Genomic DNA, 70,080 nt, shown 5'->3' with positions numbered 1-70,080 from the left:
GGAGGGATGCAGGGAGGAACAAGGCCCAAGAGGGCTGAAGGGCACAACAATGCAGCCACAGGCCACTTACATCTGTCAGCCAGACGTCCGGGTCCTCCAAGGCCACCTCCAGCAGGCTGCTGGGCACCTGCTGGTCGAGGATGCTGGCATCTCCCATGGCCTCGATGGCCACAAGGATGACATCTGTCCTCTCGTGGGACCACAGGTATTTTCCAAAGACCTATGGCAGCAAGGAAGGAAGACACGTCACGCTGAGTGCCCTGACAGTGCTGCTTGGCTGAGCAGCTCGAGGGGCCCTGGCCGGTCGTGCCCACCACTGCTGACAGCAGTGCCCACAGCAAAGCTGGCAGCAGTGCCTGCAGTCCCTGCATGGCAGAAGATGAGCAGAGAGGGCCCTCCTGCTGGGGGAGGAGGGCTCATGGCCACAGGCTGCTGGCCCCACCAAGAACCAGGGACTTGCTGGTGGCCAGGAGCACTGGAGCTCCTGCCGGGGCTGAAGCTGCTGCTGGGCCACTGGAGTGCAGCCCTTGTGCTCTCCCTGCTCAAGGACGGGGAACCCTCTCCCCAGGAAGCTGAAGGCACGCCGGCCCCACTGCTGCGGGGTCCTTTGGCTCACACCAGTGCCCTGCTGGTGCCACGGACAGGAGTCCCAGCAAGGGCGCAGCTCCTTACCTTGGCACAGTCCCTGGCGCTCAGAGAACACAGCGCGGAGGTGGTCACGGCTTCCCGGTGGACTTGGTCTGCTCTGCCCTTTAGCCTGGATTCCACTAAACACAGGGGCAAACACACAAGAGTCAGGAAGGCAGAGCAGTTTTGCCAGCAAGCTCACCAAACTGCCCTGGCATCTGCTGGAAAGGGGGCAGGACAGGAGCAGTCCAGGATTTCGGGAGGGCATCAGGAACAGCTTCTTGCTATAGGCACTGGAGGGACCAGCCAGGGTGGGGGATCTGCTCTTCCCCACCAGGGAAGATGTGGCTTTGGGACAGGGAAGTCAAGAGGAGCTTTGGCTGTGGGGCCCACAAACCAGTGGGCTGCAAGATCCTGAAAGGAAGGGAGGAAGGAGAGCAGCAAACAGATGCTGGCCTTGAGCAGAGCACTCAGGCTCTGCAGCAAAGTGGCAGCTGGGAAGCTCTGGGAAGCAGCTGGGAGGGGCAAAGGAGGTCAGGAAGCAGATCTCTCAGGCGGTGTCTGTGTGCAGAGCGATGAAGCCCAGCACTGCTCTGCCATTTTAACTTACAGATGAAGTCAGCCAGGGCAAAAAGAGCATGGAAAGCTGCACAGCTTGTCTGTTCCTCGAGAACCGGAAAAGGATGAGACGCCCCAGCAGCTTTCCTAGGAGTGGGAGCTGGATCTCCCCAGAGCAGACAGGTCCAGCAGTGCCTCTTCTGACGTTGGCATGGCCTGGATGAGGGAGGCATGAGTAGAAGGGCTGAGGGCACAAAGGTGGTGCCACAGCCCCCCAGCCGAGAGTCTGCCCAGGGCTGGATTGCTGGAGAGTGCAGGCTTTGCAGAGCCCTGCGTCCCCATCTCTCCGAGCAGCCATGTGGGCAGCAGCCCTGGCATGGAGAGCAGCAGGGATGGGGGCATGGCCTGGCTGGAGGGGGCCTGGTCCTTGCCTGCAGAGTGGAATAGTCGGACAGCACACGGGTCAGCACATCGATCCTTGCCATGGCCCTCTCCCTCACAGCCTCTCTCTCGCATCTGGTGAAGTCCAGCAGCAGCTGGGACAAGAGAAGCAGCAGGTGAGCCCTGGCAGCAGACTGCAACACCAGCAGCAGCACAGTTCCACTGCTGGGTCGCACTCACCCCATCCCTCAAGGTTTCCTCTCCCCTCCAGCAAAGCCTGCAGTGGGGTGTCTGCCCCTGGATTCCCGCCCAGGTCGGGCACAAAGGCCCAGAGCCAACCTCATGGCCAGGCAGGAGGGCAGGTGCACCCTCTGCAGCCCCTGTGCTCCACAAGAGCCTGGGGCCTGCCCCTGTTTCCCCACAGGAGGTGGGCACCCTCCCTGCAGGGCACTCTGCCTGTTCAGCACTGCTCTGGGCACCACTCAGCCAGTAGTGGGCAAACCCTCCCCTGCAGGGTGAGGAACAGCCCTGGGACCCCCCCCTTTTTGCTTGTGCCAGACCTCCAAGATGCCCTGCAGCTCCTTGCTGACTCGAGAGGCAGGAAAGCTGAGCACCACTGTCCTCAGCATGCTGTCCATGGAGTTGAGGGTCTGCAAGGAACACAGAGAGCAGTGGCAGTCATTCTGCTGTTCCTCCCAGCCCCAGGAGAGCCATCTGAACCCCCTGTGCCACAGGAGGAGGAGGATGCCCACACTTCCCTGGAGAGACATGGGCATAGACAGTCTGCGAGGGCAGAGCAGCCTGTGGCACGGGATGCGACCAGGCCCACGGGAAGGGGACAGAGGCACGAGGGTGGGAAAGACCCTGTCCTGCCTGGGATCCCTGCTCCTGTGGCACCGTGGGGTAGCCAGGGAGCAGTCCAGAGGGGCTGGAGGGCCCTGGAGCTCACCCATCACTTACCTTGATATAGAGGGCAAGGTCCCCTTTTGGCATTTCCTTCTCTGCAGGCAGCCAGAAGACACTTGAGAAACACGCGCGGAGGAGGCTTTTGGCTTTGCCCTCCAGTGCTGTGTCCACCAAGCTGCAGGGAGAGGGCAGGACACTGGTTGCACACGGGTGCTGGGAGCAGCCCCTTGACAACTGGTGCAGGTGGCATCGGACCTCTGGGCCAGGGGGCCCACGACGGATGGGCAGGTACCTCAATTTCTCCAGAGCCAGCATGGAAAGATGCCGAAGGTCTGTGCACAGCTGGTCCCTTGGTTCTTCTTCCAGCAGCGCCTGCAGAGCACAACCGGGATGGTACCTGCTGGCAGCTGCCAGCAGTCAGGGCCTCCAGTCCCTGACCCGCCCAAGCGCTGTCTGCACAGGCTGCCTGTGCCAGGGGGCTTTGCTCCCTTCAACACATTGCCCAGAGTGCCCTCACCTTGATGTTCTCTGCCAGCTGGTACATGTCACAGAACAGATCCAGGCCCTGGGTCAGGCCGTGCTTCAAGGCGCTTCGGCACAGCACGGAGATGCTCTGAAGAAATGTGGCCTTGTCTCTCTCCTCCTGCCAGCCAGGGGACAGAGACACAAACACAGATTGTGAGTGGGCAGACACAGCCAACGGGACCGCAGCACTGCGGGTGCAGTGCCCTGCAGGAGACAGCCCTGCCCTGCCAGCACCCCTCCAGCAACCTGGCAGCACAGCCCCTGCCAGCAGACAGCAGCACAGCCGCCCTCCAGCTGGCCGCAGTTACCTTGTTGGGGCTGGTGACAAAGGCCAGGATGGAATCAACAGCTTCCTGCTCCTCCTTGTAGATGGGCAACCAGCTGGCATCTAAGGGGGGAAAGAGCAGGGAGAGCTGCAGAGGGTCCAGTGAGAGGAGGGGCAAAGGATATCTGCCCTCCCCCCAGCTCTCTGCCCACTGCCTTGGCACGGCCTTCCCTTGCAGCTCCTGGCTGGAGGGTGCCCGGCAGAGGAGCTGCCATGCCTGGGAAAGCCCCAGTGGCCCGGGCTGAGGAAGGCAATGGCAGACAGGCAGGAAAGGCCCAGGCTCCCACAGCACGGTTGCCTCCTGCCAGCCCAGCTGGCCCTCGCTGCCCACAGCCCAGAGCCCCTCTGCCCTGTCCTTCTTTGGGAGAGGCTGTGCTGGGGCCACGCTCCAGCCCTGAGCAGTCCCAGTTTTCAGGCAACATCATGGCTGACCCCCGGGACCCTCATTGTCAGCTGGCCAGGAAAGTGGGATCCCGGTGTGCTACAGGGTGTGCTGGTGGGCCCCAGCCCTGCCCAGTCCCACAGGGCCCCTCACTCACCAAGCTTGAGGGGCTGCATGGTGGTCACCTCGTAGGAGGACGGAAGCTGCAGACCTGGAGAGCGGCTCTCCTGGGAAGAGCTGTCTTCCATCCAGGCCTGCTGGGGCAGGCGGGAGGTCTCTTCTCCATCCTGTGAATCAAAGAACACAGGGGAGCCTGCCTACGGAGGGCGTCCGAATGGTGGAGTCGAACACCCTCGGGAGAAATGCCGCGGCCAAATCGCCTCAGGCAAAGTGCCTCAGGCAAAAGGCCTCAGCAAAAGGCCTCAGCCAAAAGGCCAAGGCAAAGTGCCTCAGCCAAAAGGCCAAGGCAAAGTGCTGCAACCAAAAGGCCAAGGCAAAAGGCCTCAGCCAAAAGGCCAAGGCAAAGTGCCTCAGGCAAAGCACCTCAGCCAAAAGGCCTCGGCCCAAATGCCTCAGGCAAAAATGCTTCGGCAAAACGCCTCAGCAAAACGCCAAGTTCCCACGGGTCACCGGGGTCGTGGACAAGATGTGGACTGCAGTCGGGGGCTTCTCGCCAGCGCCGCACTCCTCTCCTGTCCGGTCGCCGTCCTGACGGACACTGACCCACCGTGGGCCACGGCCGCGCTGAGCACACCTGCTGCAGTGGGTGTCACAAAGGGCCCCTCTGTGACACACTGCCGGCCGCTAGCCACAGGTCCCAGTGCTTGTTGACATGGCACCTGCCCCCAGCAACGGGTCCCAGGGAGCCACCACGCAGGCTGGAACAGGCAGGGTGTCCCTGGGCACACAGGCCAGCCTCAGCCCTGGGCACCCAGCTGCCCTCAGAGTTCTCCAGGCCCCACTTTGCTCTGTGTCTCCTCCGGGACATCTCAAGAAGCCCATGTTCAGACAGCCCTGCGTGCCCCCAGGACATCCCTTTCCTGTCCCACACACAGACCTGGCCTCAGAGCCCTTCAGTCACATTAAATGCATACCGTTTGCTCAAGCTTAAAAGAAGCCATGGTTTTTGTCACCTTTCTCCCACTGAGCAGCAAGCTTTTCCCCACTCAACAGCTCTTCCAGCACCGGGCCGCTCAGGAGCCCTCCCAAGGCCTTCGCCACACCCCAGGCCCCTGCGCGGCACCCCGAGCTGCCCCAGGGGTGGCTGAGTGACCCTGCCAGGCTGGTGGAGTCCTGGGGGGGCTTAGGGCTGAAGGGGGAGGATGGCACCCAGGAGGATTCCTTGGATGCACCAAGGAAGACCTAGACTAAACTACCCCAGGGATCCAGCTGGAAGGGCCAGGCTCCTCAGCACGCTGGGAGCTGTCATTGCTGGCACAGCCCAGCTGAGTGGCCACATGGTCTGTCTGAGAGGCCAGGAGCTGTAGTCTTGCTGCTCTTGCCTCAGTTCTGTGTCTCTTCTACCAAATCAGACCAAAGAACCCCCAGAAGCCCAAAGGGCCCTGGAACAGCCCCTCTCTGACAGCCCCACAGGTGCCCGGAGCTGCCTGCCAGCCCAGCTGGCCCTCGCTGCCCACAGCCCAGAGCCCCTCTGCCCTGTCCTTCTTTGGGAGAGGCTGTGCTGGGGCTGCTCCAGCCCGAGCAGTCACAGCCTTCATGGCTGACCCCCGGGACCCCATGGGTCAGGAAAAATACACAGCTCGGGGGGGCAACCCCTACAATAAATAACGCAAGTGGCCATTGTTTTCTGCTTTGCTCGATCCCAGAAGTCGCTGCAGCGGGCCCGTGTCTAAAGCTGCTCTTTCCAAGTCATAGTCCTGGGGTTCGCCTACAAAAATGATGAATTTAAAAAAAAAAAGATGTGGCAATGCTGTTCATGAAGCCTTCAGCAGTCACCAGTCACCAAGATTCTGTTCTGAAGAGATTTCAATCTTCCTAAATTCACTACTGTGGCTTCAGGCATGACTTGCCAGAGCAGTCCCAGAGCTGGCCACTGCCCAGAGATGCCCTGGGGCAGCTCAAGGGCCCAAGTGGGACAAGTGGCCCAGGGTGTGTGGGAGCCCTTTGGAGCAGGAGCTGGTGGGCAGGAAGGGCCCAGCTGGGGAGGGGCAGGGAATCCCCCCCTGCAGCCCTGCTGCCCAGGCTGAGGAGGGTCCTCTCCAGCCCAGCAGCACATCGTGTGCCCTTGGGGGCTGCGCTGCCAGGGCTGTTCCCGGGAACTGACTGGCCAAGGTGAGGAGTGTCAGAGACTGAAAGGGTTCATGACTGTCCTGGGTTAAAAAGGGTTTTCCCTGGAGTTGGAAAGTGGTTAACCTCAGGAGGTGGTATTCTTGGTGTTGACCCAATCAGCACCCCTGCAAAATTAAACATATCACAGTGGGCCGGAAAAGAAGAGATTACGTAGCTGAAAGAAGAGCAGCAGCCATGGTCTGAGACCACGAGGAGAGAGAGGGGTCAGGGAGCCCCACTGGGGGCCAAGACCCCCCAGCCCCCGGCTGGGGCTGTAGAAACTCGGAACAGTGTTAAACTGGGCCCAGTACTGTGGCCAAGAGCCGAGGGAGTTTTTCTCCACTGTGAGTGGGCAGCAGGAGCGGCGGCAGAGACAGCACCAAACAGAGAGCTGTGGTGAGAGCCAAGAAGACAGTCAGCAGGAGTGAGGTGGCACAGAGCCAACTGAGAGACACAGAGATGCCCGACGGAGAGACAGAGCACCAGGCTCAGCAGAGACTGTTTGGGGTGAGCCTGGTTTATTTCTCCAAACCCTTTGAGACCCCTCTTGGAAGGAGGGGGTGGACTTCCACTTGAAGGGAGTCCTGAAATGCAGCAGCAACTAGAGAGAGGAAGCTGAAGCTCAGAGATGTCCTGGAGCTGGACCAGGACAGCCAGGAGGAATGTGGAGGGGGGAAGAGGCCTTCCTGCCCCCCTTCGCCATGCTGACAGTTTGAGATGGAGCAAAGGAGCTCTGCTAGAATGCTTGGGGCAAAAACTGAACTGAAAGCCCTAAACGTTCTGACTCAGGAGGAACTTGAATCCCCTGAGGAAGGGACTGTCAGGGGTGCCCAGTACCCCGTGATATGACTGTGGAGAGGTGAGCCTTGTCCCTGCTTTCACAGTCCACGGGAGAGAGACCTTGGGCTGGAGCCGAAGGGCCAAGGGGTGAGAGAAGCCCCCTGTGTTGTAATGGAGAGAGAGAGATTTTCCAGCTATGACAAATCCAGCTACGCTGCTTGAAGAGGAGAGACACTGCTGCCCTGAAAGTGGAAAGGATCTTTTCATCTTCCCTTCTGAACTTTTATTGGAGGGAAAGGAGGGATTTGATCTAATGTAAATATATTGCTTTTCCATAGGAGAGAGAGTTAGAATTGTGTATATAATGTATTGTAGTATTTATTTGTGTAAGTAATAAACTGTAATATAATTCCCTTCCCCCCATACGAGCTGTGTTTTGTCTGAAAACCCTCTCACACTGAAACAAATTGGGGGGGGGGCTTGGACTTGGAAATTGGATTTTTGAGGGTCTCAAACTGCCACAATGATTTATGCATTCTAGGATTGCCAGGGCACTTCTGCAGGCTGGGAAGAGGCAGCTGGACCCATCCCCCCTGCCAGTGCTGCTGAAGGTGTCAAGCCCTGAAAAGCGAGAAGAGACGTGTTTACCAGGCCCCTCACGGGAACTCTGCGCAGGCCCAGCAGACCTTGGAGGCTCGAGGCACGGCCCAGGACACTGTCCATGGATATAATAACTCATAACTTCTTGGAGTGGGGGCTTCCCTCCCCCACCCCCAAGGGATCAAGGTCACCACTTCAACTGACAGACACTGGAGCTGCAACTCCCAAGTTCCATCTCTGGACCCCGTGGGCGGTGACTATAGACATCTTTCCACTCTCAGCTTTGCTTTCCCTTACTCTCCCTTACCCTTATCCTGTCTTTCCCTTATGCATTTTCCCTAAAGGTTCTCTTTATGCCATATTACCGTAGATGAGATATAGATGATAACACCCAAAATGGCACATACCTGTTTACCTTGGAAACAAAATTGTTCTAAAATAAACCCTACCTATATATTTTTCAAACACTGATTATTTAGTTTCATTTCACTCTAATCCACCCCAAGGGATTATTATAAAGAACCTGGTTACCCCCCCCTTTCTGGGGTGAGTGGTAACAGACCCCTTGTAGCAGGATGTTCTACCTGGAAAGAATCTGATGGGAGAATGCAAGCATGCAAGCTCTCTGTGGGGAGTTACTGCTGGTGCCAAGGGGTTGGTTTAGTGTTGAATTGTGCCAAACCCAGCCTGGTTCCCCAACCTTCCAACACACATCCTGCTTTTGGAAGCAGAGTTTGACAGATCAGCTGCTCACTGGCCTGGGAAGATGTGACTGGAGATCCATCACTGGATAAGCATAAAAGCCCAGGGTCAACTTTCCTAGAGCAGATTCTTCCACAGACTTTGTTGAAGTGTGTGCAGCTTCTGCTGTGAAGCAGGGACAGCTCTTGATGGTCACTGCTGAGGGGGTAAAAGAAAGAGAGAGCTCTGCCTTGATTTATTTCTATCAGACACGGCCGGGCCCTCCCCGCTTCCTGCCGGGATCGGACACCGCCGGCGGCCCCGGCCCTGCTGGGCTCCATCAGCCTGAGGAATTGCTGCGAAGGAGGGGGGGGGCTTCCTCTTGGCCTTCGTCTCCCTGGCGCTGGGGCTCGGCTTCTACCTGTGCCAGAAGGTGAGGGGGGTCCCAGGGGGTCGTGTGTCCCCCCCAGAGCGTCTGTGCCCCCCCGGGGACCCCCCACCCCGGTGTCACCCCCTTTTCTCTCCCCACAGAGCTCCTGACGGCGGCGGCCGCAGCCCCTCCCCAGGGCCTCGGGCCCAGCCTGGACCTCCCCCATCCCTGCGAGGATTTTGGGGGGGTTGTGTGTCCCCCCTCCCCTGCTGTCACTCTGCCTCCGCCGGCTGCCCAGTGATCCCAGGAAAGCTTCCCAGTTCTCCCCAGTCCTGGTTATTGGGGGCAGTGGGGGAGGGGCTTGGGGGAACCCTGAGGGGTGGAGCCGAGTTTGGGGGGGGGCAGAACCGCCCCGGGATGGATCGGGAATGGGGAACCCCTTGTGTTTCCCCCCTCAATAGGCACCCAGCACACCCCAAAACGTGCTGGATACCCTGAAAGCTTCCCCAGAGCTCCCCAAGGACCCCCAAACAGACTCAAAGCCCACCCAGGACACCACCCAGCCTTTTTTCTGGGGAGTCTCTGGGCACTGGTGGTGCTTGGAGGCCCCCTGGTTGCAGGTGAGGAGCTCTCAGGTGAACAGAGGGTGAGAAGGGGGAGGTCGGTGGGAAAAGCGGGGGTCAGGGGGTAAAGGGATGGTGGGATCCCAAACTGAGCATGAGAGGGCTGGGGACTGGAGAGATGATATGGAATTGGTGAGAGAGGGGGAAAAAAGTAGGGGTTAGGACCCCTAAACTGATCGTGGGGGAATGAGGATGAGGGGACCATGAAAAGGTGGAAGGAATAGGGAGAAGGGTGGAAAAGGGGGGGTGGTCTGGTGGGTCTTACAGTCCCATGGGGGTCTTTGGGCACAGAGGGGCTGGCAAAGGGGGCTAGTCCCCCTGACCTCCCAACTTACTGTGGGGTGCTGGGGGCTGCTGGATCCAATCTCAGCCTTGCTTTATGCCAACAGTTTACAGGAATTACAGAGCTGTGACTGAACAACTTTTGTTTCCCAAGTTTTAATGATGGAAAATCAGATTTATTGATATAAATGAATTGTTTAGGGTTCCAAATGATCAGACAAAAGATCTGCATCACAATTATTTACTGCACAATATACATACTGAAACTACCAGGAGTACAGGATAAGATAGGACAGTGCTCTACACTAAAGCAATTGTTGAAGCCATTCTACTCAAGCTGGCACAAAAGCAATAATTCTTAACTAGAGATGGATGGAACTCCCCCAGACCAACGCTCAGGGGGAGATCTCTGCTCTCAACCTCCAGGAGTGACCGGGGGGTCCCCAGCCAAGGCAGGAATCTCCACACCCCCCAAGAAAGGTTCCGTTGGAAGAAGCTGCCCCTGGGAAAGGGGACTGGTCCTTTCTGGTCAAAAGGGATGGACTGACAGTCACTGGACTCCAGGGGTTGCCTCAGCATCAGGGGCTTCATTGGGGTGGAAGCAGCGGACGAAGCTCTTCCTGCAGTCGGGGCACTGGTAGGGCTTCCCTTACTGGTGGGTCTGTTGGTGTGAGGTCAAGGCAGAGCTCTGGGTGAAGCTCTTCCCACACTCCCCACACTTGTAGGGCCTCTCCCCAGTGTGGATGCGCTGGTGGATGATGAGGGCGGAGTTCATGTTGAAGCCTTTCCCGCAGTCAGTGCAGCGAAAGGGCCTCTCATCCGTGTGGTCCGTTGGTGCTGGATGACATGTGAGTGCGTTTAAACCTCTTCCCACACTCCCCACCTGTAGGGCCTCTCCCCGGTGTGGATGCGCCGGTGGGTGACAAGGGCGGAGTTCCGGTTGAAGCCCTTCCCACAGTCGGTGCAGTGGAAGGCCCACCCCTGTGTGTGTCGGCTTGTGCTTCAGGAGATCTGAGCTGGTCTGAAACCTCTTCCCACATTCCAAGCACTTGTAGGGCCGTTCCCCGGTGTGGATGAGCTGGTGGGAGCGGAGGCTGGAGCTGATCCTGAACTTTGCCCACACTCCACACACTTGTAGGGCCGCTCCCCGGTGTGGATGCGACGGTGCACGTGGAGGCCGGACCTGTCACTGAACTCTTCCCACACTCCAAGCACTTGTAGGGCCGTTCCCCAGTGTGCATGCGTTGGTGGGTGAAGAGAGGAACTTCGGCTGAAGCTCTTCCCACATTCCCCACACATGTGGGGCCGTTCCCCAGTGTGGATACGTGGTGTCGGTAGGTGGGAGTTGCTCTGAAGCTCTTCCCACATTCCACAGTGTAGGGACGTTCCCCAGTGTGGATATGCTGGTGGCTGAGGAGTTCAGTGCTCGTCCTGAAGCTCTTCCCACATTCCAAGCACCTGAAGGGCTTCTCCCTGCTGGGAGGCTGCTCAGGGATCACCAGCTCAGAGCTCCCCTCAAGCTCCGGCGCCTTCCCAGCACAGGCTGGCTCTTTCCTCCTCAGAGCACCCTGGGATGGCTTTGGAGCCCCTCCTGCGGGGGGATCTCCGGCCCTTTTCCTCCCCGCTGCCTTCCTGCGCTGTGGAGCCCTTCAAAATGGCCTCTCCCACCAGGGTCTCACGGGGGGATTTGTCCTCCAGGCTCTCCGTCCTCAGCTTGGGGCCTGGGGCAGGAAGCAAGAAGGACAGGGAGGGGATTTGCCTCTGGCCCACAGGGAAGGCCAAGGACATCCCCCCAACTCCGGCCCCGGCAGGACGGCGGCGGCAGCGGGGTTGTCCTGCAGCCGGGGCCATGCTCGGCTGACAGAGCCAGCACAACACCGCCCAAAGGGCCACTGACTTCCTCCTCACCTGCCTGGGGGGCCCAAGGCATCTTCCTCTTCCTCGCAGCCTCCTCCTCCATCCGCCCAAGCTTTGAGAAGGACAAATCCTGATGGGGGGAAAACAAGGGCTGAGTGTGTTGGCTTGGGGGTTCCTCCTGCCCAAGTCCATCTCTAGAACTCACCAAGCTTCCTGTGACCATAAAAACCTCCAAAACACCAAGACTCAGCCCAGAAAAACCCAAACCACCAGGATTCAGGCAAAAAAACCCCTCAGAAATAGCAAGATGAAGCCCCCCCCCCAGACTGCAAAAAGTTGAGATTCAGGAAAAAAATACTCAAGAATATGAAAATTTTGCCTAAAAAAGCGCTCCGAAGACTTCCCCCATTGTGGTCTGCCCCCTCTGTGGTTCAGAGGGTCCCCTGTCTGGGATGCTGGGGGTCCCACTTTGGGATGCTGAGAGTGTTGGGGGTCCAAAGGTCCCTTCTCCTCTGACTTTCACCTTCAGGGTGCCACGTTCCCAGACACTGCCCCTCTCCAGGTTCCCCACTTTGTTCTCCCGGGGATCCCAGGGGTCCCCACTGTCCAGGTTTCCCCTTCTCTGCCCCCCCCCCCCCCCATTTCTGGACTTTGCCTTTCCAAGGATACCAGGGGTCCCCACTGTCTTACTGTGCTGCTCTGAACCAGCAGAGCAGTTGGAGAACAGATGGTGGTAAAGTGTAGTCAGTGCCAACTGCTTTAGGGTTCTTTGGTCCAAAGAAATGTGTGCGCCCTGAGAATAGGGCTGACATGTGGGAGGTTGCTCCAGGGGTCTGCAAGAGGCCTCTGCTCGGCCCCACCACTGGCTGGTACCAACACCAGCAGCTCTGCTGACACAGGCTGTGCCCTCACCGTGGCCCTGCAATGGCCCTGCCTGTCCCTCACCCGGGGCCCTGCCCGTGGCCCTGTCCCTTGGCTCTCTCTGCCAGCTCAGTGTGGGGCACACGGGATGGGGGTCCCTCCCAAGCCCCCCGGGTAGTCGGCGTTGGCTGGGGGGATGTGAGGGCTGGGCCTGCTCAGCACAGCCCCAGCCTCGTGCCCAGCACCTCTTTCCTGACCCACACAAGAGCTTCCCGGCCCCCCCAGGGCTCCCCTGCTGCTGCCTCTGCTCCTGGCCCTGCCTTTGCTGCTCCCTTGGCTGGGGCAGCGGCTGCAGGGGGGGGATGGCAGCAGCTTCAGCTCCACGGCACTTCCTGGGGGGAGCTCAGCCCGGGGGGGACGGGCAGGGACCTGATGGGGATGGACAGGGGCCCAGCAGGGACAGACAGGGCCTGCAGGGGAAGGCACAGGCACAACCTGGCCCCCCACACAGCCACCGCTGTCTCTGCTCCTCCTTGCAGGCTCCGTGGCCAGGCACAGTTTGTGTTCCTGGGTGCCCACCATCTCAGCACTTGGAGACGCTCAAATCAGCGCCCGCAGCTCTGCAGCAAAGCCCCAGCTCACCTGGCACACAGGGGATGGACACAGCACCTTCTCGGGGATGGGCACTCACAGCTTTGTGTCTTCCCCACCACGGGGCTCTCCTTCCTCAGCAGCACCTCTGCCTTGCACTTATTCTCAGCCTCACCTCAGGGACAGCTCTGGGCTCACCTCCGCGCCACTTCTCAGCCTCACCTCAGGGCCTGGGCTCAAGGACAGGAACCTGCAGGGAGGGGACATCATGTGCAAGATGAGGGCTGCCTGCTTGCACTGGCCTCTGGGCTTCTTTCTCCTTCCACAACCAGCCCACAACTTAGCCTGCTTTGCTAACACCACACATTTACAGACTGACCTTGGAGGTAGATATGGACAGACATCTCGATCACCCTGGGGATAGAGCCTCAAGCATGTGCTGCCATAGGAATGGCAATCACAGAATCACAGAATCAGCCACGTTGGAAAAGACCTCCGAGATCATCAAGTCCAACCCTGGATCCAACCCCGCGTGCTTCCCAGACCATGGCACTGAGGCCACATCCACTCTCACCTCAACACCTCCAGGGACGCTGACTCCACCCCCTCCCTGCCCAGCCCATTCCAAGGCCTGATTACTCTCTCCCCAAAAAATTCCTTCCCAATATCCAACCTAAACCTCCCCTGGCACAGCTCAAGACCCAGCCCTCTTGTCCTACTGCTGCTTCCTGGCAGAACAGCCCCACCCCCACCTGGCTCCAACCTCCTGGCAGGGACTTGCAGACAGTCAGGAGGTCTCCCCTGAGCCTTCTCTCCAGCCTCAACACCCCCAGCTCCCTCAGCCTCTCCTCACCACTTGTGCTCCAAAGCCCTCCTGCCTTCCAGCACAAACACCCCCAGCTTGGTGTCACCTGCACATTTGCTGATGAAATGCCTGGTTCTGCAGCAGCTGCAGATGCTCAAGGGGCAGCAGGACCAAGTCAGGGACATGGGGGGGCCTGGGGAGCTTTGGGGTGCGGGAGGGTTCTGGGGGAGCTGGGGAGGGGCTTTGGGGATTGGGGGTACAAACCAGGACAGACCAGGACAGACCAGTACCCCCTCACTGCTCCCCAGATCTCTCCTGGAGCTGGGCCATGTTGTCCTGGGACACCTAAGCCCCCCTCAGTGCCCTCCCAGCACAGCCCAGCGCCCCCAGTACAGCCCACTGTGTTCCTGCTTCCAGGTGATCTCTTTTTGAGGGGGTTGGAAGGGATTTGAGGGGGGGCTTGGGGAGATTTGAAGGGATCCAGGGGGATGGTTCATGGGGATTTAGGGGGTTTTGGGGATCTGTGATTGCATATGGGGGAGCTAAAATGGGTTTTGGGGGCATTGGGGCATCAAAGGGATCTGTGGGGGGAGGGGATTAAAGGGAAAACAGAAGTTAGGGGACATTTGGGGGGGTTTAATGGGGCCTGGGGGGAGAGGAGGGGCTGCACAACAAGCAGGTGATCCCTGATGTCCCCAAGACCCTCTTGGTGTCCCCATTTCCCCCCTTGCCATCCCCAATTCCACTGTCCACAAACCCCATTCCTGATGTCTCCAACCCTCCATCTCATCCCCCTGGACACTCTGACCACAAAAACGACCCCCCCCAACACTCACAGAAAGGCCAAGGGCATCTGGGGACATGTTGGGGACAGCTGGGGGGCTTTGCAGACACTGGGGGATTACTGGGGGATACTGGGACACACTGGGGGGAACCAGGGGGCACTGGGAGGGACTGGAGGTGAACAGGGGCACATTGGGGAACACTGGCAGAGAACTGGGGAGTTACTGGGGGATTACCAGGACACACGGGGGGACACTGGGAGGTTACTGAGCCATACTGGGGGTTACTGGGTGCTCACTGCAGGATCACTTGGGAGCAGTGGGAGGTCACTGGGACACACCAGGTGGTCACTGAGAGGGTTACTGGGCCGTACTGAGGGTAATTGGGAGGTCACTGGGGTATACTGGGGGCACTGAGATCCCCTTACCCTGATGTGGTACATCTTCCCCCCCCCGGGATTTTGGGGGGTATCCCAGGACCCCTCGTCTGGGGGTTGGGGGACCCCCGAAACCCACTGCTGGGCTTTAGGGGACCCCCTAAAATCCCTCAAAACCCCTGAAATCCCCCCCTCGACCCATCGAAACCTCCTCAAGGACCCCTCATCCCTCCCCAGCACCCTCTAAACCCTCTCAGTGACCCGCAAAACCCACCTGAGACTCCCCAAGCCCATTCAGGGACCCCCAATCCGCCTCACGGACCCTCAAAACCGTCTGGGACCCCTTAAACCCCCTAGAGACCCCAAAACTGCCTCGAAGGTCGCCGCAAAGCCCCCCAGGAACCCCAAACCTCCTCACAGACCCCCAAAGCCCACCTGGGACCCCAAATCTTCTCAGAAATCAAAACCCTCTCAGAGACCCCCAAACCTCTTCAGGGACCTTCAACCTGAGTCCCTTCAGGGACCCTCAAAACGTCCCGGGAACCCCGAACCCCCCGTTAAACCCTCCCGAGCCTCCAGCCCTTCCCCACCCCGATCCCGCGCCCCGAGGGGATCCCCAGACCCGCTCTCCGCACCCCCGCCAGCTCACACAGCCAAGCGCAGGGGCCGCCACTTCTCATCACGAACGCGGCCAAAATGGCGCTCGCTCTGCCGCCCTCCGCCTTTACAGACCCGCCCCGCAGCAATCAGCGCGGTCACGGCCTGCCCGCCCTCCGCCACGCCCCCACTGCGCGGGGCATTGTGGGAGTTGAAGTCCTTGCGGCGGGGGAGGATCGGACTTTTTGGTTTTGTTTTTCGTCGTCTTTATTTTCTCTTTTTCTTCTTTTTTCTTCTTTTTTCTTTTCTTTTTCTTCTTTCTTTCTTTTTTTTTTTCCCTTTTTTTTTTTTTTTTTTTCTTTTTCTTCCTTTCTGTTTTTTTTTTTTTTTCTTTTTTCTCCTTTATCTTTTCTCCTTTTTTTAAAATTTTTGTTTTTCTTTTTCCATTTTCCTTTTATTTTGTTGTTTCACTTCTTTTATTCAAGACAATTTAAACACATATCAAAACAATCACCACATACCATTTACAACAGCATAATCTGGCACTGTTAGGTTTTGAGGATTCCCAAGATCACAAACATGGACACCAAGGGGGAAGCAAGCAACTTTATCCCTGCCCTCAGCACAGCCTTCAATCCACCACAGCCCGGATTTCTGCAAGCCGCTGGGCAGAGCAGGAGATGGAGCTGGTGCTCGGCGCGGAGGGCAGCAACCAAACCGGTCTTTGTACAGGGGAAGGAATTTAGTGCTTGGGGTACATTCACAGGCTCCCCTGGGGATCAGCGATGCTCGGACAGTGAGAACAGCAAGAACATTCTCATAAAATGCCAGAGGGAAGGGAGCGGGGGGGAGCAGGGGCAGGAAAAGGAAGCAGACGGTGGAAGATGGGGCTGGGGCGGTCGGGCTGGGGGAGCAGGCTGACAATGCCTTGTTTGGTCCAGCAGTGGACCAGCTCCATGGCAGATGTCGGGGGAGCCTCTGCCACAGGGACGTGCCCAAACAGACCCTACAAAAGCTCTCAGAGTGGTTGGGGGCTCTGGGCGGGGCTGCGCTCTCGCCTCAAGCCAGGATATCCCGGGCAGTGGAACAGCATCCTGTCAGCTCCAGCAAAGATTATGGGGTTTGCAGGGAAATATTGACGCTCAGCTTCTTCTCTTTTGAGAACTTTGAGCTTGCAGTCGGGTAGAAGGGCTGGTGGGGGAGTGGGAAGAGACCCACTGAGGGACACATCATCCCTCAGTTAGATGGGGCTAAACCCCTAATCTGCTTAGGAAAGCTGCTGATGCTCAGTTTCTTCTTTCCCTTCTGCTTTAGTGGGATATTACATTTCCCTGCAGTATTGGTGATAGAATGGTTTGTCAGCTAGAATGTTTTGGTTCTTACAGAAAGCATAAATGCATTTTAAGGAAGGTATTTTTACATAGGTGAGGCCTCCAAAAGAAATCAAAAAATCCCAAAGGTAATATAAGTGCAGACTAAAGTGAACTTTGGAGTTAGGGACAGCAATTTATTGCATTGCTGAAAAAAAAACCCAATGAACAAACAAAAAAAGAAATCTGAATTAATTCTCTTTCAGATTTGTTTTGATCATAAGAATCCTTCTAGTGAAAAGGGCTAATTTACTCTTTCTAGAGGAATATTTTAAGTGTGATTATCACAGTATCACAGCTGCTGAAAAGGTCTAAAATAGGACATGGACCTTGAACGTGTTCCTGCGTTTAGGATGTAGTGCCTAACATTCAAGAAACAATAGAACTGCAACTCATTTTAATGTATCATCTCAAAATGTCAACTCTTGCTCTGTAAAGACATGCCACAAGGATTGTAGAAAGCTTGCAGTATCCCAGGAAGTACATGTGGTATTTTATCAGTGTAAATATGCATAAGATTTTCAAGATTTCTGCTGGTGGTACTCCATAACTAAAGTAAGTTTTCCCTTTGCTACTGCACTAGTTTATGATTTGATTTTAACTGACATTCCACCAGTCAATTATTAGCTTCATCAAATGAAAGGGAAATAATACATTAATTTAAGAGAGCACCTGAATTCCCTCAGTCACCTTATCCTTGGCTGTCTGAGACAGGAATGCACTTCAGCTTCCCTACAGAAACTTCCACTAAAAAAGAGCTTGGGGTGACAGTGAGAGATCCAGACTGAAGGGTGTGCCTGAATTATCTTTAGGGAGGAGACCTTTTTGGTGAGTGACAGGCAATGTGCCTGTGACTCCCTTTTTCTGTCTGGGTTTTTTTCCCTTTCTTTTGTCAGGGGCTTTGGAAAAGGTGTTTTGTCAAGAGAATAATATTCATTTATAGCCATGTGAACAGTTTCTATCCTGTACCAGTGAAGGCAGTCATCTAAATACCCAGACCCATGCCCTTGAAAATAAAACAAGGAGAAAATATGGAGTATTTGTTTGAGACCAGATAAACTGTTCAGTAACATGGAAAGGCAATTGCTGTTATTTCACAGAGACATTTCTTTGTCTGCTGGAACTGAGGGTAGCAGCAAAAGATAAAAGCCTTGCTCTGTGTCTTTGTGAACACACTGTGGGTAAGTTCAAAGGAGCATTCAGAGCTTTTTTCCCTCAGATCAAAACAAGGAGTAATTAATGCTAAATCCAGCAGATGGCTTTCAAGTAAACTTGGTCCAGTTTGTCCAGCTGTGTAAAACAGGTGAGGAAAATCTGGAACTTGAGAAGGGTTAGTTTTTTACCTCATTAGCAGGATATCCAGGGGTGCACCAAGTGCCTTCCAGTGAGGAGCACAAGAGACCAGTAGACAGTGACAATATTGTTCTAATGTTAATGTCACTGGAGCACAGAGTGAGATCACTTCTGAGTTATGTTTCTTTAATTAGTGATTGGGAATAAAGAGGAAATCACGTACTTGATGACACTTTAGGATTTATTTCACACTCTTAACAAAAAGGTATTTTGCAGCTGGACTTGGAATAAGGTTCCATGGTATATTGCACATTTCTATCTCAAGTAACCAGTCTCTTCCCAAAGAAATTCTCAGCAGACATCCTTTCATCATCTGGCTCTTTCCCTGATGCCTTGAGCTTGTTGCTCCTTTGGGTAAATACCCATTTGACACAATGCCCTGGGCAGCTTCTGCCAAGTGCCACTGAATCTCACTTCTTCCCTTGCCTTGAGGTAGTTGTGCTTTAAGAATCTGGCTGTTCAGATGCCCTGAAATGTCTCTAGTATTTCAGTGTGAAGAAGCTTCAAGATGTGCTGTTTGGCACACGTGAAAAATTCCCTGCCCAGAGAGCCATGGAAATGTAGGTGCTGCTCAGTAATGCCCCTGGACTGGGACAGGCACTACTGAGGATGTTTTCCTTCCCCTCTCTGATTCCATTCCCACTGTTTTATACAGACTCCTTGGGGTCAGATTTTGCACTGTGCAGTTTGATAAGTTAGTGCAGATGTGTGTTTGCAGGCATGTTCTTCTTCTGTGTTCCCTGATAACATTCAGTAAACTGATACCTGGCTTCAGGGGATAAGATAGCAACCTTTTTATTAACAACATGGAGAGCAGTTTACGAAGCTTTGCAAGCTCACCCCAGCTCCGCAGACAATCGTGTAGAAACGGCAACTGATTCTGAGCCACTATCACAGCAGGAGTTGAAATTTTGTGTGCAGACCCTGCCCCATGCCCTGCCCCGACCGCAATCTCCCGTGTTGCCTTCCACGCCACCAGAGCTGCCTTCATTGCCAGCATCACTGCGGCCACCTAACTCACAGCCCGCAGCGTGGCCAGAAACAAAGGCCTCCTCCTCCACGCCCCATTCCTGTGGACTTCGTTTCTGTGGTGCCGCTGCCACAGCACCAGTTTCTCGGTCAGATGACTCCGAGGAGGACCCAGAACTCACAGATAAGAAAAAAGATTTAACCTTTCACTCTCCTGACTTGCCTGACAAATGGGCACCAGTGCGGGGGGAGGCGAGACTCGCAGGGGACACAGCAGTCTTAAAAGATTTCCCAGTCCTGGTCTTGCCTGACCAGGACCCTTACTGGGAGGGTCTGTCATATGCTCTTATTAAAGATGTAAGGTGAACAGTAACAGACCACGGTTTGGGGGCTTTGCACTCAGTCTGTCCCCTCGCAGCCTTCTGCCACCCACCCCTCCCAGATTCCCCTCAAGGCTTCCCGCTCCATTGTCCCATCAGGGCCTCCACAGCACCTCACCCCTTCCTGGCCTCCCAGCACCCCTCCCCTGCGGGTCTCCCCCAGCCCCACCAACCTACCCGGCAGCGGCGCAGCCCTGAAGGAGCTCCAGAGGAGCCGCTCCAGAGGCACTTGGGAGCCCGGAGCAATCCAGCCAGCAACACACAGGTAGGACATAGATGGTGGTTCCCAGCTGCGGAAGGGCTTGTGGCCATCTCCAAGGACAAAATCCTCAGGGATCCCCACAACTCCAGCCTCTGCCCCTCCACTCTGCTGCAAGCCTTGAGGCTCCAGCAGAACCACCAAGGGGCTTCTACCCACTTTTGCTGGCACACTGCACAGCGGGGCGAGTGTTGCTGAGCACAAGGAGCCCTTTTCCTCTCTTTCCCAAGGCCCTGTGCACACTGGGCACCAAAAAAAAGCTCCTGGGCCTCTGTGTGTGATAACATGTTGGTTGTATTCCCATGCTGAGCTCAGTGGAGGTGCTTGCAGGGAAGAAGCATCTTCCCCACAGGCTCAGGTGGCTCCAGGAAATGGAGCTTCCTGCATCAGTTCTCCACAGAGCGTCAGCAGCACAGGCAGACACTGCCCTGTGGAAAAGGCCGGGTCTTCCATGCCCTGCACAGCCAGTCTTGGAGCTGCTGGAATCTGCAGTAGGGAGCCATCTGTACAGCTCTTGGCATGTAGCAGTGTTGAATTGCCAGGCCTGCCATGGTGAGTCTGATGTCATCTGTCACATCTATGGGCGGAAGAGGCAGCAACGGAGACTACCAGAATGGGAAGAATGGAGTTCTCCGTACAGTTCTGATGATGTGGAGCGTTTCAACAGCCAGGTTTGAGACAGCAGGGTGTCATCAGTCATGCCTTGAAGGGCTGAAGAGAAAGGAAGAGAGCCAAGGTGAGAGGCCAGAGGTGTGGGGACGTGAGGAGCCCCTCCTGCCAGGGCCATCCCAGCCAGCTCTTGCCATGGCCAGGAGGGAGCAGGGCCCAAGGGGATGAGCTGGAAGGTGCCCTCGCTCACCTTGGCAGATGAGCTGCAGCTCTGGCTGCTCCTGCTTCATGGACCTGGCGGCGATCCCTGGGAACACAGAGCCTGTCAGGCCCCAGAGGCACAGGTCCCCCGCAGCGGCGCTGCCAGCCCGGCCACACGGCCTCCTGGCCTGGCAGGGCTGAGCCCGGGGCCTTCCCGCATGGGGACGCCCCAGGGCTGGGCTGGCACAGGGGGCGGCAGCAGGGGCCAGGCCACTCGGGGCTCCACATGCCCTGGGCCTCATCCTGCTGCCGCTGCAGCAGCCGGGGCTGGGGCCGAGCTGCAGCGGGGCGGGGAGGGACCCCGGCCTTGTGGCTCACCCAGAAACTTGATGGCCAGCTTTCGCAGGGGCTCCTCTGGGCTCTCCAGGTACGGCAGGGCCTGGCGCACGTACTGGCCCACTCGGCTCCTGTCCTTTTCCAGCTGCAAAGAGCCTAGGGCACGGAGGGAAGGCTGGGCTCAGGCTCTGCCCCTTGGCTGGGCACTCCCTGCCCCAGTACGGGGCTCCCCTGCCCGCAGAGCCCTGAGGCCCGGCCAGCAGCCGCTGGGGCCGGGTTTGGGGGGAGCAGAGGGATGGGTGCCCTGGCAAGCCAGGGGCTGGGGCTTTGGGACCGTCCTTACCAGGCACTCGGGAAACCTCCATGGCTGCTCCATGGTCACCAAGTGCTCAAGGTCCCTCCACTTCAGGAACCTGGCTGCACCAAACAGTGCTCTCCGAGAGGCCTGCACAGCAACAGAGGGCGGGCCATGGCACCGCAGCCCAGGGCACAGCACCCGCATCCCTGCGCCAAGGCCAGGAGGAGGCTGCAGGCGACCATGGGCCAGAGCAGGAGGCACAGCAGCCTCCTGCCATGGGGACAGCAGAGCCCACGAGTCCTCACCTCTGCCACACGCTGGTTCTCTCGTGCCAGTTGAAGTAGAATGGCACCAGACTCAGGTACACGGGTGGCTTTAGGCTCTTGCTCCTCTCTGTCGCCTCCATCACCTCCCGGAAGAGGAGCATGGAGAGCTGCTGCAACTGGCTGTGCTCCTGGTGCAAAGGAAGAGGAAAAGACCTCAGCACTGGCTTCTCCAGGCCCACCGGGGCACAGGCCTGAAAAGACACTGGGCCCAAAGTTTCCTGGCAGCACTCAGTGCCCACAATGAGGGGCACAGAGCCTTACGTTGTCAAAGAGTGGCCGCAGTGCCTCAAGCAACTTCAGGGCAATTGGGCTGGATATCTCGATGATTTTCAAGCCCAGCACATTGATGAACGCAGAGAGAGTCATCTGAACCGCGTCCGTGTCTGCATCCTGCAGTAGCTCCAGGAGGCTTTCATTCAGGCTCCGGATGCTCTTAGCCTGTGTGGAACACAATGCTGTGGTGCAGCCCCACGCTGCTGCCACGGGGCGAGGCCAAAGGCACTTCCCAAAGGAGTCGGGCAGCTGAACGGGGAGGAGGAGAGCTGGGAGCAGCTGGCACAGCTGCCAAAGGCCAGCCAAGGCCAAGCTACTGCCTTGCACAGCCCCACGCTGCCGGCCCGGCTTCAGCCCCTGCCCCCTGCTCACCATTGAGGGAGCCTTGCTGAGCACCACCAGGCCTCGGAGCGCCAGGCGACGCCTCTCCGGGCACTGGCTGTGCAGGCGCCTTGAAATAATCTGCAGGACACTGGGCCCACATTGTCTGGGGTTCAGGCAGTGCAGGACCTGAAAGGCAGGGAGCAGTGACGGGGGGCCCGGCCGGCAGGAGCCCGGACCCGCCCGGGGCTGGGCCCAGGCAGCAGCACAGGGTGCAGGCACCGTCCCGGGCGGCTGCAGCTGTGAGAGGGCAGAGAGGGGGAGGCAGCTGGGCCAGGCAGCGCTCGCCATCAGGCTCACCTCCACCAGGAAGGCCAGGGCAGGCAGTTCCCACAGGGGCTCTTCCCTGCTGAGAGCGGGAGCAGGCTGACGGCGATGCTGCGGCAGATGGAGCGGGAGACACGGCACAGCTCCCTGCAAGGGGGAATAAAGGTGCCAGAGACCCTGAGCCAGGTGGGCAAAGCTCTCCTGGGACTGACTCACACAGGCCTGGTCTTTGGCCACCAGCCCAGGAGAGGACGTGGGCACTTTGGGAGGTGGCTCCTCCTGTACAGTCGCCCCTCTCCGCCTTTTCCACTCTGCTCAGCCATCCCTGGCTGCCAAGGCCCTCTGGCCCAGCAGCACGGGCACTGTGTGGGTGGCCTGTGCACAGGGTAGAAATGATGGGAGCAGTGGGGAGAAAGGGCTCTCACCTGGCCAGCAGACCCACTGCATAGTGGTGGCTGTCAGCCTTGAGGAGCATGTCCCAGACACACTTGCGAGCGATCGCCATCAGCACGTCCTCATCCAGCAGCTGGAGCAGCAGGGCTTTAACGGTGCACTGCAAACCTGTGTGCAGAGCACAGCCCAGGTCAGGCACAGAGCCCTGGCCCCAGCCCCGAGGGCATGGCAGGGAGAGGGGACTGGGATGGAGCACCTGTTGGGGTTGGGGGGAAGGCTGCGCTGCTCCCGGCATCGCCTCCAGAAGGTCTCGACCTCCTCTGACATCTCCTCTGTGCTGATGAAAACTTGGAAGAGCAGAGTCAGAAGGAGGCGGGGGAAATTGTCCTTCACTGCCCCTGGGCACCAGGACAGCTGGAGGATCTCCCAGAGTGCCACAGTTGCCTGCCAAAGACAAAGCACCCAGAGACAGCTCTCAGGGCCCAGATGTCCATGTGGCAGGGCCCCAGAGTGGCAGGAACAGGTCAGGGGAGACACAGGGGGATCCCCCAGCCTGGTGTCCCTGAACCTGCCCCTAAGGCAGGCCTGCAGCCCAGTGCCTGGGGCAGGGAGAAGCAGTGGTGAGGGAGGATGGAAAGGAGTCCCAGAGGCAACGTGGGGGCGAGCAGAGGCCAGCTCAAGAAACTCACAGCCAGGGCAAAGACATCCCTCTCATCCCCATCAGAGGTGCGTCTCCTGTGCGCTGGCCAGTATTCCAGCACACGGAAGAGGATCTGCAGCACCGGCTCCTTAGTCCCTCTGGAGGAGACGAGCGTCTTCCACATGGTGCGAGCAGCTCTGTGGAGTCACAACTCTGGCTCAGGGGGGTCTGGGACACAGCTCTGTGGCCTGGGCAGCTGCGGGGCCCAGGTGACAGAGCCACAGTGCTTTGTGGGGCAGGGAGGCAGGCTGGCCTCAGGATTGGGGGCTGCCATGCCAAAGCTGGCAAAGAGAGGAGCTGGAGTGTCCTGGAAGCCTCCATCTCTCTGGCACACCATTTGGGACAGGCTGTCCAGGGGGATTGGGGTCTAAAGGCAGGTGAACCCTCAAGGCAGGTGGGCCCCATACCTGTCACAGGCTGGGGCAGAGCGCAGCAGGGTCACTGCAACATCCACAGGGTGTGCCTCAGTCAGCAGGACAAGAGTCTTGTCCAGCCTGTGCTCAGCAGACAGATTGGATGTGAGCCACTGATGGATGCACCTGACTATGGCCGGCACCTGGAAGGACAGTTGGAGAGCTGCCAGAGCCAGCAACTTGCCCAGCTGCCCTCAAGAAATGCTCCCCTTGCCACCACACTCTGCTGGTCTCAAAGGCTGAGGGGGTCCAGAGCAGCTGAGGGGCCACAGCATCCCTGGGGGACTGGAGCCCTGGCCACAGGCTGCTTACTTGCTTTGCTTTGTAGACACCGTTCTGCACAAGCAAATCCAGCAGGGCAGCGCTGGTCTGGGCATTGAAGAGGTCCAAGTTTGCCGTGTCCCCAGTGGCCATGAAAGTGGCCTCTTCATGCCAAATGCACCTGATGAATCTGCAAACCAGCTACAGGAGAAAGGCAAGGAAGAGAGAGGGATGTCCCCTGGAGGGCTGGGACAGCGGTGCTGGGCTGAGCAGTGAGAGCAGGCCCAGCCCAGGCGGGGATGGCTGCAGGTACCTGTGCTGCCCTGCGGAAGCGGCCACGGGCACGGAGCTGCTCTTCTGTCCGCTCCTGGCCTGCATCTGGCAAAGAGCGAGCGCGCTCAGAGCTGAGGGGGTGCGGGAGGCGGAGAACACAGCCCAGGTCTGGGCTCCAGGAGCAGACAGGGCCAGCCCCGGGATGCCCAGTGGATGGAGCACGGCTGCCAGGAGATCAGCCCCTCTGCCCCCTCCCTTTCCCTGGGCTGTCCAGAGGGGATGGGACAGGATGAGGCCAAGGAGGCTGCAGCCACCAGCCCTGTGGCCCAGTTCCAGCACTCACCCTCCTGTGGGGGCTGCACCTGCTGCACCTCTTCAGGCTGCTGTGTTGGAGCAGCCCCAGGGCTTTCCTCCTCCTCCTCCTTCACCCAGGCCAGCTTGGGCACCGTGGGGGGTCTCTGCATGTCTCTGTCTGGTGTTATGGCTACCTGCAGCAGAGATGCCATGGAAAAGCTTTGGCTCCTCAAGTCCTGCAGTCGTGCCTTGAAGGCAGCTGCAAGAGAGAAGCCTGGGAAATGCTCCCACTCATCCAGTCCCACTGTCTGGCCTCGAGGGCACCTTTCACAGGGACTGGAGATACCTTGAGTAGCCCCAGGTCCCCAGGTGCCACACTCTGGCCTGGAGGATGCACAGGGGAGATGTAGAGAGCTGCCAGAGTGAGCAACTTGCCCAGCTTCCCCTGAGAAATGCTTCCCTTCCCAGCACACTGTGCCAGCCTCAAAGGCTGAGGGGGCCCAGCGCACCCAGCTTGGGGGGCCACAGGCTGCTTACTTCAGCAGAGACAGCTCTCTCCTCAAGAAACTCCAGGCTGGGGGTATCGGCCAGGCGCTGAACAGGCGCGGCGTCAGTGCTCGCCACGCCCTCCGTGTGTCGTCGGCCTCCTCCGTGAGACCAGGCAGCACAGAGTCACAGTGTGACACATCATCGCTCGATGAGGTGTCCCAGTGGGTTGTGGGATCACTGGTTGCGGTGTCACACTTTGCTGGGACAGCAGTCGACGCGGTGCTGACATCAGGCTGTGCCTTCAGCTGGGTCGGGATGGTGTCAGGCTGGGCCTGGACATCAGCTGGTGTGATCCTGGACTGTCTACGCCGACTGCCCATGAATTTCATAAATGTCTGCAGGAGAAAGAAGGGCAGGGAAGAGAGGGATGTCCCCTGGAGGACTGGGACAGTGGTGCTGGGCTGAGCAGTGAGAGCAGGCCCAGCCCAGGCGGGGATGGCTGCAGGTACCTGTGCTGCCCTGCGGAAGCAGCCACGGGCACGGAGCTGCTCTTCTGTCCGCTCCTGGCCTGCATCTGGCAAAGAGCGAGCGCGCTCAGAGCTGAGGGGGTGCGGGAGAGGCCGGAGAACACAGCCCAGGCCTGGGCTCCAGGAGCAGGCAGGGCCAGCCCGGGATGCCCAGTGGATGGAGCACGGCTGCCAGGAGATCAGCCCCTCTGCCCCCTCCCTTTCCCTGGGCATGTCCAGAGGGGATGGGACAGGATGAGGCCAAGGGGGCTGCAGCCACCAGCCCTGTGGCCCAGCTCCAGCACTCACCCTCCTGTGGGGGCTGCACCTGCTGCACCTCTTCAGGCTGCTGTGCTGGAGCAGCACCAGGGCTTTCCTCCTCCTTCTTCCTCCGCAGCAGCCTGAGCAGGCTGAAGCGTCTCCCTGCCATGCCACAGTCTGGTGTCGAGGGCACCTGCAAAGAGAGACGCCTCGGAGAAACTCCGGGCCACTAAGTCCTGCAGAATGGCCTTGAGGCCACCTGCCACAGGGATTGGAGACACCTCGGAGAAGATCCGGGTCTCCAAGTCCTGCAAAAGGGTCTCGAGGGCACCTGCCACAGGGATTAGAGACACCTCGGAGAAACTCCGGGTCTCCAAGTCCTGAAGAAATGCCTCGAGGTCACCTGAAAGCGAGAAAATCCTCTAAAGTGCTCCGGGTCGGCAAGGCACGAGTTGGCTGCGCGGGGGCTCCGCACAGCACCGCTCTGTCCCGTCCTGTCCCGTCGCCTGCTCCGAGGAGCACTGTTGACACTGTGGCCGTGTCACCAGCAGCACCTCTGTCACCACGGGTCATAAAGGGCCCTTGGACACCCTGCCCCCTTCCATCCCACCGGCCATGCCCAGCGTGTCACAAAGGGCCCTGGCACACAGTGCCATGTGGCCTGGGGCCTCCCCCAGCCCCGCCAACCTGTCCCACCTTGGAAGGAATCCACTCTCTAAAGTATCTAATCTGGCTGGACCTGAACTGTAGGAACGGCTCAAGAAATGAGCAAACACTCCCCTCCTGTGCCTGCTCACGGCAGCACAAGGAGCCCCCTCGGCCGCCGACGCAGCCGCAGTGGGAAGGGCACGGGGCCTTCCACACAAACTGGCACGGCCTCCTTGGGAGAAGTGCTGGCTGCTGGCCATCCTAAACACGGGGGGTGACACCGAGAAGGAAGGTGTGGGCAAGGGCACCAATGCTGCTGGGAGCCCTTTGGCCAGGGCTGCACCCAAATCAGCAGCTGTGGCAAGTCCTGGCCCAAGGAGACCTACCACCACCCCAAGTACTGGCAAGGCTGCTGCCCGTCTCCTGCCCCAAAGAGCTGTGGTCCCCATGTATTAGTTGGTTTGAATACATGCCCGGAATAAAGAGAAATGCAACAGACATTCAAACACTACAAAAAATCTTTTATTGCAGTGAGAACAGAAAAAACTACTGGCAAAGAGAATCAAAAGCTAAAAAAGAATACAAAAAAACCTGCTTTATCGGTTGGTATTCATACTACCAGACAGCTTTTAATAGAGTATTAACTAGAAAAAAGGGAATTAAAAGGATACCAGAAAAGAATATAAAACATTTGCTTTCTCGGTTGCTTCCTCTCAATAAACTGTGCTGACCCAGACAGACAGGCCAGGGCTGCCAGGATCTGCAGCAGCTGGTCGGTGCCCGTGCTTAGTGGGCATCCCTGTGAAGCAACACAGTCTCCATGGCAGGATGAGTATTGCTCACCCCAGCAGTCCTGACACCCCATTTTATCAGCTCCACATCACACCACGTAGGGCCAGTACCCAGTATAAGGTGATGCCTGAGTGGCAGCCAAACCCCGCCTGTTCATCACCTGAGAGCAACAGTCTGTGCATGCCCTGCTGTAGGGCAAGGGGCCAGCGACCCCTGCCCGCAGAATCTGCCTCTCACCAGCATCTTTCTCACCCTGTGTATGACCTCTACCACTGTGTTTCAAGGGTAGATGTATCTATCTTGCAATATGTAGCAAAACCAAGGAAGAACTGAGTTTGATAATAGGGGATATCAAGCTGACTTGCTAAAAAGTACAATGGACCTTACAATTCGCTTGTGCCATGAAGTTACATTGTACCATCTCTGGTTTCACATCCTAATATGATTTCTTTCTCACACCTCTATGCTCCACTGATCATCTAATTCAAAAGTATCCCCCTTACAGACATGAAACAGTTTAAAGCCCTGTAGATGTAGAGATGTAAAGTCATATCTACCAATGTAGTGCTAGCTGTTTCCTAAGCATTTCACAAATTCCTTCCCATCAGTGACAGGATGGGTGGGAAGGAGGTGACTGCTTTATTCAGACCATTCTTGTACGTGTGACTGCTGCTCTTTCACCCCTCTCCCCCTATTTCTGGGTTGGTTTCTAGAGCTCTTTTTGAAAGAAACACTTTTTCCAATCTCGCACGTGAATATTTTCAAAGAAATACAAGACACGAAAATCTAGTAAAACCAGTATTTAACAAAATGGTGAAATCACACTCCTTTATGTCCTCTGAGCACTCTGCTACTGACAGTTTGTGTAGTTCTCCATATACTGAAAATGTAACAAAGGATCAAGCAATTTTCTGTGTATTCTTTGTTTCCTTTTCAATTTTTTTTTCTGTCATCAAATTGCCTGCAGGATTTGGTCCTGTCTTTGTGGAGGATGAATGCCACAGGGGCTACAGGAAAGGAATTAGTCCTGAGGTGTGTTTCCTGCTTAGGCATTGTAGCAGAGACATTGTTCTCTCACTTCAGGAGGCTGCACTGAAATTCAAACTCTTTTACTCTCAGAGGTGAATATTTCAGGCAGGATCAGAAATGAGCACAGGATCCTGGGCAGTGCTGAGCCTTCCCTTGGGGGTGGGCACTCTCCTGTCCCAGCCCTTGGCTTCTCTGAAGGAGGGCTCCTGTCCTGCTCTGTCCAGCACAGCTGCACCTCTGGGCTGGCACAGGGGACACTTCCCAGAGCTGCCCTTTCAAGCAGCGCTGCCCTGCTCTCAGCACAGATCTTGGTGGGGTTTTTAAAGAGGAATCTGTGTGTGAAGTCATCTTCAAGGCAGCCCAAGGGAAAGTGCAGGGCAGATGGGAAACACACTGAGAGGCACTGCAGCTCTCCTGGCTCTGCAATAAGCAAGGTAGAGCTGAGCCCTTCTGCCTGTCCTGTCTCAACACTCTTCAGATTTGTCATCAGAAAAATTTGCCCTAAGAAAACACCCCTCAGGTTTTATGATTGTAAATAAAAAACTCAGTAAAAATTATTTTAAGGGCACACTGTGCCTCTTTTCGGCAGCCCAAATTGCTCCAAGACAACAGTACAGGAATTGAACTTTTCCATCAAAGCTGGATTCCATGTGACATCCCCTGTGATCATGAGAGCTGTCCCAAACCAGCTCGATGTCTGCACTGCAGCAGAGCAAAACTGAGTCCTTGGCAGCACATGGCCAGAGTTCCTGCTCCTCACAGCACCCTCAGCCAACATAAACCAGGAAAAGGAAATAAATTTAATTTTGGCAGTTTTTCTATTCAAAACTGAAGTGTCTTTGCTTAGAGAGATCTGTCTTAATTGTTCCATGACTTTCCTTTTCTGAATAGGGACCCATACCATGAAACAACAAATGTGGAACAGCAGCTCCATGCCCCAGTTCCTCCTCCTGGCATTTGCAGACAGGTGGGAGCTGCAGCTCCTGCACTTCTGGCTCTTCCTGGCCATCTCCCTGGCTGCCCTCCTGGCCAACGGCCTCATCCTCAGCGCCGTAGCCTGTGACCACCACCTGCACACCCCCATGGGCTTCTTCCTGCTCAACCTCTCCCTCACAGACCTGGGCTGCATCTGCACCACTGTCCCCAAAGCCATGCACAATTCCCTCTGGGGCACCACAACCATCTCCTACGTGGGATGTGCTGCACAGCTCTTTTTCTTTCTGTTCTTCATCACAGCAGAGTTTTCCCTCCTCACCATCATGTGCTACGACCGCTACGTTGCCATCTGCAAACCCCTGCACTACGGGACCCTCCTGGGCAGCAGAGCTTGTGCCCACATGGCAGCAGCTGCCTGGGCCACTGGCTTCCTCAATGCTCTGCTGCACACAGCCAATACATTTTCCCTGCCCCTGTGCCAGGGCAATGCCCTGGGCCAGTTCTTCTGTGAAATCCCACACACCCTCAAGCTCTCCTGCTCGCACTCAGGCTACTCAGGGAAATTGGATTCATTGTGGTTACTGTCTGTTTAGTGTTTGGCTGTTTCATTTTCATTGTTTTGTCCTATGTGCAGATCTTCAGGGCTGTGCTGAGGATCCCCTCTCAGCAGGGACGGCACATAGCCTTTTCCACCTGCCTCCCTCACCTGGCCGTGGTCTCCCTGTTTGTCAGCACTGGTGCATTTTCTGGCCTGAAGCCCCCCTCCATCTCCTCCCCATCCCTGGATCTGGTGGTGTCAGTTCTGTACTCAGTGGTACCTCCAGCACTGAACCCCCTCATCTACAGCCTGAGGAACCAGGAGCTCAAGGATGCCCTGAGGAAAATGATGACTTGATGTTCTTCGGAAGCAAAAATGTTTCTGTTTTCTGCTCCATAGCATTCAGAATGGATGGCCCAGCCTTCCTTCTTAGGTTTCTTACGGCAATAATTTGTGGGAGTTGTTCTCTTTTTTCTTGCAATATTGTTTTCTACAAAAAAAATGTTATTTTTTAAACCCTTTCTAATTCATTGTCTCCTATTGAATTTGATTCTGATACTGCCTAGATGAGGAATTGTAATTTATGCATTTCAAAAAACCTAATTCTCTTGCAGAAAATTTTTGGTTGAAATCCTTCATCTGGGACCTTTGAAGTAGCAGGGACTGTCCCTGTGGGCAGACGTGGCAGCCAGCATGAGAATCAAGAAGTGAAAGGCCTGAGAAAAGTCTAAGATGACCTTGTGTTGTTTTCTCTAGGCTGTGATTTACTGCCCAGAAACGAGCTCAGCTATTCTGTTTGCATTCTTACCATATATGGGTGTGTAAAGGAGTTCCTTGAAACTCCAAGGTCTGTGTGTGTGCTGTGTTAACAGGCCGGCCTGAGTGAGTGATGGATGTGTGACTTGCAGCTGTGCTCTGTCTTGATTTGCTTAACCACTCCCAGGTAAATGTGAATCATATAAAAACCCTGAGTGAAGGATAATAAAGTGATTTCTGTCCACCAAGTCAGGAGTCCATAATCTTCATTCCATCTGTAAATGGCACCAGAACATTCCATCTATACAGTTGCAGAGAGAAAAGGAGTCCCAGCACAGCAGCACTGCCAGGGAGAACGACTTTTCTGAGCTGCTCTCTTTCGATTTCCACGCTCTCCTTCTGCACCCATGTGTAAGACCTGAGTGGTTTGATGTTGGGGTGTAGATATGTAACAAGAACTAATAGGTTTTGTAACAAAACGTGCCATAGAAAATTACAGTGTGCAATTTAGAGAAATCGGCCAAGCAAGGTGAGAGAACAATGAAGAAGGGAGCTGAAGCAACAGGTATATATATATAACCAAGAATACTGTCTCAAAGAAGTTCATAAGGCAGTCACCTGGAATTTTGGGGACTCTAAACAGAGAAGACCACCAAAGATGCTTGATGAAGCCCCTCAGAGACCTTACAAGGATATGTATATATCTTAATAAATGTTGGGAGCTGCAGGTCTGGTGTGTTGTGTGAACGCCCTGAATATGTAACAGGAATGCAGGGAACAAAAAATGGATAACCATGTAATGCTGACATAGCAGCAGGAGTGAAGATACCTCTGTGTTCACTTTGGTGAACTGATTCCCAGGGCACCTGGTTTGCTGAAATCATGCAGTGTGTTGTAATAGAAATGCCTGCCTACTAAAACTGACAAATTGAGTCTTAGACGTTTCTTTAAGAGCTGGTTTTAGGCAACAACGGTGCTTCATGGCCCCTCATAGCCCCTCACGACCCCTCATGGCCCCTCACAGCCCCTCACAGGCCTTCATGGCCTCTCACAGCCCCTCACAGCCCCTTACAGACCCTCACAGCCCCTCACAGCCCCTCATGGCCCCTCATGGTCCCTCAGAGCCCCTCACAGGCCCTCATGGTCTTTCACAGGCCCTCATGGCCCCTCACAATCCCTCATGTCCCCTCACAGGCCCTCATGGCCCCTCACAATCCCTCATGTCCCCTCACAGGCCCTCATGGCCCCTCATGGCCCCTCACAGCCCCTCATGTCCCCTCACAGGCCCTCACAGCCCCTCACAGCCTCTCATAGCTCTCATGGTCCCTTACAGCCCCTCACAGCCCCTCACAGCCCCTCATTACTCTCTCAGCGCTTCACAGGCCCTCATGGCCCTTTACAGCCCCTCACAGTACCAGATGTGGGGATTCTCCCAAAGGAGAAGGGATCAGGCCTGCTTGTCCTCCTTTTAGTTGGGTTGTTTTATACTGATGAGTAAAGAAAGGTTGAAAGGAAACAGTTTGCACCATTTCCCTCTGCTTTAATTTGGGGGGGCTGAAGCTCTCTGCTGACGATGGCCTGAGTGTGACCATCAGTGCAGCCCCCAGCCCCCTTTGTTTCCCCACTGTCATTCCTGGTTCCAAAGTCCCCGGCTCTGGAGGAGGCAGAGCTGCAGCACCGTGGGCTCCATCCCCGGCCCAGCCGGGGCTCTCGGGCAGGAGCAGCAGCAGCGCAGCCCCTTCCCACCTGCTCTTGCCTTGGCTTTGCCTGGGAAGCCAGAAGCCTCTGGAAACCAGCACAGCCACTGAAACGGGAGTCAGGTCTAAAAGAGTTAACTTAGCCTGCTAAGAAACCCCAATACCTGTGTTGCTAGAAGAACATTTTAGGAGCACTGGTTGATATCATGTTCTGTTCTGCTCACTGGACCAAAGGACTTATTATAGAAAGGAGCAGTACACACATGGTAATAAATTAGGTAAACAAGACGTTTGAATAAGATAGAGAAGGCCCAAAGCCAGGGTTTTGCAAGCTTGAAGAATTCAGGTCACCTAACAAGAAAATTGAAGAGGTCAAATCAAGGAAGATATCCATGGTGACCACCAGAAGGATGAAGGCTTGAGGAGAAGACCCCCAGAGTAGAAGACTGTGCATGCCTGGAAAGACTCCACCCAGAGACCAGCCTACTTATTAATATGAATGTTAAATAATTTAACCATGTATCTAAAGTGTATAAAATGGCTTCCTTTGCACATTCAGGTCGAGCAAGCTTGTCCAGCGTGAGCTGGCTTGCTCCCAACGTTTGAATAAACAAATACTTTGCAGCTTAAAGATACAAAATTCTCTGAGCAGTTAATCATATCAAGGTTTTTCAGCAGCACAGAGGGTTGGGAGAGTTCCAGACTGCTCAGGCTGGGAAGGGGATAGGGCAAGTCCTCCTGCAGTCATTCCCAGGCATGGGAAGGACAAGGCAGGGATTGCAGAACCCTGTGGGAGGAAAAGAAGAGGACTGTTGTGTGCCCAGCTTTTATCAAGGCCCTTGACACTGGTTGCTGTGGATCCTTATGGACCAGATTGGTGAGAGTGGACTACTGAAGAAGTGGAAGATGTGGTGGGTGGGAAGTTGGCTGAATGACGATTTTGTCCAATCAAATCCATGGTACAAAGTCCTCTGCAGCAACTTCCAGCCCTTGAACACCACTGGAGAACATCTTTATTATCTCTCTGTACATTGGGACAAAATGCATTTTCAAGTCCTTTGTGAATGATGCCAAATTTCAGGGAGCCCTTGAGCAACCTGTCCTGGTTTAAAGACACATATTGGGGTGGGAACTCCAATAAAATGGATTCACTCCTCTTTTATTCCCACCAATACAGGGAGACAAAATACAAGGAGGTATAAGTGAAAAAAATACAGTTTACTGACAAGAAATATAGCAGCAAACCAGCAATACCAACAGAACAGTTCAAAGCATACAAGCAGAGAGAGAAAGTTGCCTCCTCCTCTCTCTCCCTGCCCCAACTTCCCTTTTGCTAACAGATGAAAACAGGGATCAACATGTTTCCCTTCTCCCCTTTTCCCTCCTGAATGAACAAAGAACAAAAAACAAAACCATGGAGAAGAGGGGGCAAAGCAAAATGTGGGAAACTCTCTGGTCTGAGATCAGTTGTGCTGCCCAAGAACACGCTGACTCCAGAGGTGTCCAAGCGGGGCAGAGCCGGCGACTCCGGTCCGTGCGGCGGCGGGGGGAGGCAGCGGCTCTGCTTGATTCCATGGAGTTCTGGGGAGGCACAGTGGGGCCATGAGACTCTTCAGTGTCCAGTGGTCTCTTGGTCCATGAGATTCCCCAGTGTCCCTGCATCCTTGGTTCCATGAGGCCCTGCAGTGTCACGTGCCACTTGATTCCGTGACATTACAAAGAATCAGAATGGCCCCTTGATTTAAGGCCAACTGCACATGGGGTTACCTTAGGGGGAGTGTGGGCACCCAAACAAGGGAGTTGTCACCCAAATGGACTCAGTCCTGGGGTCCCCACATCAGGACTGGTCTGTCTGTCTGTGAGGTTCCCCATTCTGGAGGAATGAGGAAGAACTGGAGAGGGTCTAGAGGAGATTTGACAGGATGGAGCTTTTGTCCATATTGGAAATAGAATGAAATCTCCACAAAGAGTAGCATGGAAGATTCAGACTGAAGGTGAGGAAAAAGAAATGTCACTCAGTGGGGACCCTTGTGGTGCAAGAGGTCACCCAGAGGGAGTCAGGATAAGCCCATGGCTTTGTGTTCCAGGGAACAGCCAGAGCTGGTGCAGAGACATCAGGGAGGGTCTAGAAATGCTGCTGGAGGGAGGGTGAGAAAGCAGGAGGGTTGTGTGCAGCCTGCAAGGCCAGAGCAGCAGCAGGGCCAGGGCAGGACAGCCTGCAGGAGAGATGGCCAAGGGCTCTGGCAGGCTGCAAGGCCCAAAGGCACCAGGCCTTTGTCCCCTTGCCTCTGGCAGCTGCCTCTGCCACTCAGGCCACCACAAGCAACTTGCCTGGCAGGTTCTGCACTTGGGTTCTGCCTCGCCCCTCCCTCAGCAGCCTGGCAGGGTTGCCCAGTTTGGGCCTTTGTTGTTCCTCCCCCTCCCATCCCAGTGCCCCCCAAAAGAGCCCTGAGCCAGCCGGGAGGGACAGGATCTGCTGGGCCAGGGCCTGGGGCTCAGGCCTTGGCCTTTGTGCTCCACAAAACCAAGGCAGGCTTTGCTCAGCATGCAGGGGCCTGCCCAGAGCCTTTGTCTGCCTGCACTCCTGGCCTCCAAGGAGCTGCTCCAAGGAGTCCCTGGGGAGGCTTTGGCAGTGCCTGCCCTCAGTGGGGCCCAGCAATGCTTCAAGGCACTTGCAGTTTGGCTTCTGACTTCTTCAGCACCTGCTTCAATCTTCTCTCAGTACCTCCGATCATGGGCTGGGCTGCAAACACCCATGGGGCTCATTAAATTCCAGAAATCCCTCAGGATCTCTTTGTCTTCTTTAATTGTCTTCAAGCAATTCAAAACAAGTCTTCAAAGTTTGTACTTTTTTGTTTTAATTCAATTATGGATATTTTTAACTTCAGAGAAGAGGTGATAGAGGTGTTCTGCAAGTGATCTTGATGCTGAGTGTCTCCTCAGGAGATCCACACTGGACCCTGGAATGATCAACCTTGCTCCTCACCCCCAGCCTCACCAGTTCTGACATGGCCCATCTTGGACTGACAGCTGATGCAACTCCAAACACACTTTGGGACCATTAAAACACAGGAAAACAAATTATTTCTATTCCTTTAATTGTCTTCAAGTCTTCAAGACTTCTACAGCTAATTGGAGTTGTTTTGTAGTTTAGCTAAGGAGGAAGAATTTTAAAGTAGAGTCACAAAAAAATATATTTTTGATGAAAGGGAATGATTTACACAGAGCCTTTGGGATGCAAGGGGTCAGGACGCAAAAGGATTTGGACACAAAGATAAGGGGGCAAAAGACATTAGTCGCACTTAATCATTGACCAATTGAACAATTATCAAGTGGTTCAATAGCATTTACTACAATTTTAACAGTGACTGAATTATACATTCACAACAACAACAACCTTCACACCACAGTCAGTTCACACCCACACCCAGGCAGAGGTGTGTGGACACATCAAGAACTGGGTGTGCAAAGGTCCCTCTCCAAAATTCTCCTGTTCTCAGGGAAACACTCCCCCAAATCCCTTTGTGTTTCCCAACAGACAAGGGTCACAGCTGGAGGAGGTTTGTGGAGGGGATCAGAATTGTCCTGGGCATTCAGCGAGGGTCTTTGGAGTGTTGCAAACTGGAGGGTCCCGACGCTGGGAGAGGCTGCCAGAGGTGTCCCACTGAGAGGGAAGTGCTGGGGAGCTGCCAGGGCCTCCCTCAGCCCTGCTGGGTGTGGGCTCCCAAGGGGACTGGCTCTAGTTATCTGCTGAATTTCCATCCTGGTGTCAGGAATGACTGGAGTTTCCAAACTATTTGGGAATTGTATCCAAACTGTTCCGTTTGAACTGTGATTCAGGTAGGGAATGTTCCAAGGTTTTCAGGGGATGACTGATTATCCTGTGCTCCTCAACTGCTCTTACACCCATCCCAGTCAGCTGGATGGTTTATTGACAATCTGTCCCGAGGGGCGGCACCTCCGATGCCATAGAAACCCCTCCTCCTGGATTAGGAAACCTTTGGAATTCAGGAGCTGTTCCAGTGGAGCATGAAAATGAACAGCAATTTTCCTAAAGCCCAGCCCCAAGCAGAACAAAGGCAGGCCCCATCAGTGGCAGAGCAAAGGTCCCCCCATGGCTCTGTGCCTGTGGCCGCTGAGGCGGCAGCGCAGGCCCGAGGCGGTGCCGGTCCCAGTGCAGCCGGGCAGAGCGGCGGCTGCGCGAGCGGCAACCCCGGCGGTGAGTGCGGCAGCCCCGTGGCAGCGGCGGCTCTGGGCACAGAGGCCGGCGGCAGCCGCTGTGGCTCATGGAACCAAGTGGCCATTGGGACACTGCAGGGCCTCCTGGAATCAACGGGGCCGGTGGGACGCTGGGGCGACTCTTGGAGCCAAGGGAACCCTGGGATGTTTTGGAACATCCTGGAATCCAGGAGCCATTGTGACACTGCAGGGCCTCATGGAACCAAAGGAATCTTGGGACATAGTTGAAACTCAAATCATCAGGGCCATTGTGACCCTCCAGAACCTCATGGAACCAAGGATCTGTTGTGACACTGAGAATCTTCATGGAACCAAAGGAACCCTGACAGTTTTTGGAACCTCATAGAATCAAGGGGCCATTTCTGGCAGGATGCTCTGCTCGGATAATACCTAAACAATGGTCAGAATGCAAACAATGCACACTCTCTGTGGTGAGTTACTGCTGGTGTCAAGGTGCTGGTTTTAATGTTGAATTATGCTAAATCTAAAATGGTTCCTGAAACTTCAAACACACATCCTGCTTTCTAAAGCAGGATTTGACAGATAAGCTACTCCCTGGCCTTGAAATACATCTGGCAGTCAAACCCTTTATAACTATAAAAGTCCCATCCAAATGTCATGTGTCAGATTCTTCCACAGACTTCCTTGAAGTGTGTGGAGCTTCTGCCATGAAGCAGGGACAGTTCTTCATGGTCACTGCCCAAGGGTTAAGTGAAAGAGAGAGAACTACCTCCTGTCGTTGTGGGGTGAGTTCCCTCAATCTCTGCTTCAGGATTGTTTCTTTTTGCTGGTTTTGATCCAATTACTTTAATAGAATGACTTTGATAGAGTACACTGTCCTATCTTACACTAGGAGGTTACTTACTATCTTACTGCTAGGAGGTTACTTACTATCTTACTCCTATCTTACTGCTAGGAGGTTTTGGCTTTTGTACTGTGTAGTAAATAATTCTCTTTAAGGTCTTTCATCTGTTCCTTGTCTGATCAATTGTCTGTTCATTTGTCATAATAAATCATTCATTTTATAGAAATGTTTCTCATTTACCATCATTAAAACCTGCAGGACAAAGTGATTGAATCACACCTCTATAATTCCTTCAGTTGCAACCAAAACCTGAGCCTGAGATTGGATCCAGCCACAGCCAGGCTCCTCTCTGAGAAGGAATTTAGAAAGCAAGGGGGTCCTTTGTGCCCCTCGTAGCTCAATGAGACGGCTTCTGCCATCAACTTTGTCTAAGCCTTCCACCCCCCAGCCCCAAGCCGTGACACATGGGCATGTCTTGTGCATGCAGTGCAAACATGGACTGCTGAGCTGGTCATTTGCTGTCCCCCCTTGGAGGGAAGAACAAGCCCAATGGCCTGGGGTGAGAGGCCAGTGCTGGCAGCGGCGCTGGCTGTGCCAGGGCACTGCTGGGTGCCCCCACCCTGAGCACTCCACCCTTGTGCTGGTCACTGCTGTTTTCCTCTGCAGGGCCTTGTGTTGGGCACATCCTGGAGAGCCAAGTGGAAAGCAGATGGAAGCTTTGAGGCCCTGGCCTGAGGAGATGCCCCTGCAGGATGGCAGATGCTGCTGCAGAGGTCAGCTCTGGGCCAGCAGTGCCCGTGGCTGTCCCCTGCCTGCAGTCCCTGGACAGTCCTGCAGCAGGACTGGCACCGACTGCCAGAGCACTGAGGCCTCCAACAACACAGGGCTCTGCAGGACAGTGTGGAAGGGAAGGGAGAGGAGGCCACGCAGGAGAAGGGCTGCTGCTCCCTGCACTGCTGCTTCTGCTGGGACTCTTTTCTGGCCCAGCTCTGCACAGAGGGCACCGACCCTGCGGCTGCAGAGAAGTCAGAGAGGAAGATGTGAGGCAAACAAGTCAATGCAGAGTTCTTTATTTGGTTTAAGCACACAGTGAGTACATTTCCAATTTGTACAACTTCTAGGCCAGGCTAGAAAGGCAAACCACTGAATTGAAAATGATGTTTATATATAAAAGATATTTTTCTATATATCCTTACAGATATATTTGTATATATAAAGATTTTTTTTATGTGAACAAATTCTCACAAAAATAACACTCTTATCAGAAGCAAAAAATAGAGAAGGTATGGTGGGCCTTAAATGAAGTCCATAACAGGATTGGTCTTTAATGAGGTACATAACATGTAGAAGAAGGAGAGTTTATTGCTTCTGAAAAACACCCAGTTATCAGTTTCCTCAGGGCATCCTTGAGCTCCTGGTTCCTCAGACTGTAGATGAAGGGGTTCAGTGTTGGAGGAACCACTGAGTACAGAACTGACAGGGCCAGATCCAGGGATGGTGAGGAGATGGAGGGGGGCTTCAGGTAGGCAGGAATAACGTGCTGACAAACAGGGAGACCACGGCCAGGTGTGGAGGCAGGTGGAAAAGGCTTTGTGCCGTCCCTGCTGAGAGGGGATCCTGAGCACAGCCCTGAAGATCTGCACATAGGAGAAAACAATGAAAACAAAACAACAAACATTAAACAGGCAATAAGCACAGTGAGTCCAATTTCCCTGAGGTAGCCTGAGTGTGAGCAGGAGAGCTTGAGGATGGCAGGGATTTCACAGAAGAACTGGTCCAGGCCATTGCCCTGGCACAGGGGCAGGGAAAATGTATTGGCTGTGTGCAGCAGAGCACTGAGAAAGCCAGTGGCCCAGGCAGCTGCTGCCATGTGGGCACAAGCTCTGCTGCCCAGGAGGGTCCCGTAGTGCAGGGGTTTGCAGATGGCAACGTAGCGGTCGTAGCACATGATGGTGAGGAGGAAATACTCTGCTCCAAGAAAGAAGACAAGCAGAAAGGCCTGTGCAGCACTCCCATGTAGGAGATGGTTGTGGTGCCCCAGAGGGAATTGTGCATGGCTTTGGGGACAGTGGTGCAGATGCAGCCCAGGTCTGTGAGGGAGAGGTTGAGCAGGAAGAAGCCCATGGGGGTGTGCAGGTGGTGGTCACAGGCTACGGCGCTGAGGATGAGGCCGTTGGCCAGGAGGGCAGCCAGGGAGATGGCCAGGAAGAGCCAGAAGTGCAGGAGCTGCAGCTCCCGCCTGTCTGCAAATGCCAGGAGGAGGAACTGGGTGAGGGAGCTGCTGTTGGACATTTGCTGCTTTTATGCACAGGATCTGTTTCAGAAAAGGAAAGGACAGGGAACAGTTAAGACAGACCTCTGTGAAAAGCCACTCCTTGCTAAAAGAAATCAATGTGTTAAATGTCACCAAATGCACTGCCAAGGAGTCAGTTTTGCTCTGTTGCAGCTGGACATAGACTTTTTTGGTAGAGCTCTCACACACACAAGAATGTCAGATATAACAGACCTTGAGTACAAAGTTCCATGTCTACTCCCATGACTCAGAAGAGCTGGGCTGCAGAGCAGAAGCTTAGTCTGAAGTTAGAATAATTGTACCTGTGTTTTCTATTTTTACCATCACGCCTGGGAAGGTTCTTTTCCACTGCAGGAATCCTCATTTCTATGGCCCAGCACACAGTGCCCAGTAGAGCTGCAGGGAAGGGCCCCAGAGCTGCCTGAACACCCCCTCCCCCAGGCCTTGGGGCACTTGCCCCCCACTCCCTGCCCAGGGCTCTGCTGCCTGGAGCTGTCCCTGCCAGCAGCTGCTTCCTTGGGTCTAGGGCTGAGAAAGTGACACTGATGCTTTTTAATAAGACAGTTTTGATATCTGATACTTTCAGGTTCAATCCCCTCTAATCTAACAGAGTTCAAGTTTCAGTATCTCCTCCTGTGCTCAGAGATTAATTTCCCTGCCGCAGTCAGCACCCAGACAACCCAGAGTATAACACTGAAAGAACTGGTTCATTCTCTTGAAGGTACCCCTTGTCTGTCTGTGCCTCTTGCAAAAATACCTTCTGGGAAACTTCCTGCTTTGATCTGGAGCTGTGACCAGCCCTCATCCCTGCAGCCCACTGTGGAGATCAGAAGGACTCTGCCCTGCTCTTGCCCGCCCAGGAGTGTTCCTTCCCCACACCCTTCTCCCCCAGCCCCGTGGCAGCTCCTTGGGCCGGCTGAGAGCTGAGCCTGGCAGGCAGCAAGTCCCTGTCCCAGCACACAGAGCCCTGGGGGCAGGACCCTGCTCTCTGCACCACAGCCCTGGGCACCCCTGGCTGCACCCCCACCTTCCCACCCCACAGCCAGCCCTGCCACAGGGAACCTTCTGACCCTGGGCCTCCTGAGGGGGCAGCAGCAAGTCCTGCTCTGCAGCAGCTTCTCCTGCTGCAACCCCGCAAATCCAGCAGAGCCATCCTGACAGCTCCTGCCACTGCTGCCAGTTGGCAGCTGGCAGAGGCACTTGCAGCAACTCACCTGCACTGCTCTGCAGCCACAGCCTGACCCTGGCAAAGGGCTGCAAGGTTCCTGCCCTGAGCAGCTCTGCCCTGTGCTCCCACCCCAGGATCCCTTCACCTCCTGCTCCCTTCTCCTCTCTGCCCTTGCTGCCTGCAGACTCCTGCCCTGCTCTGCCATATGGCCACTTCCCCTGCACTGCAGCAACTGGGAGAGTCCTGCTGAAAGATCCTGGAGCTTGTGGATTGGCGAGCTTTAGGAGATGCCTCCAGGAAGGCAAGTCGAACTTTCCTACAGCCGAGATTGTTTGTTCAAATCCTGGGAAGATTTCTCCTGTGTGTGAGAGCTCAGTCACCCTGCCAGCCCAGGCTGCCTCTATCATCTCTCTGCCTTCTCTCCTGTGCCCTGGGTGCTGCAGGCAGTGCCCTCAGCCCTGCTGGCTGTGCAGAGGAGACTGCTCACCAGCAGAGCTGTCTCTTTGAAGCTCTTCTTGCTTGCCAGGAGCTCCCTGTGTGCCAGGAGCCCTGCCAGACTCAGCAGCACAGCAACAGCCCCAGGCATTTAGTGACCTTCAGGGGACTTTGTCGTTGTTTACATGAGACTCAGTCCCTGAGAGGAGTTCAAAAAACGAACTTCTCCAGAATTCAAATGAGATTGAAACGCTAAAGTTTCTTGTAGTGCTAATTAGTCTCATTGAGGGACACACTGAGAACGGTCCCAGATTCCAGTTAGAGCAGAAAACTGCAGACAGTGATGAAAGGATGGACAAGCAAAGGAAAGCTGGCTCTGATGCTGAACAAAGCTTGACTTGTTTCCTTAATCCACCAGGTCAAGCCTGACTCCCAGCCCCTGGGAAGTCATATCTGTCCCTGCCTCATTCCTCAGGGCTCTTCCTGGGGCACTGGGATGTGGGATGTGCAATGCCAAGGGCAGGACCATGGGGTGGCACCTGCCAGGTTGCTGAGCAGGGACAAGGAGGCCAGGAGGCCCCAGGGCTGCAAGGGGCACTCCCTTCCTCCTGGCCATCAGGGGCACAGACAGCAGCCATGGCCAAAGGCCTGCAGAAGGTGGCTGTGTCAGGGCCTTTCAGCTTCTCCCCATGCCTGTCTCCTCTCCAGCCCAGGCTGTCCTACGTGTCCATGCCCTGCCCCTTTCCCTGCAGGCTGTCGTCATCCCCCCGCTGCCCCACCTGGCTGGCACCTTCCTGCACTGACATCTCTGCGTCCTCCCTGGCTCTTCCTGCACACACAAAGCCTTGGGCTCATCCAGACTCCTTTGTGACATATTGCACCACAACACTGACCTCAGAGGGAAATTTCTGACTTCTTGTCACCAGTCTAGGCCACCCCAGCTGCCCTTGGTGGCACTAGTTCTTTCTTAGGCTGTTTCCTGACAGGAAGAAAAGCTCCACCAGCTCTGACACCCCCTTTCCACACCTCTCAGGCTACTCCTCTACTGTCCTCAATCTTCACACCCCTGACCCCTGAGTCCTCAGCCTCTATATACGGGTCATGGCTTGAGGCCCCGAATTCCTTCCTGGATGATCTCTGGGACCTCTCCAAGGTTTTGGAAGATGACAATAGAGTGCTCTTATCCCAGGAAACACAGAGGGACACTTTTTCCAAGGGTTGTCTTGGCAGAATGAGGCACAATCTCTTTAAACTTTCTGGCACAAGGGAGCTCTGAGCTCTGGCTACGGAGGGAGCTCCAAGTGCCAACCACTGGAGTGGGAGCTACAAATCATCAGGGCTTGTGTTCTTTGGAGGGCCAGACACTGGTGAGAGTGGTGTGTGTGTGTGCACATGGAAGGACTTGAAGGGCACAATGAACTGTCTCAAAACACTGTCAAAGAAGGAAAATCCCATAAGGCACCACAATACACAAGCACTGGTGGCAAACAGGAAGGCCTTTAATTCCAAGGCCTAAAGGGAGGTGAAGCTTTGGAAGTAGCCCCCAGGACAGAATTGCACTGTGCAGAGTGTGGGAAAGAGCAGACAGCCCCAGCAGGAAGCCAGGGCTGGTAAGGCAGGTCTGGGGAACCCATCCAGACAAAGATTCCCACCTGCAGACTGGAAGCACACCAGGCAAAACTCCCACCGTGGCAAGGTGTGGGAAAGGAAGCAAGTCCTTGTAGACGTGCCAGCCCAAGCTGTGGGAACAGCATCTACCCCCCTGAATACCCGGGGCTTGGGCTGTATAAAAGTGATAGCCCAGAAGCACAACTTGGGGACCCTCCACCGAGCAGAGCAGGGTGAAGAAGGACCGGTGGGAGCCTCAGGGATCTACATGGTGTGATACATTTACTTCATCTCTGTCTCTCTCTCACTGTCTTCCCACCACCACCTTCTTCTCTCTCTCTCTTTCTATTTCTTTCTTTCTCTTTCCCTCCTATTTACTGTTAATCAAACCTGGACTGCTGACTTTGGCACATGGTCTCCTTTGCAGCTGAATTTGGGCAGAGGCGTCTTTTAATGAGAACCTGAGAGTATCCATGAGGTTTTACAGTGTGGGAAAGACCAGCTGATTCCATGAGGTTCTACAGAGTCTCAGGGTCCATTTGGCTTCGTAAGGCTCTGTGGTGTGATAATGGACCCTTGATTCCATGGGTTTGCAAAATGTCTCAGGACTCCTCTGGTTGTAGGAGGCCCCACATATCACAGTGACCCCTTGGTTCCATGAGATTCCACAGTGTCCCAGGAATCCTTTGGTTCCATGAGCCCTGCAGTGTCACAATGGTCCCTTGATTCATGAAGGTCCAGAATGTCCTCAGGGTTCCTTTGGTTCTGTGAGGCCCTACAGTGTCCCAGTGGCCTAGTAATTCCATTTGGTTCCGCAGTGTCACAATGGCCCCTTGATTCCATCATTCCACAGTGTCCCAGGGTCCATTTAGCTCTAAAAGGCTCTGCAGGATGACAATGGTCTCTTGATTCCACAAGGTCCTGAAATGTCTCAGGGTTCCTTTGGTTCCATGAGGCCCCACATGTCACAAAGGCCCCTTGACTCCATCAGGTTCCACAGTGTCACAATGGTCACTTAGGCTCAATAATGCCCTGCAGTGTAAGAATGTCTCCTTGATTCCATGAGGTTCCACAGTGCCAATATGGGCCCTTGATTTCTTGAGGTCCACAGTGTCCCTTGGTCCCTTTGCCTCCATGGTACTCTGCAGTGTCACAGTGGCCCCTTGATTCCATGAGGTTCTGAAAACTCTCAGGGTTCCTTTGCTTCCATGAGGCCCTGCAGTGTCACAGTGGCTTTTGAGTCCTCGAGGCCCCTTGATTCTATGAAGGCCCAAAATGTCTCAGTGCTCCCTTGGTTCCATGAGGCCCTTCATGGCACAATGAATCCTTGGTTCCATGAGATTCCACAGTGTCCCAGGGTTCCTTTGGCTCCAGAAGGCCCTACAGTGTCACAATGGCCCCTTTACTCCAGGAGGTTCCACAGTGTCCTTGCTGGAACACACAGGGCTGTAATGTTGTCACCCCTGCAGAGCTGCCTCCAGCTCTGGGCTCCAGCACAGGAAGGACATGGACCTGCTGGAGTGAGTCCAGAGGAGAGCACCAAAGGGATCAGAGGGATGTAGCAGCTCTGCTGTGAGGAAAAGCTGAGAGAATTAGGACTGTTCAGGCTGGAGAAAAGAAGGTATTGGGGTGACCTAATTGTGGCCTTCCAGTGCCTGAAGGGAGCCAACAAGAAAGATGGAGAGGGACTTTGGACAAGGGCCTGGAGTGACAGGACAAGGGGAATGGCTTCACACTGAGAAAGGGAAGGGTTAGAGGGGATATTAGGAAGAATTTCTGGACTGTGATGGTAGTGAGATCCTGGCACAGGTTGCTCAGAGAAGTTCTGTCTGCCCCATCCCTGGAAGTGTTCACAGCCAGGTTGGATGGGGCTCTGAGCTCTGAGTCTAGTGGAAGGTGTCCCTGCCATGGCAGGGGGTTGGACTGAGATACTCTTTAAGGTCCCTTCCCACCCAAACCATTCCATGATTCTGTGACTGGTGGGGGATGTGGTGGTCGGAGCCAACGGCACAGAGACCCCAAAATGATGGAGTTTTCCATTGTGGGTGGAGGAAGGAGGGGGCAGCAGAACTGACACCTTGGACTGCTGGTGGTCAGACTTTGTCCTGTTTGGGAGACTGACTGATCTGGGTGTGAGTGTGTATGTGCTGGAGGGCAGGAAGGCTCTGCAGAGGGATCTGGACAGGCTGGATCAATAAGGCCAAGTGTCAGGGCCTGCACTTTTGTCCCAATAACCCCCTGGAACACTCCAGGCTGGGGGCAGAGGGGCTGGAGAGCTGCTCAGCAGGAAGGGACTTGGGGGTGCTGCTTGACAGCGGCTGGATATGAGGCAGAGTGTGCCCAGGGGGGCAAGAAGGCCAAGGGCATCGTGGCCTTGGTGGAGAAGAGTGTGGCCAGGAGGAGCAGAGAACTGATTGCCCCTCTGTGCTGGGCACTGGGGAGGCCCCACCTGGAGTGCTGCGTCCAGTTCTGGCCCCTCAGTGCCAAAAGGCCCTGGAGGGGCTGGAGCGTGTCCAGAGAAGGGAACGGAGCTGGGGAAGGCTCTGGAAAACATGTCTGCTGAGGGACGGCTGAGGGAACTGGGCTGGTTGAGTGTGGAGAAGGGGAGGCTCAGGGGGGACCTCATTGCTCTCTGCAATGACCTGAAAGGAGGTTTTAGTGGGGTGGGGGTTGGTCTGTTCTGCAAAGCCTTTAGTGACAGGAAGAGAGGAAACTGCCTTAAATTGCATCAGACAAGGTTCAGATTAGATATTCAAAACCCCTTTTTCCACTGAGAGAGTGTTCAGGCATTGGAACAAGTAGCCCAGGGAGGTGGTGGAGTCTCTGGAAGCATTCAGGTGGCATCTGGATGTGGCACTTTGGGATGGGGTTTAGGGGTGATTCTGGTGGTGCTGGGTTGACAGTTGGACTAGAAGATCTGGAAGGTCTCTTCCAACGTTGATGATTCTGTGATTCTCTGACCTGTCATCCCTGTTTGCAGGTTTGTGCTCTAACAAGACCCTGGGGATGTTTTCTCTGTTGGGTCCACAGAGATTGTGTTGTGTGAGCTTTTTCCTCTACGATCAAAACAAGGAGTAATTAATGTTAAATCCAGCAGATGGCTTTCAAGTAATAACTTGGTCCAGTTTGTCCAACTGTGTCCAAACAGGTGAGGAAAATCTGGAATTTTAGAAGGATTAGTTTTTTACCTCATTAGCAGGATATCCAGGGGTGCACCAAGTGCCTGCCAGTGAGGAGCACAAGAGACCAGTAGACAGTGACAATATTGTTCTAATGTTAATCTCACTGGAGCACAGAGTGAGATCACTTCTGAGTTATGTTTCTTTAATCAGTGATTGGGAATAAAGGGAAAATCACGTATTTGTTGGCACTTTAGTTTTTATTTCACACTTTTAACAACAAGGTATTTTCCAGTTGGACTTGGAATAAGGTTCCATGGTATATTGCAGATTTCTATCTCAAGTGAACAGTCTACTTCTTCCCAAAGAAATTCTCAGCAACTAACACCCTTTCATCATCTTGCTCTTTCCCTGATGGCTTGAGCTTGTTGCTCCTTTGGGTAAATACCCATTTGACACAATGCACTGGGCAGCTTCTGCCAAGTGCCACTGAATCTCACTTCTTCCCTTGCCTTGAGGTAGTTGTGCTTTAAGAATCTGGCTGTTCAGATGCCCTGAAATGTCTCTAGTATTTCAATGGGAAGCAGCTTCAAGATGTGCTGTTTGGCACACAGGAAAAATTCCCTGCCCAGAGAGCCATGGAAATGTAGGTGCTGCTCAGTAATGCCCCTGAACTGGGACAGGCACTGCTGAGGATTTTTTCCTTCCCCTCTCTGATTCCATTCCCACTGTTTTGTACAGACTCCTTGGGGTCAGATTTTGCACTGTACAGTTTGAGAAATTAGTGCAGATGTGTGTTTGCAGGCATGTTCTTCTTCTGTATTCCCTGATCAAATTCAGTAAACTGATACCTAGCTTCAGCTTGTTTTTCCCCCCATAGTACTATTTTTATTTATTTCTGCAGAACAGCTTGAGAAAATGAAGGTACACTTAACCCCAGTTTACTTGCTGCTGTAATCTCTTCACCTTTTTTTATTTCCCTTCCCCCAAACTGATGGGTAACTGTGAAACTCAAGGTCAGGAATGTGGTTGGAATTCCAGGTCCCGGTCTGGGGGAGGTGACACTTTCAGTCTCTGGGTGAAGAAGCCACTGCTTTGTTTGTCAACATGCAAAGGACAGCCCAGGATTTCTGGTTCTCCAAGCAGCAGCACTGGCAGGGAAGAGAGCTGCTGGCTTGGATGGAAGAGGGTTGAGAGAAAAGTAGTGATGGCTCACAGGGGGAGAGGAAAAACGTGTTATTTGGGGGTGTAAAGGGGGGGGGGATGACAAGCTAACAAGGTAGTGGAAGCCATATGAACAGGAAAAGGAGGGCTTAGAGGAGACAGATCAGGACAGGAGGAGAGACCCTCATGTTTCAGCCCCTGAATATCAAATCTTAGGAGAGAATGAATGAAAATAGGAACAAAGCTCACCTGTCCTTTGGTGAGTTTCCAAGTGGATCAGCTGTCATATTTTAAGGAGGGTGTATTCCAGGGAACTTAACACAGAAAAGTGACCCCATCAAATGACACATGTATAGGGATTCATTATGGGTGATTTTTATATGAGAGAACACATACACATGCAAAGATCTGAAAGCATTTTGGAATAAAAAATATTGGAAAAGAGTCATTTTGGGTATAAATCTATAAATAGACACCTGGAGAGATACTGAGTACAAACAATATATTTGCATTTTCATATTTTGCTCATGTGCACATGTAAATCAGTTTGTAGGACCTGTATTTTGAGTTCATATAGTGATACATATAACTATACATAGACATCATATTGAGGTTCTGATTTGATCCCAAATCTATGTTTATCAAATTGTTACTTAAAGATGTTCTAATACAGTACCATGCATTAATACCTCTCATTTTAAAATGTGTTAAAAACAGATTTTTTTTTGTCCTTGATGTTTCTACAGAGTACTTATATTTTACTCTACATTTCAGAGCTCTTTAATCCAGTGCTCACAAGACAATCTACATCTTGATGACAGAGTTCCCATTTAACAATATAGACAGCATAATGCCACTGGTAATTAAGCTTTTACTGCCTGCTTTTCTACAGTAGTCTGAGCTGTAGTTTTGCTGCGGTGGTTCTGATTCCTGAATTTAAATGTATTTATACCATGTTTGTAGGAAGCAGGCCCAGTCTTCACATCAGGTTAAATACATAACACTGGAATCTCTCTGCTGTTAACAGACACAAACATGTCTATTGAACCTGTATATTTTGGAATTTGGTTCTGTTGCTGTATTTACTTGGTAAAATGCTGTGGAACAGATCTGGAGAGGGCATTTGTGTTTCCATTTGTGAATGGTATTACTGCATTTTGAGGGTGTGCACTGATTTGTTTTGATCTAAAAGACTGCCATGTGCATCATGTCAGGGCTCCAGTCACCAAAGATTTTGTAAGGGTTGAGCTGTTTTTCTATGAAGACGTCAACTGTAAAGATAAAAATGCCTCACTGAAAATGTAATGGTTTAAAGATTCTAACTGAAATAAAAATTCGTACCTGGGGAAAGCACTATAATCAAAATAAAGTGGTCTTAACAATTTTTTTCCTGTGGAGGCCACACTTGAAAAGAGTGCTTCAAGGCAGCAGGGTTGGTAGGGAATGCCAGTTTTTATTTATTTATTTATCTACTCTCCCCACAGATGATGATAGTCCAGCTTTGGAATCAGCAACACACTTCAGCCACTAATACAAGGCAATATGTGAGCTGCTGCTGCTTCCAAAATGCAGTATCCTAGCATTTCAGTCAACTTTATAATCTGGCAAAAAACCACTTGGCAATATTAAAATCTAGCTTCTGAAGCACTTTTATTTCTGAAAGCTTTTGATGTCTTTTTATATCTCTTTAGCATATATTCAATTTCTGGGGAGCAGTGGCCAGGATGTACACTTGATGGATGACTGGGGGGGGAGTCTCCCCCAACCCCCCCGGCTTTTTTTTTTCCTCCCCTTTAATTTTAAAAAGAGGTGTGATAATTGTGCATTAGGTAATTCTGGAATATGAATCCTGCAGATGCAGCTGTTTGACAACATTAACGTGGGGGGTTTGTACCATTGTTAGGGAAGTTAGCAGAGATTTTCCAAGCTGAGAAGGACAGCCTGCTGCCAAGCTCTGGCATCTGTCTTAAGAAACCTTTGGCTTCAAGGATGCCCTGAGGGAAAGGATGACTGGATGCTTTTCTGAAGGCACAAACTGCCTGTTTTCTCTTCCATAGCATTCAGAATGGGACTCCTTGTTCCAGCCTGCCTGCTCAGGTTTTTGTGGTGCTGGGTTAAGGTTTTAATGTGGTTTTTGTCCTGGGATAAAGTTGTGTACAGTGAATATTGATTTCATCCCATGTCTGTTTCATTGTCTACATCTTGAATTTGACCCAGAGTCTGTGTAACTGAGGAATGCATTGAAACAAAGTCAAGGATCCTTCAGTGACTTGTTTTTGTGAGTTCAATCTTCTGAGACCTCTGATGAGTCTGGCAGGGCAGTGCCTGTGTGCAGAGGGGCAGGGAAACAGAGTCCCAGCACAGCAGCAGTGCCAGGGAGCAGCAGCATTTGGCCTGTTGAGAGCTGCTCTTTTTCTCCTGCCCCCCTCCCCTTCTGGGCCTCGGCTGAGGCCTCAGTGCTCTGGGCCTTGGTCCCTGGGCTGGGCTGGGTCAGTCCTGTGGCCATGGCACTGCTGCCATGAGCTGGGCTCCACTGCACTCTTTCCACCACACAAGGGGCTCCATTTGCTCCGGGCACAGCCTGAAGCCTCAGCTCTTCTTCTCCAGGGCTCTCAAGAACAAGGCCAAGGACCAGACTCTCCAGAGGGTCCTTGCCTTGCTGGTTTCTCCCTGGAGTCCATGTGCTGCCCTCAGGGTCCCACTGTGGGGGCTGAGGGGCTGAGGCTGCTCCAGCTGGTGCTGGTGGTGGCCAGTGCCCCTGGAGATGGCAAATGGGGCCTGAGGAGCCCGGGCCCGATTCTCTGCTGCTGTGCTGGGGAGCGGGGCTGGCCCTGGGGCTGCAGGAGCTGCCTGAGCTGCTGATGTGCTGAGCATTGCAGCCCCAGAGGGCCTGTCCCTGAGCTCCATGGCCTCCATGTCCTGCTGCAGGGCCAGCCCTGAGTGTGCTGCTCTGCTGGGCTGGGGCAGGGGCAGGGAGATGGGGGGACCAGGGAGGGGCTGGACTGGGCAGTGCCAGGGAGGGGAAAACCCCAATGTTGAGCTGAAGTGTGTGAGTGGGCAGGGTGGGGGCTCTGCAGGGCTGAGGGGCCTCCAGCCCCTGGCAGTGGCAGCAGGAGCCAGGCAGACACTGCCCCTGCTGCCAGGAACTGGGGGTGTGTGCAAGGGAAGGACTCATGTCTCTGCACAGCCCTGGGGGGGTGAGCAGGGCAGGAGCCCAGCTCAGCTCCGGAGCCCTGTCAGAGCCCTGACACTTCTGGGGTGACTCCAGGAACAGCCTTCACTGGCCCAGGGACATTCATCTCCCCAGCCCCACACACATCCCCTGCAAAGGGCCCTGTCTCCTCCATCACCCTCCTCTGCCTTTCTGGCCTGGCCCTTTCCTTCCACACCAGCAAAGCAGCCTGGGCACCATCTCACCTGGGCACTCAGAGGGCTTCTATGAGTAGGAGGGGCACATTTCTCTGGAAGGTGCATTTGTCCCCTTTCCCATGGCAGAGGGCACAGCTCAGAGGATGAAAACACTCCCAGGCACACATCCTGGAGAGCTTTTTCAAGACAAAAATAGGGAGAGGAAGAACCAAAGAGGCAAAATTAGAGAGACAAAAGGTGCCCCAAAAATCAGGAGCTTCCTCTGAGCCAGGTTTCCATAATGGAATCAATGGTGGGATATTTACTTTGATAAATAGCTGCACAAAACTATTAATGTAGACAAGGAAAGAATCAGCTTAATAGAATATATAGAAGGTGTTGTCAATGAAAACAAATAGAGAAAAATTGTTGAAATTAAAAAAAAAAATAAAAAAATAAAGGTCTGGCAGTGCTGGCCAGGAAGCCTTCAGCAATTCCCAAGAGTTGTGTTCTGCAGAGGTTTCAAGTGTCTCCTAAATTCCACACTCGTGGCTTCAGGCCATGACTTGCCAGAGCAGTCCCAGAGCTGGCCACTGCCCAGAGATGCCCTGGGGCAGCTCAAGGGCCCAAGTGGGACAAGTGGCCCAGGGTGTGTGGGAGCCCTTTGGAGCAGGAGCTGGTGGGCAGGAAGGGCCCAGCTGGGGAGGGGCAGGGAATCCCCCCCTGCAGCCCTGCTGCCCAGGCTGAGGAGGGTCCTCTCCAGCCCAGCAGCACATCGTGTGCCCTTGGGGGCTGCGCTGCCGGGGCTGTTCCCGGGCACTGACTGGGGAATCTCCCGGGGTGCCCCGCGCGAGGCGGGGGCGGGGCGGAGGGCGGGCAGGGGGCGTGGCCGCGCGCTGATTGGCTGCGGCGGGGGTGTCTCAATGCGAAGCGCGCGAAGGGCGCCATCTTTGGCGCGTGGAGGAGACGGGGGCGGCGGCCCCGGCAAAAGCTGCGCTTGGCTGTGTGAGCTGGGGGGGTCTGCGGGGGGGAGCGGGGTCTGGGGATCCCCTCGGGGGCTGCGGGGAGCGCGGGTGAGGGTGGAAAGGCTGGAGGGCTCGGGAGGGCTTAGCGGGGGGGCTCAGGGCTTCCCGAGGAGATTTTGAGGGGTCCCTGCGGGGGTTCGGTGTCCTGAGGGGACTCGAGGGGGGAGGTTGAAGGTCCCTGAAGGGGTTTGGGAGTCCCTGAGGGATTTTTGGTTTCTGAGGAGACTGGGGGGTCCCAGGTGGGCTTGGGGGATCTCTGAGGGGTTTTGGGGGTCCTGGGTGGGTTTTACGGGGACGTTTGGAGCAGTTTTTGTGGTCTCTAGGTGGTTCCAGACGGCTTTGAGGCTCCCTTAGAGGGACTGGGGGGATCCCTGAATGGGCTTGGGGGTCCCAGGTGTGTTTTGCGGGTCACTGAGAGGGTTTAGGGGGTCCGGCGGGGGGGGGATGATGTCTCTTATGGGAGTTGGGAGGTCCTTGAGGAGGTTTCGGTGGGTCCTGGGGTGGATTTCTGAGAAGATTTCAGGGGGTTTGAGGGGATTTTGTGGAGTCCCCTAAAGTCCAGCAGTGGGTTCAGGGGGTCCCTCAGCCCCCAGGGGAGGGGTACTGGGGATGCTCCCCAAAATCGGAGGGGGGAGATATACTACATCTGGGTAAGGAGATCCCAGTGCCCCCAGTATATCCCAATAACCTCCCAGTGACCCTTAGTATGGCCCAGTAACCCCCCAGTGACCACCCAATGTATCCCAGTGAGCACCCAGTTACCCCCAGTATGGCTCAGTAACCTCCCAGTGTCCCCCCCGTGTGTCCTGGTATCCCCCAGTAACTCCCCAGTTCTCTGCCAGTGCCCCCCAGTGTGCCCCAGTTCCCCCTCAGTCCCTCCCAGTGCCCCCTGTTTCCCCCCAGTGTGTCCCAGTATCCCCCAGTAATCCCCCAGTGCCCCCCAAAGCCCCCCAACTGTCCCCAGGGTGTCCCCAGATGCCCTTGGCCTTTCTGTGAGCATGGCAGGGAGGGGGAATGTTTTTGGTGTCAGAGGGTCCAGGGGAGGCTCCTGGGGTGAGATGGAGGGTTGGGGACATCAGGGATGGGGTTTGGGGACAGTGGGGTGGGGTATGGGGACAGTGGAATTGAGAGGAATTATGGCCATGGAGAGGCCCTGGGGACATTGGAGACACCAGGGGGGTCTCAGAGTGTTCAGGGGGGAATTAGGGACACCAAAAAATCTTGGAAACCCCAGGGAGGTCTCAGGACTCACCTGCTCTTGGTGCTGACCCTCTTCTTTCCCCCTAGACATCATAAACCCCTCCCAAATGTCTCCCAACCCCCATTTTCCTTTTAATCTCCTCCTCCTACAGATCCCTTTGACCTCCCAAGACCCCTTTTAACTCCTCTAAATGCACCCAAAGCACCCCAAAACCCCCAAAATCACCATCCAACCCCTCCCCCTGATTCCCCCAAATCTCCCCCAGCCCCCCCTGAAATACCTCCAACACCCCCCAAAGAGGGATCACCCAGCACCCTGGGACAGGAAGACAGTGGGCTGTACTGGGGGCACTGGGCTGTACTGGGAAGGCACTGGGGGGGCTCAGGTGTCCCACAAAAATGGAGCAGGTGCAGAGAAGAGCAGCGAGGCTGGGGAAGGGAGTGGAGCACAAGTGGTGTGAGGAGAGGCTGAGGGAGCTGGGGGTGTTGAGGCTGGAGAAGAGGAGGCTCAGGGGAGACCTCCTGACTGTCTGCAAGTCCCTGCCAGGAGGTTGGAGCCAGGTGGGGGTGGGGCTGTTCTGCCAGGAAGCAGCAGTAGGACAAGAGGGCTGGGTCTTGAGCTGTGCCAGGGGAGGTTTAGGTTGGATATTGGGAAGCAATTTTTATCTGAGAGAGTAATGAGGCCTTGGAATGGTCTGGGCAGGGAGGGGGTGGAGTCAGCGTCCCTGGAGGTGTTGAAGGTGAGAGTGGATGTGGCATCAGTGCCATGGTCTGGGAAGCCAGCGGGGTTGGATCAAGGATTGGACTGGGTGATCTCGGAGGTCTTTTTCGACGTGGCTGATTCTGTGATTCTGTGATTGCCATTCCTATGGCAGCACATGCTTGAGGCTCTATCCCCAGGGTGACAGAGATGTCTGTCCATATCTATCTCCAAGGTTAGTCTGTAAATGTGTGGTGTTAGCAAAGCAGGCTAAGTTGTGGGCTGGTTGTGGAAGGAGAAAGAAGCCCAGAGCCCAGTGCAAGCAGGCAGCCCTCGGCTTGCACATGATGTCCCCTCCCTGCAGGTTCCTGTCCTTGAGCCCAGGCCCTGAGGTGAGGCTGAGAAGTGGCGCGGAGGTGAGGCCAGAGGTGTCCCTGAGGTGAGGCTGAGAATAAGTGCAAGGCAGAGGTGCTGCTGAGGAAGGAGAGCCCCGTGGTGGGGAAGAGGCAAAGGTGCCCATCCCCGAGAAGGTGCTGTGTCCATCCCCTGTGTGCCAGGAGAGCTGGGGCTTTGCTGCAGAGCTGCGGGCGCTGATTTGAGCGGCTGCAAGTGCTGAGATGGTGGGCACCCAGGAACACAAACTGTGCCTGGCCACGGAGCCTGCAAGGAGGAGCAGAGACAGCGGTGGCAGTGTGGGGGTCCAGGTTGTCCCTGTGCCTTCCCCTGCAGGCCCTGTCTGTCCCTGCTGGGCCCCTGTCCATCCCCATCAGGTCCCTGCCCGTCCCCCCCGGGCTGAGCTCCCCCCAGGAAGTGCCGTGGAGCTGAAGCTGCTGCCATCCCCCCCCTGCAGCCGCTGCCCCAGCCAAGGGAGCAGCAAAGGCAGGGCCAGGAGCAGAGGCAGCAGCAGGGGAGCCCTGGGGGGGCCGGGAAGCTCTTGTGTGGGTCAGGAAAGAGGCGCTGGGCACGAGGCCGGGGCTGTGCTGAGCAGGCCCAGCCCTCACATCCCCCCAGCCAACGCCGGCTGCCCGGGGGGCTTGGGAGGGACCCCCATCCCGTGTGCCCCACACTGAGCTGGCAGAGAGAGAGCCAAGGGACAGGGCCATGGGCAGGGCCCCGGGTGAGGGACAGGCAGGGCCATTGCAGGGCCACGGTGAGGGCACAGCCTGTGACAGCAGAGCTGCCCAGGGCCGGGGGCAGCCGGGGGTGTTGGTACCAGGCAGTGGTGGGGCCGAGCAGAGCACGAGGCCTCTTGCAGACCCCTGGAGCAGCCTCCCACTTGCCAGCCCCGCCGTGGTGGGGTGACACTGTCCCCTCCCTACAGGACACTCCCCCAGAAATCTTTTGGGGGGCCCTTTTGTGTCTATTGCTGGTTGCTGATTCCTGCTGGGGACCTGAGGGAGCCTCTGCAATCCCATGCATGGGGCACGATCTCCTCTCCAGAGCTTGACTCCCTGCAGACTTTGCAGGGAAATCTGTGCTGGCAGCTGCATCCTGAGCCCGAGGGCAATTTGTATCCCCAAGTGCTGATCCATCCTGGGGACCCAAGGGATCCTCTACCATTCCATCCATGCAACAGGAGACACCTTCCTGCCCTTGACTCCTTGCAGAGGAACAAGTGCCATCTCTGTGTTTGGGAGAATCCGGATGCTGCCCCTGGGCCATCAGAAGTGGTGCTGAAGCCTCTTTCAGACCAACCCCGGGTGCAGTTTTCTCATCCCCTCACCGAGTGCCCGCTCCCCCAACTAGCACTGACCAACCAGGGTGTTTGGCACACTTGGTTTGGTGATTTTGAGAAACAGTCCCGGACTGGCAGAAGGCCAGATAACCTCAAGGAAAAGCCCTGGAAAGTTTGAAGTGACACTACATTAATACAACTTTTGATTAGATTGTAGCAACTCAATCAAGTCTCATGAAGTGACCTCGCTCTCCCCATCCTCCCAGTTAAACACCGTTTTTTGGGCTGAATCTTCATATTTGGAGTATATTTTGGCTGAATTTTAACTTTTTGTAGTTTGTGAGGAGGTGCATCTCGCTATTTCTGAGGGGTTTTTTTGCTGAATCTCGGTGGTTTTGGTTTTTCTGGGCTGAATCTTGGTATTTGGAGGTTTTTATGGTCACAGGATGCCCGGTGAGCTCTAGAGATGGACTTGGGCAGGAGGAACCCCCAAGCCAACACACTCAGCCCTTGTTTTCCCCCCAGCAGGATTTGTCCTTCCCAAAGCTTGGGCGGATGGAGGAGGAGGCTGCGAGGAAGAGGAAGATGCCTTGGGCCCCCCAGGCAGGTGAGGAGGAAGTCAGTGGCCCTTTGGGCGGGTGTTGTGCTGGCTCTGTCAGCCGAGCATGGCCCCGGCTGCAGGACAACCCCGCTGCCGCCGCCGTCCTGCCGGGGCCGGAGTTGGGGGGATGTCCTTGGCCTTCCCTGTGGGCCGGAGGCAAATCCCCTCCCTGTCCTTCTTGCTTCCTGCCCCAGGCCCTGAGCTGAGGAGGGAGAGCCCAGAGGACAAATCCCCCCGTGAGACCCTGGTGGGAGAGGCCGTTTTGAAGGGCCCCCCGGCGCAGGAAGGCAGCGGGGAGGAAAAGGGCCGGAGATCCCCCCGCAGGAGGGGCTCTAAAGCCATCCCAGGGTGCTCTGAGGAGGAAAGAGCCAGCCTGTGCCGGGAAGGCAGCCGGAGCTTGAGGGGGAGCTCTGAGCTGGTGGTCCCTGATCAGCCTCCCAGCAGGGAGAAGCCCTTCAGGTGCTTGGAATGTGGGAAGAGCTTCAGGACGAGCACCACCCTCCTCAGCCACCAGCACATCCACACTGGGGAACAGCCCTACACATGTGGGGAATGTGGGAAGAGCTTCAGGCACAGCTCCGCCCTGATCCGACACCAGCGTATCCACACTGGAGAACAGCCCTACCTGTGTGGGGAATGTGGGAAGGGCTTCAGGGACAGCTCCACCCTGATCCGACACCAGCGCATCCACACTGGGGAACGGCCTTACCCATGTGGGGAATGTGGGAAGAGCTTCAAGGACAGCTCCAGCCTGAGCCAACACCAGATGATCCACACTGGGGAACAGCCCTACACTTGTGGGGAATGTGGGAAGAGCTTCAGGAAGAGCTCTCACCTGATCCAACACAAGCACATCCACACTGGGGAACGGCCCTACACGTGTGGGGAATGTGGGAAGAGCTTCAACTGCAGCTCCAACCTCCTCAGTCACCAGCACATCCACAGTGGGGGACGACCATATGAGTGTGTGGAATGTGGGAAGAGCTTCAACTGCAAATCCACCCTGATCCGACACAAGCACGTCCACACTGGGGAACGGCCCTACAAGTGCTTGGAATGTGGGAAGAGGTTTCCGACCAGCGGGAATCTCCTGAAGCACCAGCGGACGCACACGGATGAGAGGCCCTTCCGCTGCACCGACTGCGGGAAGGGCTTCAACCAGAACGGCAACCTCGTCAGGCACCGGCGCATCCACACTGGGGAGAGGCCCTACAAGTGTGGGGAGTGTGGGAAGAGCTTCCCCCAGAGTTCTAACTTGACCAAACACCAACGGACCCACCAGTAAGGGAAGCCCTACGAGTGCCTTGACTGCAGGAAGAGTTTTGGCTGCTGCTTCCACCCCGAATGAACCCCCTGATGGTGAGGCAGCTCCTGGAGTCCAGTGACTGTCAGTCCATCCCTTTTGACCACAAAGAGCCAGTCCCCTTTCCCAGGGGCAGGTTCTTCCAACAGAACCCTTCCTGGAGATGTGTGGAGATTCCTGCCTTGGCTGGGGACCCCCTAAGGTCACTGCTGGAGGTTGAGAGCAGAGATCTCCCCCTGAGCGTTGGTCTGGGGGAGTTCCATCCATCTCTAATTAAGAATTCTTGCTTTTGTGCCAGCTTGAGTAGAATTACTTCAACAATTGCTTTAGTGTAGAACACTGTCCTATCTTATTCTGTAGTCCTGGTAGTTTTAGTGTTTCTATTGTGCAGTAAGGAATTCTGATGAAGATGTTTTGTCTGATCATTTGTAATGCTAAGTAATTAATTTCTATCAATAGATGTGATTTGCCATCATAAAAGCTGGGGGACCAAAGTGTTTCAGTAACACCTCTGTAATTCCTCTAAACTGAAACTGTTGGCATAACCCAAGGCTGAGATTGCATCCGGCATCCCCCAGCACCCCACAGGAAGTTGGGAGCTCAGGAGGGCCACCCCCCTTTACCAGCCCCCCTGTGCCCAAAGACCCCCATGGGACCATCGGACCTGCCAAGCCAGCCCCCTTTTTCCACCCTTCTCCTTGTTCATCCCACTTTTTCATTGTTCTCTCAAGCCCCAATTTACCCCCAAACAGTTTTGGAGTCCCAACTCCCACTTTTAACCCCCCCTCCTGTGGGTGCTGAAGGAGAAAATGAGGCTGCACACACAGAGTTCCATTCTGGAACTTGTCCGCCGACACTTTTCTGTGTCCCGTTTTTATTCCTCTTCTCTCGTGAGCAGCACCCGGTGTTTGTCTTTTAGTCCACCAGAATTCCCAGCATGGCCCCAAAGCAGTGCCCTGATCCCACATATTCCCCTCCCCTCATGTGCTGACTGTGTTCAACCACCAGAAAAAAACACAGGCTGGTCATGCAGGCTGGTTCAAGTGCATTTCCACTTAGAGAAACAACCTTCTCTGTCTCCAAGCACTCAGCCAAGGTCCATCCTCCCTTTGCATTCCCATGAACTCAGTGCAGGTGCAGAGTGACTCTGCTTGGTCCCACCTCTGCCCCTGTTTTGTTTGGACACACAGAGTTCACGGCCAAGAGGGCCAGAACCTGGGCTTCTTGTCTTGGGCTTGTCCCATGTGCTTCCAGAGGACTTGGAATATTGAAACCAGACAGATTCTGAAACCCCTGCTCCTGATGCTGCCACAGTTGCTCCCCTGTGACATCACATCTCTCCTGTGACATGACATCTACCTTGTGCCATCATATACTGCCAGTGACATCACATCCTCCCCGTGACGTCACATCATCCTCTGTGACATCACAACTCCCTTGTGACGTCACATCCCCACCTGTGACATCACATGCCTCCTATGACATCACATCCTCCGCTGTGGCATCACAGCTTCCAGTGACATCACATCCTCCCTGTGACATCACATCTCTATGATGTCACATCCATCATATGACGTCACATTCTTCCTGTGACATCACAGCTCCCCTGTGACATCATGTCATCCCCGTTACCTCATCTCTGGTGGCTGTCTGGGGAGCTTTCCAGGCGTGGATGTTATCACAAAAAAGAAACTCTCTCCTGAGCAGACTGTGTCCTGCTTGTCCTGTCCTGCTGCCTGCAGGACAACTTCCCCCTCGGCACACCCCCAGCCCCAGCCTTGTTTGGGAAGCTGAGCTCTGGCTGAGGCTTTCCCCAGGAGAAGCCTCCTTTGTCTCTCCTCAGGGCAGTCCCCCCAGCACCCAGCCAGGATAGGGCACAGAATTAGTGACCCCTGCTCTGCCTCCCCAGGGGTGTCCAGGCATCCCACGAGGTGTCTGCTGTTGCTGCATCACCACCTCCCCTCACCAGAATGGATTTGGAAGGCTTTCCAAGCACAGGGAGCCAGAGGGGACCAGAAGGAAACCTCAGGGCTCCTAGAGGGACTAGAGGGCTAACAGGGAGTCTGGGTCACCGCCCCCATGGCAGAGGATGGGCCTCCACTGTCCCTCTCTTGCACCGGTAACATGTTTCCATCTGTTCTGCCCTAGGGGAAAAGAAGTATCCTTTGACTTGGAAGAGCTGATTAGCATCACCTTGTGATGCCCTGGGAGGGGATTAGTTTTGACTTAATCACCTACAGGAAAGTTTGGAGACCTCCCTCAGTGTGCCCTGTGCTGGTGCTGAGCACATGGAGGGAAACACACCAAGAGTCAGACGGCCCTGCCCAGAAGAACTGACTGCCTGAAAGAAGTTCTTGCATTTTCTCTTTTTTAAAACCCACTTCCTTCCTCAATATTGCCTCTGGCACGGGTGGCCGAGAAGGGATAAAACAGGAAAGAAGCCTACAAAATATGCTCCAAATACAATGGATTTTCTAGTCTCGTGGCTGGAAAATGCAGTCTCCGGGATAGTTTCCAAACCAGGAAAGAGACTGCTTCTTCCACTCTACCATGTATCTCATCTGTCATGAAGTTTCTCTGCCTACATGTGCTCTAAGGATTATTGGATGTCATCCTAGGCATGCCCACAGTTATCTACTGATGGCCTTGCCTTTCAGAGAGGGCACTGCTGTGGGGGAAAGCACGAGAAACTCTGTCCTTGGGAAAACAGAGGCTTTGCTTTGTCAGCCTCTTGAATCTGGGTCTTGCTCAGGGCAATCAGTGCAAGTTTCAGAGAACGGCACTTCTTATTTATCCAATCAATCAAATAAATCCCAAGTTGATAGAGGCTTGCTCTGCTTCCTGCCCTAAATGTCTGTCCTCCTTAGCAGGTGGACTGGCACGACCTGGTTCTCTAAAAGATCCTCTTCCAATCTTTTGGCAGTTTCCATAGATGCCAAACAAGCATCCTTGTGGGAAAGGGAAGAAAGGTGCAACAGGGAAAGCCAATAATGAGAGAATAGCTGGGCTAAACTGGGCTCATTGAAGTAGTACTTGATAGACACTTCCCCTGTGTGTACCAAGGGGTAAAAAATAGGTCTGTCTCCTTTCCCTATTTACAAATCCCTAAAGGGAGAAAGTTGCCTGCTCATCTTGCTGTACAGAAGAGGGGAAGGCAAAAACAACAGTGAAACTCAGGCAAATTAATTGTTTTAAAACCTCAGGGAAAAGAATCCCCAAAGATGTCTTTACAGTCAGTCAGCTTCCCACCATGGGAACTTCACAGCAGCTTTCCTCTGCCACACCTCAGGATCTACGGGAAGTTGAAGCAGTGGCACATCAACCTACAGGAGAAGCCAATAGGAAGAGAGGCTTGACACTTTCTGAACTGCTTCAGCCTAGTTCCAGTCTCTCTGCTTATCCCTACAGATGCCTTCCCGAGCAGAGGGAGCATTTCCCAACCATGGCACTCTCACTGCCAGACCCTTCTCCAGCTTCCCTGGAGATCCTCATTGCCTTGCTCTCCCCATGGAGATGCACCCTCAAGTGATCAGACCCATCCCTGTCCTCTATCTCCCAGAGGTCCCATGTGATCTTAGAAGTATTCTCTTTCATTCTGAGAGCTGGGGAGAGTGGAGTATTCCTCAGGAAGAACAAATTTAGAAACAAGCTACCGGACAGTTTTATGAGTTGTCAAACTTGTTCTTCCCAGTTGTCACTGCAGCATTAGGAAGCTCCCTCCAACTCTGTTTTTTTCCAGTGACTGAGAACTGGCATGGAGAATTGTGGTGGTCAGTAGGAGGGCAATAAATGTAGCAAAGAGGGCTTGAAATATCTTATAACACCTCTGAGGAAGAAGTAATACCCAGGCAGACGAGCAACATATTCTAATTCTCATATGATCCTATTTTTGACCTTAATTCTAATGAACAGGACCTGCAGGTTGCACTAAACCCAGTGGAGACATCTTGATTTTCAGCAGATACGGACACAGTGTGGGTTTTGTTGTCTAGAGTTGGACAGTCAAGTTGACATGCTTGGGTCACTGAGGGCAAGAAAGACACTGAGGTGCTGGAGCGTGTCCAGAGAAGAGCAACGGAGCTGGGGAAAGGTCTGGAGCACAAGTGTGATGGGGAGCGGCCGAGGAAGCTGCGGGGGTTTGGCCTGGAGAAAAGGCGGCTCTGTCACATGCTGGCTTCCTTTCTGCTCCAGCCTACCAAGAGTGGGTGTCATACACTTCCCCCTGATCTGTTGGCCTTTCAGGAATTGCATTCCCTGTCTGACTCCTTAGAGCAGGGGGGAAGTTCAACAGTGGGAAACCTGCTGAAAATAGATCTCAGCCAACTAACTGGAAATCCTAAAAATAGAAGTACTCTCTGTTTCTTTTTGCCTTCAGTCAAACTAAGGGAATGGATTTAATAGCATGGAACTGAACTGTGTGCAAACAGCTCTTCCCCTTTGCAATGATTTCACAGCAAGACAGACCAGAGTCCAGGTCTGCACAGTTATCCACAGGGTCACAGGGACAACCTGCTGTTGCAGCCAAAGACACTGTGGAATCCCAGAAAGACAAACTTCTCCAGCTCGTGCCACATCTCCAGGGTCTTTGTGGACTCTTCCCAAGTTTGACAGTTCTGCCTTCCTACTGTTGCCTTGCATTTGCTGAGGCAGTTGGACTAGATGACCTCTCCATCCAAAATGATCCAACGATCCTGGGAGGATGCACTGAGCCAAGGCAACCTAGAAAGCTGCAGAGTTAGGAAAGAAAGAAGAACAGCTCCCCTTCAGGGAGACTTACCACCTCCACTAATGTGTGTTGTTTGGCCTTTGTTGCTGGGTAAAAGACTGCAGTCTTTTTGGTCGACAGTTGCAATCCAGATGCTGCATTGCACAGCTTTTGCTGACAGCTTTTTTCCTGGGGAGGGCCTTGTAAAAGACTCTTTTACAAAAAGGCTCTTTTACAAAAAACATCACTCACACCCAATGTTGTGTCTCCAACACTGCTTTATTTTTTTGAAACAGTGTGTCTACTAATAAAGATGTGTGGGCTTTGGGGTTTTGGGGCCAATGTAGCATAATTTTCTGCGTCATTGGGGCCTGTTGCTAAGGGCTGGTTCCAATATATTGTTTGTACTGAGTATCTCTCCAGGTGTCTCTTTATAGATTTATACCCAAAATGGCTCTTTTCCAATAGTTTTTATTCCAAAATGCTTTCAAATCTTGGCATGTGTATGTGTTCTCTCATATAAAAATCATCCATAAGGAATCCCTATACATGTGTCATTTGATGGGGTCACTCTTCTGTGTTAAGTTCCCTGGAATACACCCTCCCTAAAATATGACAGTTAATCCACTTGGAAACTCACCAAAGGACAGGTGAGCTTCGTTTCTACTTTCCTTCATGATCTCCTAAGATTTGATATTCAGGGGCTGAAACATGAGGGTCTCTCCTTCTGTCCTGATCTGTCTCCTCTAAGCCCTCCTTTTCCTGTTCACGTGGCTTCCACTACCTTATTAGCTTGTCATCCCCCCCAGCTTTACACCTCCAAATAACATGTTTTTCCTCTCCCCCTGTGAGCCATCACTACTTTTCTATCAACCATTTTCCATCCAAGCCAGCAGCTCTCTTCCCTGCCAGTGCTGCTGCTTGGAGAACCAGAAATCCTGGGCTGTCCTTTGCATGTTGACAAACAAAGCAGTGGCTTCTTCCCCTGGGGACTGAAAGTGTCACCTCCCCCAGACTGGGGCCTGGAATTCCAACCTGTGGTGGTTTCACTCTAGGCCTTCCTGGAGACCAACTTGTAGCCAGGAAGGAACTAGAAAAGTGATCACGGAAGTATTCCATGCTATTCCTTTACGTAACTTGAGGTATAAATAAAGCCAGCGGGAGGGATCTCGCTCTCTTCCTCTCCGGCGAGGTTCGAGAACGGTGGGTCCCTGTTTCGGTCGGGTTTATCTGGAGCCGAGGCCTACAGTGACTGCCGTTATCTGCCTGCGTGAGGGGAGAGCCGAGGACCGTGTCTGGTCATCCTGCCTGTTCGAAGGGAAGTGGTGAGATTTTGCTAGTTTGCCTTCGGCTGGCCGTTTGACTTGTTCGGTCCTTGCCCTTTTTGTCCTTCTCCCTTTTCCCCCCCCCCCCCCCCCCCCCGGTGTGTGGTATTCTCCTTTTGTGTATCTGTCTCATATGTAAAGTATATACATATATATATATATATATTTTGCTATAGCTTTGGCTGCTTGGTTTTTTTTTTCCCCTTTTTCCCTCTCTGGGAGGCGGGTCCTTGTTGTCGAGTTTCGGGGGACTTGGCGGGAAGCCAGCTCGAAACTTGTACAACATTTTTGGTAGCAGAGGATGGTTGTTTTGGTTAAGTTTGGCTTGTTTTGATAAACATTTTCCGGGAAGACAGCCAAGTTCGGTGTTGTTTTGCAAACCAATCTATTGTTTTGGGAACAGGTCTGGGAACACTGCCAGAGTCTGGGAAAGCAGCCAAGGAAACTTTGTTTATATAAACAAAAGTTTGTTTTGGGATCAGGAAGAAATAATAACAAAAAACAATGGCTATTTCATTAATTTGTCTTATAATTCTAGCCATCTTTACACCTGTGTTAGGCTACTCTATAGGGAAACGTCCAGACCTTGAGGATGGATGGAACGAATTGCTTCCATCCTTTAATTTTGACATCGAAGGTTTGGTACAGGAGATCCCCATGGTTAAAATTGGCTCTAATTACTATATAAATCTTATTGCAACAGTACTGTCATTGATAAAGGTACTGGAAGTGCTCCTTAAACTTGGAAGAATGGGGTTCCGTTGCTTTCCCTCTTGTAGGAAAGATCACACCTCAAAGGGACTCGCTGGAACTTTGGAAAGGGCTGCAGACAGGCCAGTCTCCGGGTGGCATGGAGCTTGGGAAGATTTCGGTAGATTAGTAGGACATGTGTCACCCCCCATCAATTGGGAGTTTACACCAGAACAAATGTTTGATTCTGGTGAAATGGCCCACTGTTTGGCAGAAAGGTGTTTTTCCTACAAAGATCCGAATATGCAATTCTCCGCTTTGTGCTGGGGCCTGGCTAATGCTTATCGAGCTGCCATAGACCACCTTCAGAGGGTTAAGGTTGACACAGAGACCCAAACCACGCCACTTGAAACCAGTGATGTCCCTATTAGGTCCACAGAAGTTGGAGTCCAAGCACAACTTGAAGTCAATACCATCTCTACTAAGTCCACTAGGACCGGGACTCAAGCTAAGAACCGGAAGGTCATCATTGCCCCTGTGAAGAAGAAGAAGACGTGGGTAAGGGAGATCAAGGAACTTACGGACCCATCTCCGCAACCAGAATGCACAGAAGAAAGAGAAGAAGAAGAAGAAGAAGAAGGAACAGAGGATGTAGTGAACGAAGGAGCGGCAGCAATTGGAGAAGGAGCAACAGCAAGTGATGAAGGCGCGACTGCGAGAGAGGAAGAAGTGGTTGTGACTGAGGAAGGAGCGATTAGAAGAGAAGAAGCAGTTACCAGAGAGGAAGAAACGGCTACACGGGAAGGAGCACGTCCAAAAGAACTAGGGGCACGCCCAAAGGAATACAGAATAGCATCAAGAGAAAAGAAAGCAACAGTACAAACGGTCGGTGGTATATTGTCGCTTGATGATTTATATCCTGACTACACATTCAGTATTACAAAAGACGCAAAGAAGGAGCCAAAGCATCCCCCTCAATTGGAGGGGGAATTATCCCTACCCCTCCAGACCCAACCTTCTCTTGGAGGTATGAATGATTGGAGGAGAAGGCCCTTATCTCAGCACGCGGAAGATTACTCACTACCTCCACCCGCGGGGTATCGCGAACGACACAGGAGTCCATCCCCATGGCGTGAATGGCATAGAAGTCCATCTCCACGGCGTGAACGACGCAGAAGTCCATCTCCGCGGCGCGAGCGGCGTAGGAGTCCATCCCCACAGTATGAACGGCGTAGAAATCCATCTCCGCGGCGTGAACAATATAGAAGCTTATCCCCACAGTACGCCCAGTCTCCACCTCCACATGAGAGATATAGGGAGGAAGTGGGAGCAGTCCCACGTAGGAGTGGAAGAGTAAAGAGAGAGGTGGAAAAGATTCTACGTGGGAGAGATGGACAAGAAATAATGCGAGAAAGCGAAATTACACAATCACTGACCACAAGAGAGCTTCGAGATTTACGGAGAGATTATATGCGCTTGCCTGGTGAAGAAGTCCTCACCTGGCTGGTGCGATGCTGGGACAAAGGAGCTGATAGTCATGTAATTGAAGGTGATGAAGCACGACAATTGGGATCCATTGCTCGAGACCCTGTGATAGAGCAAGAAATGGGGAGGGAGAAAATGGCGTCCAGCCTTTGGCTCCGAATCCTCCACGCGGTGAGAGTGAAATACCCATTTAAGGAGTCCCTGAAGAGTTCTTCAAGAAGGTGGAGGACTGCAGAAGAAGGCATCCAATACCTACGGGAATTGGCCATGCTGGAGATCATCTATTCTGATCCAGATTATTATGACATCCAAGTTCCTGAGAATGTTCCATGCACGCAACCAATGTGGAAAAAGGTAATTCAAGGTGCCCCCAAACCATATATTTCCTGCTTGATATCCGTATATAATCCAAAGATGGAGGAACCAAGCGTGGACGCTATGTGTGCTTGGATAAGAACCATAGAGGAAAATATGGAAGACTCCTTCAATCCCCTCTACCGACGCACCTACGATAGGGAAAGAATGGAGAGAGATTATGAATGTTCCAGATATGAGGACGACCTTAGAGACAGAGAGGACAGAAGGTATAGAGATTACCAAGAAAGGCCAATGGGAAGATCACGGTGGAACCGACAAAGACGACCTCGGCCTAGACCTCGATCCTGGTCTCGATCTCGCTCACGGTCCCTGTCATTCACACGTCGAAGGAAAGAGAACTCTAAGCGTTGGTCACGTAACCAACTATGGGCATACCTTCGTAGTAAAGGAGAAAACATGAAGAAGTGGGATGGTGAACCCACTTCTAAGCTTGAAGCTAGAGTGAGGGAGTTGAAGCGAAAGAAGACTGACAAGAAAGTTGTCTATGTAGTAGACGGAGATTTCTTAAAAGAGAAACTGCGATCACCGAAACACGAGAAGATGGAGGTCCACTTCGACAACGGCAAAAAGTCTAAGAAGTCAAAGTCAAGCTCTGACGACGAATGCTCTGATCAAGACCAGTAGAGGGGCCCTGCCTTCTGCCAGGAGAAGGAGAGGGACCAAGAAGATAACCGAGTTTACTGGGCTGTGTGGGTTCGATGGCCTGGCACATCGGATCCTCAGAGATACCAGGCCTTGATAGATACTGGAGCCCAGTGTACTGTAATGCCTTCAGAGTGTAAGAGTACCGAGACTGTTACTATTTCTGGAGTGACCGGAGGGTCTCAAGAATTGTCAGTAGTAGAGGCAGACATGAGCTTGACGGGAGACCAATGGGAAAAGCGTCCCATTGTGACGGGGCCAGAAGCCCCTTGCATCCTTGGTATGGACTACCTAAGAAGAGGATACTTCAAGGACCCGAAAGGGTACCGGTGGGCTTTTGGTATAGCCTCGGTGATTGAAGAGGAGTCCAAGCAGTTGTCTGCCCTTCCTGGCCTCTCAGAAGACCCTTCCATTGTAGGATTACTGCGAGTTAAAGATCAAGAAGTGCCAATAGCCACAACAACTGTACACAGACGACAGTATCGGACAAACCGAGATGCTGTGATCCCTATCCACAAAATGATCCGAAAGTTGGAGAGCCAAGGGGTGGTCAGCAGAACCCATTCACCCTTCAACAGCCCCATCTGGCCTGTGCGTAAATCCGATGGAGAGTGGAGACTGACTGTGGACTATCGTGGCTTAAATGAAGTTACGCCACCGTTGAGTGCTGCCGTGCCAGATATGTTGGAGCTCCAATACGAGTTGGAGTCCAAGACAGCAAAGTGGTACGCCACCATCGACATAGCCAACGCGTTTTTCTCCATTCCTTTAGCGGCAGAGTGCAGGCCACAGTTTGCTTTCACCTGGAGGGGCGTTCAATACACCTGGAATCGACTGCCCCAGGGGTGGAAACACAGTCCAACCATCTGTCATGGACTGATCCAGGTCACGCTAGAGAAGGGTAAGGCTCCCGAACACATCCAGTACATCGATGACATCATTGTATGGGGGGATACAGCAGAAGAAGTTTTCAAAAAAGGACAGACGATCATCCAGATTCTCCTCAAGGCCGGTTTCGCTATAAAGAAGAGCAAAGTCAAGGGACCTGCCCGAGAGATCCAATTCCTAGGGGTGAAATGGCAAGATGGACGACGTCAGATACCAACAGACATAATCAACAAGATTGTAGCAATGGCTCCCCCCACAAACAAGAAAGAAACCCAAGCTTTTCTGGGAGCAATAGGTTTCTGGAGGATGCATATCCCAGAATACAGTCAGATTGTGAGCCCTCTTTACTTTGTGACCCGTAAAAAGAACAATTTCCAGTGGGGTCCTGAGCAACAACAAGCTTTCAGGCAGATCAAGCAAGAAATTGCACATGCCGTGGCTCTTGGACCAGTTAGAACGGGACCAGATGTAAAGAACGTACTCTATTCTGCAGCTGGAGATAAAGGTCCCTCCTGGAGCCTCTGGCAAAAGGTGCCTGGCGAGACGCGAGGGCGACCACTGGGTTTCTGGAGCCGAAGCTACAGAGGTTCTGAGGCCAATTACACCCCTGTGGAAAAAGAAATCTTAGCGGCATATGAAGGTATACGAGCAGCTTCGGAGGTAATCGGTACTGAAGCACAGCTCTTCCTGGCACCCCGATTACCAGTCTTGAGTTGGATGTTCAAAGGGAAGGTGCCCCCTACGCATCATGCCACCGATGCTACGTGGAGTAAGTGGATAGCCTTGATTACGCAGCGTGTACGATTGGGAAGCTCAAATCGCCCTGGAATTCTGGAGGTTATCACAAATTGGCCTGAAGGTGGGAACTTCAGTCTGGCAGAAGAAGAAGAAGAACCAGTGAGCCGAGCTGAAGAAGCTCCACCATTTGATCAGCTGCCAGATGAAGAAAGGTGTTATGCCCTTTTCACTGATGGTTCTTGCCGTATTGTAGGAAGGAACCGGAAGTGGAAAGCAGCCGTTTGGAGTCCCACCCGACGAGTGGCAGAAGCTGCCGAGGGTCAAGGCGAGTCGAGTCAATTTGCAGAGCTCAAAGCCGTCCAATTGGCCCTGGACATCGCCGAACGAGAAGGATGGCCGAGACTCTACCTCTACACAGACTCGTGGATGATAGCCAATGCTCTGTGGGGATGGTTAGACCGATGGAAAAAGATGAACTGGAGGCGTGGAGGAAAACCCATCTGGGCTGCTGACTTGTGGCAGGACATTGCTGCCAGAGCGAAGAGTCTGAATGTGAGAGTCCACCATGTAGATGCTCATGTGTCCAAGAAGCGAGCTAATGAAGAACATAATAACAACAGAGAAGCTGACCGAGCTGCACAGATAGGGGTGTCACAAGTAGACCTAGACTGGCAGCAGAAGGGAGAGCTGTTTCTGGCTCGATGGGCCCATGATGCTTCCGGTCATCAGGGCCGAGATGCCACCCACAGATGGGCACGAGACCGAGGGGTGGATTTAACCATGGATATCATTTCTGAAGTTATCCATGATTGTGAGACCTGTGCCGCTATTAAGCAGGCAAAAAGACTGAAGCCCCTATGGTATGGTGGACGATGGGATAAGTATAAGTATGGAGAGGCATGGCAGGTTGATTATATCAAACTGCCACAGACTCGCCAAGGTAAGTGCTATGTACTTACCATGGTGGAAGCAACAACGGGATGGTTAGAGACTTTTTCGGTGCCCCACGCAACGGCCCGGAATACCATTCTGGGCCTTGAAAAGCAGGTCCTGTGGAGACACGGGACCCCAGAACGTATTGAGTCAGACAACGGGACTCATTTCAAAAATCAATTAGTCACCACTTGGGCGAGGGAACATGGTATCGAATGGGTGTACCACATTCCTTATCATGCACCAGCTGCTGGGAAGGTTGAGAGATATAATGGACTATTGAAGACCACTCTAAAGTCATTAGGAGAAGGAACTTATAAAAACTGGGACAAAAACTTAGCCAAGGCTACCTGGCTAGTTAACACCAGGGGTTCTGTCAATCGAGCTGGCCCTGCACAGGCAGAATCCCTTCACATTGTTGATGGAGATAAAGTTCCAGCGATCCATTTGAGGGGAATGCTAGGGAAAGCTGTTTGGGTTACCCCTGCCTCAGGCCAAGACAAACCCATTCGTGGGATTGTCTTTGCTCAAGGGCCAGGACATACGTGGTGGTTAATGAGGAAGGATGGAGTCATCCAGTGTGTGCCTCAAGGAAATTTAGCCTTGGGGAAAAACTAATTGTAGGTCCTAAGTTGTGTTTTTACAGGAAGCCAGTCACCAGATGAGAGAGAGACCTGAACTAAGCTGATGCTGGTATCCGGCGATGAAACAGCCCAGTGACGAAACAGCCATAAATCGAAACTGTAATTGTGACTGAGGAGACCAAAGATCTGGACTGAACTGACATCGGCATTGATTTTCCAACGACGAGACAACTATGCTATATATGCGCGGGATGTAGGCGAACATGAAACATAGGTGTTACGTAAAGAAATAGTATGGAATAAGGGGTGGAGAATGTGGTGGTTTCACTCTAGGCCTTCCTGGAGACCAACTTGTAGCCAGGAAGGAACTAGAAAAGTGATCACGGAAGTATTCCATGCTATTCCTTTACGTAACTTGAGGTATAAATAAAGCCAGCGGGAGGGATCTCGCTCTCTTCCTCTCCGGCGAGGTTCGAGAACGGTGGGTCCCTGTTTCGGTCGGGTTTATCTGGAGCCGAGGCCTACAGTGACTGCCGTTATCTGCCTGCGTGAGGGGAGAGCCGAGGACCGTGTCTGGTCATCCTGCCTGTTCGAAGGGAAGTGGTGAGATTTTGCTAGTTTGCCTTCGGCTGGCCGTTTGACTTGTTCGGTCCTTGCCCTTTTTGTCCTTCTCCCTTTTCCCCCCCCCCCCCTCCCCCCCCGGTGTGTGGTATTCTCCTTTTGTGTATCTGTCTCATATGTAAAGTATATACATATATATATATATATATTTTGCTATAGCTTTGGCTGCTTGGTTTTTTTTTTCCCCTTTTTCCCTCTCTG

General features: G+C 53.8%; 3 long non-coding RNA genes across 3 annotated transcripts; all 3 read right to left on the bottom strand.

The window, feature by feature from the left end:
- Positions 1 to 10,864: 10,864 nt before the first annotated feature.
- Positions 10,865 to 12,853, bottom strand: LOC116781565. The gene is made up of 3 exons (XR_004354906.1): positions 12,690 to 12,853; positions 11,238 to 11,316; positions 10,865 to 11,050 (listed from the first exon to the last, which is right to left on the bottom strand). It is a non-coding gene; the product is annotated as an uncharacterized LOC116781565 (long non-coding RNA).
- Positions 12,854 to 20,355: 7,502 nt separating this feature from the next.
- Positions 20,356 to 21,300, bottom strand: LOC116781563. The gene is made up of 4 exons (XR_004354904.1): positions 21,280 to 21,300; positions 21,020 to 21,121; positions 20,719 to 20,821; positions 20,356 to 20,446 (listed from the first exon to the last, which is right to left on the bottom strand). It is a non-coding gene; the product is annotated as an uncharacterized LOC116781563 (long non-coding RNA).
- Positions 21,301 to 23,768: 2,468 nt separating this feature from the next.
- Positions 23,769 to 24,704, bottom strand: LOC116781564. Its single transcript, XR_004354905.1, has 4 exons — positions 24,605 to 24,704; positions 24,302 to 24,366; positions 24,040 to 24,189; positions 23,769 to 23,870 (listed from the first exon to the last, which is right to left on the bottom strand). It is a non-coding gene; the product is annotated as an uncharacterized LOC116781564 (long non-coding RNA).
- Positions 24,705 to 70,080: the final 45,376 nt, after the last annotated feature.

Source organism: Chiroxiphia lanceolata (genome assembly GCF_009829145.1).
Source record: "Chiroxiphia lanceolata isolate bChiLan1 chromosome W unlocalized genomic scaffold, bChiLan1.pri scaffold_58_arrow_ctg1, whole genome shotgun sequence".
Lineage (NCBI taxonomy): Eukaryota > Metazoa > Chordata > Aves > Passeriformes > Pipridae > Chiroxiphia > Chiroxiphia lanceolata.
Note: the sequence above shows the minus strand (reverse complement) of the source record. Positions and strands in the feature narration are given on the sequence as shown.